General features: G+C 46.3%; 1 protein-coding gene across 1 annotated transcript; it reads left to right on the top strand.

Annotated features, from left to right (window-relative positions):
• Positions 1–25007: 25007 nt before the first annotated feature.
• ARRDC4 (arrestin domain containing 4) lies at positions 25008–46851 on the top strand. The gene is made up of 8 exons (XM_048482195.1): positions 25008–25354; positions 32649–32718; positions 34526–34673; positions 39826–39928; positions 40886–41142; positions 42648–42810; positions 44396–44550; positions 44664–46851. The coding sequence occupies exons 1-8, from the start codon at positions 25051–25053 to the stop codon at positions 44712–44714; spliced, it is 1251 nt and encodes a 416-aa protein (XP_048338152.1). The 5' UTR covers positions 25008–25050; the 3' UTR covers positions 44715–46851.
• The last annotated feature ends 25057 nt before the right edge of the window (positions 46852–71908 follow it).

Genomic DNA, 71908 nt, shown 5'->3' with positions numbered 1-71908 from the left:
GAAATCAGTTTGCCAAAGAAATGTCGTGTGTGTGTGTGTGTGTGTGTGTGTGTGTGTGTGTGTGTGTGTGTGTGTGTGTGTGTGTGTGTGTGTGTGTGTGTTAGGCCCCTTCCACACACGCAGAATAATGCACTTTCAATCCACTTCCAATGCACTTTGCAGCTGGATTTGACTGTGCGGAAGAGCAAAATCCACTTCCGAACAATTGTGAAAGTGGATTGAAAGTGCAATCCATTGAAAATGCAATCAACAGGAACAAGATCTATCAGACCACAACCACACAGCCTGGAAAACCCACAACAACCAGTTGAAACCAGCATTATTCTGCATGTGCGGAAGGAGCCTAAAACACACCAAAAAAAAAGAGAGGAAATTTCCTTGGCAAACTGCTTTTTATTAGCTAAGACCAAGATGAATAATGCCACTGACACGTTTCAGATTTCTGTGATACTTTCCACAAGGTAGGGCTGAGAAAGTTCTCAGAGAATGGCCCATGGTCACTCAGTAAGCTTCCTGTGGAGGAGAAGGGGAACAAACCTGAGTCTCCAGATTAGAGTCTGCTGCTCATGTGTAGGAATCAAACCCAGTACTCCAGATTAGAGCCCGTCACTCCTAACCCCTCATCATGCTGGGATTTGCCACTGCCAGCCTCTGCGTGGGTGGAGAGAGTTCAGAGAGAACTGTGACTGGCCCAAGGTCACCCAGCAAGCTTCTTCTGGAGGAACCTGGTTCTCCAGATCAGAGTCCACCGCTCACATGAAGGAGTGGGGAATCAAACCCAGTTCACCAGATAAAAAGATGCTAATACAGTCAGTTGGGAAGCCACTCATATAGAGGAGTGGGAAATGAAACTCAGTTCTCCAGAGCAGAATCCACTTCTTCTGACTCACACATAGATTTTAAACACACACACACAAAGCAGAATTTAGCATGTTGGGGAAAGCGTTTAACAGCCGCCCAAAGAAAGGAAGGCTTTAAACAGCCACCCAGAAATGTAAGCAAGGGTAGCTATTCCTCCAGTAGGATCAAGTGAAATGGAAAGTTGCATTTGGTCGAGTGTCAGAGGGACCTCGGGCGAACATGTGGCAACTCTCATTTTGTTTTGGGACGCAAACCCCCTAAAGGGCTTCAGAGAACCGTGGGGGAAAGGATGATTGGCTCCCCCTTTCAGTTCAATCTCTGCCGAGTAGGCAGATGATCTAGAGTCATTTAGCGCCAACGATTGAAGAGGAACCCTTTAGCAGAGCATGCTGATGGTGGAGGGAACAGGCGAGGTGTGATATGCCATCAGGCGGAGGCGAGCCAAAATTGCTTTCAATAAGATGGTGTGTCAGCATAGCCGCACAGGCGATGGAAATGCGAGGTCATCCTCTATTAAAAATAAAAGCAGGGACGTTATTATTTTATTTAATAGAGCCGGCCTCGCTCGCCTCCTCTTCCGAACGAACTGGGGGAGGGGTGATTAAAATGTGTGGCGGGACCCAGCGCAGAACAATTGGGCTATTAAAATGGAAGAGCAAAAAGCAGCCAATTTTCACTAATCCCTTTTGGTGGCCAATCGGAAGGATTTTATTCCTCTGCCAGGGCACAAACAGGAAATGGTGTACCATTTCCCCATTCTCACCCCCTTTCCTACTTGGTGTACCACCTCTGAACGTTACGAGGTGGCTGGTAAATTATTGTGCCCGCTGTGATTTTTTTAAATCCTTTATTCTTTAAAAAGAGCCACTTCTGGGAGTGATTTACGCAGGTTAATAACACTTTATGTCAAAGAGTACTGTCTTTGAAATAGAGGATCAATATCAGTGTTTGAAGCAAGATCCATCAAGGATAGGCACTTTTATTTAAAAATAATAATTGTGTCTGCAGATAAGATGGCCAGAATAGGGAACTTCAGGCTATACTCAGAAAAAGATGCTAATACAGTCAGCTGGGAAGCAACCGTCAAGAAAATTGTATGATTCCATGTAAGAAAATAGTCCCGAATGAATATGAGTATCATCCTTCGTTTTTACCTGCTGCCATTGTCAAAACAATTATTTGTACATTATGTTGTATAATGTTGTCTAGAATCATAGTGTTGGAAGAGATCCAAGGCCATCAAGTCCAACCTCCTGCAATGAAGGAACACACAATCAAAGCACTCCCGGAATATATTCACCCAGCCTTTGTTTAAAAACCTCCAAAGAAGGAGACTCCACAACTCTCTGAGGCAGTGAATTCCACTGTCAAACAGCCCTGATGGTCAGGAAGTTCTTCCTGATGTTTAGGTGGAACCTCTTTTCCTTCACCTTGAACCCATTAGTCCTGGTCCTAGTCTCTGGCCAGCAGCAGAAAACCAGCTTGCTCCCTCACCGACATGACATCCCTTCAAAAATCTAAACATGGCTATCATGCCACCTCTTAACCTTCTCTTCATCAAACTAATAATATCCAGCTCCCTAAGTCTCTCTTCATATGGCATGGATTCCAGACCTTTTACCATTTTGTTTGCTCTCCTCTGGACATGTTCCAGCTTGTCAATATCCTTCTTAAATTAAACTGCCCAAAACTGTACACAGTCTAATTAATTAAACTGTGTACAGCAGGGGTCTTCAATCTATGCCCCTCCAAATGTTCATGGACTACAATTCCCATCAGCCCCTGCCAGCATGGCCAAGTGGCAGGGCTGATGGGAATTGTAGTTCATGAACATCTGGGGGGCCATAGTTTGAAGACCTCTGGTGTACAGTCTAATTAAACTGAAGGCCAAGACATATTTTTACTTTCAAATGGATGTGAGGGGAGCAGGGCTAAGTAGACACTTAGGATTCAGGCAGAGCATTCTGCAACAAAGAAAGTCCGGCATGTTGAGTTCTGTGGCGGAGGAATATACAGCCCTGCTAACATCTTTTTTCTGAGACTATAATAAATAGGGAGATCTCCAGCTATTACGATGATCTCCAGACAACTGAGATCAGTTCCCCTGGAGTAAAACAACTGGGGCATTTTGTATGCCAAGTAAACTCTCTACCTCTGATCCACAGCTCACAAGCCTTACCCTACGATCTTTCCGCTGTGTAATATCACAAACAGAGTTATTCTGTGGCAAGACTAGGTGATACAGATAATGCTGGCTGTCTTTTGATGTATGGGCCCATTGTAACACTATAATAGCAGCCAAACACCAGCCTAAAGAATTCCGGGTTTCGGAGCTGGGCAACGAAATGTTCATTTATCTAAAGCAACCTCCGGGCACATCCCTGTCCTCCTGCAAACTGTTAAGGAATCTTGCAAAAATGAATTTGGGCAAGTTTGGCAGTTGGATCCACCTTCCAAGAACTTCCCGCTCAAGCAAGAGGGGGGGAAAAAGGCCTCACGGGCGTTCCGCCTCATCTAAAGGACATAAATTCCCAGAGTCAGAAGTGCATCTGCACTCAATTCTTCCTAGAGGAACGTCTTTATTGTACAAAATGTTCCGGGATGGAAGCTTCTATGAGAAGCCGTTCTTAGACCGCAGATGGAAAATTGGGATTTGTGCTAAATCACAGATGGTATGTATTTTTTTCCCCTCACTATAATTCACAAAATGGGCCATTTACATCACTTCTTTTATTCATAGATTCGGCTCATGATAATAGCGGAGATAAATGTGGGGGACTGCAAACTACGCTGCCCCTTAGCATTCTGCTAATAGTGCTTTTTGTAGGTATGGGTAGATTTTTTTAAAGAACTTGGGGGGAGGAGTTACCCAGATGTATCCTCACCTTTGGGGCTTCTACAACTGATGCAGTACCCGCCCTGTGGTATTAAACTTGCTTCTCTACACAATGGCAAGTCATTTTCCTTATAGGTGTATTCTGCAGAAGATGAATCTGGCTTTTCATTTCTCCAGGTGGGTATCTTCTTGAATCAAGCACATGACTCTCACGAAGAAGAAGAAGAAGAAGAAGAAGAAGAAGAAGAAGAAGAAGAAGAAGAAGAAGAAGAAGAAGAAGAAGAAGAAGAAGAAGAAGAAGAAGAAGAAGAGGAGGAGGAGGAGGAGGAGGAGGAGGAGGAGGAGGAGGAGGAGGAGGAGTTTGGATTTATATCCCCCTTTCTCTCCTATAAGGAGACTCAAGGTGGCTTACAAGCTCCTTTCCCTTCCTCTTCCCACAATAGACACCTTGTGAAATAATTGAAACTGTGACTAGCCCAAGGTCACCCAGCAGAAATGTGTAGGAGTGCGGAAACACATCTGGTTCACCAGATAAGCCTCTACCCCTCAGGTGGAGGAGTGGGGAATCAAACCCAGTTCTCCAGATTAGAATTCCTTCTCTTAACCACCACACCACTGTGGTAGGAGACCTCCTTTGGGCAACTCCCTTTCTGCCACAGCTTGGAGTGGTGATGGCGGAAACATTAAAAAATCACCATCAGGCTGATGGCGTGACATCACTTCCGGGCAAAATCCCAGGAACTAGTCTTGGCAATTTGGGAAATCCGAATCATGGAAAAACCTGAAAAAAACTACATCAAGTCTTTTGGGCTTTTTTTTAACCGATTTTAAAAATTCAGGGGTTGGGGCTGAAAAAACTGAATAGCATGAATGGCAGGGGGCTCAGGAGACAGCGGAGGGGTAGGAAAGGGACAGAGGGGTCTTCATGTTCCGTTGATCTGTTCCTGCCAGTGCCTTTCAAGCCCTGAGGGGCTTGGGAAGCAAAGGCGGTGTGGGAGAGACAGCCCAGGAAAGCAACAGCAGGGGCAGTTGTCCCCCCCCCCCCAGCCCTCTAGGGGAGAGAACTGAAAAATGTTGGGGGTTTTAACCCAAATATTTTCAGTTAGCTGAATATAACTGATGAATATCAGCTTTATTCGGCTTTATTGAAAAATTCGGGATTTAAAAAACCTGAACTTGAATGTTCTGATATTTTCTGTCAGTGCTCAAGCCCACCGGGAACATTTGCAACTTTATTGTAGCAAATAAACAATATTTTTATTGTTTATTTAACAATAAATAAACTTTCCCCTCTCCTGACTTCTTACTGCCATAACCTTGTGTGGTACTTTTCAGCACCAGTGGTCGGTTCCTAGAAAGGAAGGAGTCACCAGTGGTTGAATCCCCACTACCGTCTTAGCCAGGTTTCAGAACACAAACTAACCAGGTTTGAGAGACGACTTCCCCATTGCTTGCGTGGCTGATTCCATTTCTGGCGCTCGTTCTCCCTGTTAATCTGCGTTCCGGCAGGACCATTAACACAGTTCAGAGCTGATCCAAGGGGAGGGATGAGGACTGAAACCCTGACTCGTTTCCCACCCTGGCATGTGACGCGGAATTTGGGCAACCAATCAGTGCTGCGATGCCCACGCAGCCTTTCCTTAGTTTTGTTTCTGCTTTTGCGATCGGCCAGCAGAAGGGGATGCAAACATTAAACAGTCAAACGCGTAACTTTGAATTGTTCATGGTTTACACAGGTAACGATTAACTGTTTGCCCAGTTAAACAGTTTAACGTTAAACTTTTACACGCTGGGTTTTTTTTATCACACCCCTACAATGTACGTTTCCACAGTGGGAAAAGGTCCCACCCCATCAAGGCACACCAGCCAATCAGGGGAGACCGGTGAAGCGAGCTAGCCTGGTAGTGGGGATTGCTAAGAGTTCTGCAACAGGGTGTGTTTGCTGTGTGCTCGCTGCGGTGGGGAGGGAGAAACTCCGATGAAGAGGACACGGTTTCACAACAAACAGGTTTGGATCTGCGTGCAAATTTCAAGTGGGGATTCGACCCTTGTCAGACTATAAGAGGTTCCAGCCTACCGTTAGCATTTGCTGGGTCAACACTGGAGCTCTGTTAAATCCAGCCTTAATGATTTCCACCTTTCGTCCTGTAGTTAAAGGGAATGCTTCGACTCTGTAGACCTCAGCCTTTAGAATGGAACAGGTTGAGTGGGGGAGCCAATGTGGTGCAGTGGTTAAGAGTGGCAGACACTGATCTGGGGAACTGGTTTCAGTTCTCCTCTCCTCCAGACTCTCATCCAGAGAACCGCTCTTCCACATGGGTGATGGCCTGTAATCTGGAAAACCAGGTTGGATTCCCCACTCCTCCACATGAGCTGCAAGCTCTAATCTAGACAACAGAGCATGATTCCCCATTCCTCCACATTAAGTCTTCTGGGTAATGTTGAAGCCATCACAGTTCTTTCAAAACTCTCTCGGCCAATGCAGGGGCAGGCAATGAAATGAATGTATTGTTGAAGGCTTTCACAGCCAGAATCACTAAAGTGTTGTGGTTTTTCCGGGTTGTATGGCCATGTTCCAGTAGCATATTCTCCTGACTTGACAATACACACACACACACACACACACACACACACACATATGCAGGTACAATGAGGATTTAGTTTTCAGATGGAGTTAACAGTGCCAGAGTACAAGCAGGGAGGCTGAAAAATCAATCTCCTGGGATCCGCTGCCGGCAGTAGATACGCCTGTTTGTTTCCGCTTTGTAATGCTTATGTATCTGTCAATAAAGCAAATACTCCCTTGGATCATTTCAACACTTGGAAATGGGCAGTACATAATGGGATATTTATCCCCATCTATGTTATTATATATTAATTCACAAAATCTATACCCCTCTTTTCTGCCCTCATCAGGGCCACAAAGGCGCCGAACAAGTCAAGAACATGCATAATATACATTGGACTATCGGTCATTTGTTTCCTCTCAGTCTAGGGTTGCTGTGAGGATAAAATCAGTTTTAGAGGGGAGAGACCACGCAAATAACCTTGGACGACAGTCGGGATAAAAATGTACATAGCAAGTGAGGGCAGCAGAGCCATCCACAGTGACAGGACTAAGCATCAGGAAGGACGAAAATACTAAAAATCGGTCTTGTGTGAAGCTTTGACATCACTTCCAGGCCACATACCTGGATGTGATGCTCAAGGAAATTCTCAGATATTTATGGTTTTGAGAGGTACATCCCCAGAACGCCATTGTGGTATTGTTTGATGCCAGTTCTGTTTTGCTTTCTCTGCTCCAGTAAGAAATAGCAGGGAAAGAGCAGCAGTGGCGTAGGAGGTTAAGAGCTCGTGTATCTAATCTGGAGGAACCGGGTTTGATTCCCAGCTCTGCCACCTGAGCTGTGGAGGCTTATCTGGGGAATTCAGATTAGCCTGTGCACTTCCACATATGCCAGTGGGTGACCTTGGGCTAGTCACAGCTTCTTGGAGCTCTCTCAGCCCCACCCACCTCACAGGGTGTTTGTTGTGAGGGGGGAAGGTCAAGGAGATTGTAAGCCCCTTTGAGTCTCCTGCAGGAGAGAAAGGGGGGATATAAATCCAAACTCTTCTTCTTCTTCTTCTTTGGCCAGGGGGTCGGGGGAGAGGAGAGATTGCCCTTCATAGCAGGCAATTAGGTCTCCCTACCACAAACACAGGGACCATTTTGCAGCCACTTCTCAAATTTTTGAGAAAGGGTGAATTAAGGGTGGGGGGGTCACGCGCTGGCAAACAAGCCTAGTTCAGGTCCGAGATCCAGCGTCCCACCATTTGGCCCACATCAACTCTGCAGCTAAGTGTCGCAAGCAGTCTCCTAATAGAAATCCAAGCGTGCGCACATCCCAGCCTTGGGAACCCATAATTTAGGGCTTGATAGATGCGAGGCAGGGAGACGGACGTGCGCCCGGATTCTAACAGCTGCACAAGCAAGTTAGTACGTTTAAAATTCACACAGCTATGTCTTCGGGGGGCGGGGGGAGAAAAAGCATTTTATTTTTGTTTTTAAATCTGCCATAACACAGCTGGGTGACATCAAATTGTCATTAAAACATGGTATTTAAGATGATTTAATGGCTAGATTACCAGGCAGGAACCATGGCAGTTTACTCAAATGACGGAGCATGAAAAAGGATGTAACTATTTAAGTGGCAGCCGGGAAGGGGGGGCGTGGGGGTGGAAATTCTGATTGTTTCAGTGAATGAATGCTGGGGCCCACTCGTAATGCGTGCCTGTTTCTGTGGGAGGGAAGGGGTTTACTTTGCACAGTTGGTCAACATTATAGGCTTACAATGCTTATTTATTTACACTCCTGGCTAATGAACATGGATCCTCGTGGAGAAATGTAACACCAAGAAAAAGAAGGGGGTCTGCCCCAAGAAGATTACAACCCATGATTTCACTCAAGGGTATATAACAAATGGAGGGAGAGAACTGGTTGTTGTGGGTTTTCTGGGCTGTGTGGCCGTGGTCAGGTAGATCTTGTTCCTAATGTTTCGCCTGCATCTGTGGCTGGCATCTTCAGAGGTGTATCACAGAGAGAAGTCTGTTACAGACTGGGTCCAGTCAGAAGGGAAGGTTTAGTCTCACTAGACACAGTGTGTAACAGACTTCTCTCTGTGATACACCTCTGAAGATGCCAGCCACAGATGCAGGTGAAATGTTAGGAACAAGATCTACCTGATCATGGCCACACAGCCCAGAAAACCCACAACAACCAGTTGAATCCAGCTGTGAAAGCCTTTGACAATACATTGAAAACCTCTATGGAGGGAGAGAAATTCAGGAGTACCACGAGATGGAGAGCTATAAGGACCATTCAGCTTGCTGCTGAATAAGATTGGAACAGTGGTGGGATCCAAACATTTTAGTAACAGGTTCCCTCGCCAGCCCGCCCTCAGCACAGGGGGCAGAGGCGCACCTAGGCAAACCTGAGCCCTGGGCAAAACCTGAGTTGGATGCTCCCCCCCCCCATGGGCAGCCACCCCACCATGACCCCAAAAAATGTTTTTGCACCAGGTCATTTCTAAATCATCATCACATTATAGAAAATGCCCCAACTCACAAATCTGAACACAGCAATGGTGAAACACACAGGTTCTTTGATAGAGACTGGTGAGATAAAAGGTACGAAAGGCTGAGAATCCATGAATTGCAGTACCTGAAAGGGATTAACCCAGTTCAGGGAGTTATATTATTGGTCGCAATTGCTATATGGAACTTTCACGTTCCAAGGCAGGATGCCTCTCGGGGAGGCGAGGGCGTGGAGATGGAAAAGCGGACCCAATTAGTAACCCCCTCTCTGCACACACAAATAATTAGTAACCCACTCTCGGGAGCTGGTGAGAACCTGCTGGATCCCACCTCTGGATTGGAAGCTCTTTGAAGGAAGCCCTGGGTAAGGGGAGGGAGGGTAATTCAACCCAAGTATTTTTCTCTGCTCTTTTACTGGGGGTCACAAAAGCTTCACAGGTATCCCCATGGCCAATCAGACCAGCATTTCAATTCTGCCCCACACCTGTGACGCCTATGAGGGTTGTCAACCTCTGGTCTCCAGCAAATAAAGATTAGTTTCCCTCAGTGGTGGGATCCAAAAATTTTAGTAACAGGTTCCCATGGTGGTGAGATTCAAACTGTGGCATAGCGCCAATGGGGCTGGGCACGACGTGGGCGTGGCCAGGCATTCCTGGGCGGGGCATTCCTGGGCGGGGCTGTGGCAAGGACACAGCTGCTGCGCTGGTCCTTGGGCAGGAAACGTATGCACGCAGGTGCAAGCTGCCACGCACGCTGATGCACCTCCTGCTAGACTGCTTCAAGTTCTGAGTGCTACTGCTGAGAGGAGGGGCGTAACTAAGGCAAAAATCACCAATTAGTAACCTCCTCTCGGCACACACAAATAATTAGGAACCTACTCCCGGGAACCTGTGAGAACCTGCTGGATCCCACCTCTGGCACCGGCTCTTTGTTCTGGATGCTGAGTGTTAGTTGAGAACCCTAATCACAATAAGCAGATTCACTTGAATAAAACTCCTTCCTCTTTAATGAGAGGGAAGCGGGGGAGATCCGATCTCCGCAAAACGTTTTACAGTAATGTAAATGAAACTCGGATCACTTGTAATGAAAAGGTTACAAGTGTAACAGGAGGTAACCGTAACCGAAGCGGAGATCTGAGGAAATAAAGTGGAACATGAAAGAAAAACGAACAAACACACGAGCAAACTCCAGCTAAGAATCCTGCTCCTTTGTGCTTTCAACTGTTGTCAGCGAGTTGAATAGGATGGGCATTCTAGTGACAGAAACAGGCCTTTTCTACCTTTAACACCTTTTCTACAAGAGGGAAGCTATCACGTTGCACATGGGGCCTGGGGGGCGGGGGGAATTGAGAGCCCTTGGTGGGGCCGCAGTGCACCCATGGTGCCACCTTAGCTACAGCCTTTCTGGAATGGTGAATTCTCCCTCAAATCAAGCGAGCTGCTGATCCTTGAAAACATCTCGTCCTCATAATTCTCCAACGAAGACTGCAAAACTTGACCGGGTGTCTTGTTTGCAGCCAGGTTGCTGCCTGGCACTTTCGCTCTTGCCCAGTGATCCTGCCAGGCCCGTAGGTGGCAAACCATGGTGGGAATTAGCGGGGGGGGGGTTGGTTTTTTCAGGCAGCCTCTCCACCTGCTCCCCAGCCTTGCTATATCGATCTCAGGACCTGGCACCAGGAGCCATTTTGGACAAGCTCCAGTTTTGTTGCTCTAATGCGACAACTCCAACAAAAGCGAACCAGGGGTAACAGGTTCCCCCCAAAGGGATTGCTGGATGACCAGGTCACCAGAAAATCCCTGTGCTATGGAAATACAAGTACCCTTTGAAACTGCACCAGCTGCGGAATAAACATTCCAACGGAAACGTTTCACCATGAGCAAAGTGACTTTTTTTTTTTGCAGGGAAGGTCCTGAGCAGAAGTTTTCGGCCGTAGCGTCAGCGGCACTGCCTGTTAAAGAGCTCTGTGGGATTCCACAGCTTACCCATTACTTGGAGAGGGTTTCGGACGGTGTTCTCGGTCAGGGCGTTCTGGCTCTGACAACAGGGGTGGGGGACGACCCAAAGTCGACTCCCCTCCCAGCCAGGCCCTCCCTCCCTCCGCTCCGCCGCCCCACCCACGGTCCTGCTTGAGGCTCAGACTGCGCCCAACCTTCCCTCTGCTAGCCTGCGTCCCATCTCTTTTGGGGCGATCTCGGATCCGCTGCTGCCTAGGAGGTCTCCTCTTGCGAAGTAAGGATACAGGCTCTTTCCCGAGCCCTCTGCTGCAGCTGCTCCAGAAAACAAGAGGGCGGGAGTCTGAACCCTACAGAAGATTACCACACCAACAGGTGCAATCCAGAACAGAGTTGCTCCAGTCTAAGCTCCTGGTGCAGCTTCAGAATAGAAGTAACAAAACCCATCTTTGCTTACATAAAGTGTTTGCCTCAGTCCCCGTCGTCCTTGCCAGATTGAGATCTCCACCTAAGCCTTGCAGAAGGGCTTGCAGGGTCATGCGCCCTCGGTGAGCGCCTGGAGCCCAGTGTCCACCGGAATTCCTCCCTCTCCTTCACTTCTCCCCACCCGCCGCCTCGCAGCTTTTGCGCTGCGGTTGCCGCTCCTCTGCCGCTGCCGCCCTGGTGCGTGCAGCGTGGCGCAATTTCGGCGGGAATGGAAGTGGGTGGCGGCAGGCAAAAGCACCGCGTGACTGCAGTGCTGAGCGCTTGGATCATGGCTCCGCCTCCTGGAGTTTCGGCGAGAAGCGGCCAAGCGGGTGCTTGGTAGCAGGCAAAAGCACGCACATCAGCAGAGTGCTCTGGATGGCTCCGCCTCCGCCTCCTGGAGTTTTGACGGAAGCTGGTAGCGGCGCCGGCAGGATGGGAAGCACAGCGCCTGCAAGTCTCTTTTTGCAGAGCAGACCTGATTAGTAACCCCCTCTCGGCATTTTGTGGACCTGATTAGTAACCCCTCCTCGGGAGCCGGTGAGAACCGGCTCTCGGCATTTTGCGGACCCGATTAGTAACCCCCTCTTGGCACACAAAATTTTTTAGTAACCCCCCCTCGCGAACCGGTGAGAACCGGCTGCATCCCACCTCTGGTTTCCCTGGAAAAAATGGCAGCTTTGGAAGTTGGGATCTATGTCATTATACCCCATTGAAGCCCCTCCCCTTCCCCAATCCCACCCTCCTCAGCCTCCACCCCCAACATCTTCAGGTATTTCCCAGTGCAGAGCTGGTAACATAACCAGGAGAATCTTCCACTATGGCTCTCTCACCACTCAGCCTCTCTCAGCCATTCTAGCTCAGGGTTGGGGGAGTTTGTTCATATGTTTGCATATTTTTATGTGTACCCTGCTCTTCTCCCTGATTGGAATCCCCTTTCTTTCTGTAATGCTCACAACAGCAACCTTGTAAAGATAGCTTGGGCAGAGAGACAGGCTTACGGTCACTTGGTGAGCTTCCATAGTAGAGCAAGGGATTGGGCCCACACTCTAACCACTACACCATGCCTGTCATCCCACTGAGCGATAAAGAGGGCTTTGTCACACTGGGAGGGGGGACAGCATCATGGGTTGTGTGGAGAAATGGAACAGAACATCTATGGCTAACCACTCAACTCACATACCCAAGTCTGAGTCCTGGCAACCCACAGTAGCCAGATAGCTGCTTTCCAAACCACACTAGCCTACTCTAAATCAGGATGCATAAAGCCACCTGTTCAAATGTTATTTATTTACTGTATTTATACCCCACCTTTCTCCAGAACTGACTTATATCATTCTCTCCTCCTTCACACAACAACCCTCCCAGATAGGTTAAGTTGAGCACATGTATAACTGATTCAAGTCTGCACTTCCATGCAGTGGCGTAGTGCCAAGGGGACATGGGGTGCACGATGCACTGCGGGGATGTGGCGGGGGCGTAGTGGGGGTGTTCCAGGGTGGAGGCATGGCAGGGGTGCAGGGCGCACGCGTGCCCAGAGCACTGTTTCCTCTCACTCCTGCTTCCATGGCAGAGCACTAGTTTGAACCCAGGCCATCTAGATTTTTGTCTGACGCTGTAACCTCTATGCCACAGTGGATCTTATACCTCATGAAAAGGCCAACATGCATTCATCTTACACTCTCTGTTGTCCCGTCTTCAGAAGACAAACCTCCAGATGGCTACAGGATTTTCAATTACTCCGAAGAATCCACGTGCCCTTTGAATGACCCCCTGTGTCCATGCTATGAATTAGCCAATCTATATGTATTAAGTCTTTTCAAAGTGCAGGAAAAGAATATGCACGTGGGTTCAAATGCTCACCATTCACCTGGCAGAAAGGTGCAATTTGGATCGAGCATCGACACAGCTGGCTCACATCTGTTTCATTCACAGTCTTAAAAACGCAAAAGCACTTGGAACGATAGCTTTTTTTCGGTTTTAAACACACCTCTCTTTCAGGACCAAATCTTTCACTTCCTTTGCAAAGATTTGTTCTCACAAAACGGTTCACCACACGTGTGCCAAGTCTCTTGGTCAGTGATTAGAATAAATTTGATTCCTTTTTCTCTCCTCGAAATGAGAAAAGGGGAAGGAGTTTTGAAAGTAAGTCAAGGGTCTTCTTTTTAGCATACCAATTTGATAGCCCAGTTCTTTGCCAGCTTTTAATCGGGGGGGGGGGGAGGGGGAGCTTAAAAGGGGTGAAAAATTGAATATTGGCTTGTACTGCTCTGCTGCCATTCGTTGCAATGCTTTGATTAGTTTTCTTAAAAGACTACATATTCAATAATTTGAAGCAAGAGGTTAATGGTGTTATTACAACTATTATCCCTTTTAAAATCATTATCCTCTTGTTTTTCATGTCTATATTACCTTCACCTTTTCATGAACCCATTCTCCCAGCTGTTTCGCTCCATCGTAAAGTTTGCTGAACACCATCCCAGGAAAAGACTAAATGGTGTGTTTTATCAGACAGGCCTAAGGGAATTCACAGATTCCCATAACTCAGTCCGTACAGAGAGATTGAGATAAAATGTTCTATATAACTCTTTTTTTCCCCCGTTTTCATTTTACCATGATCGAAATATAGACCTTCCAAACTTAAAGAGGTGAAATTGTTTGGAAAAGGCTAATCTCAGTCAGGAAATTTAAAAGATTGGATATCATGTCAAAACATCGAGTCTATATGATCTGTGTTTACAGGGAAATGTCACCTTGAGGGAAAATATCCATCTAATTTCGCTGCGGTTATTAAAAATTAGCAGAACGCCCATCATTTTTTATAATGCGCCAAGGGAAGGGGGAAGATTGGGAGATCACATACTCTGTCTACCAAAGCTCCCAGGTTCAGTCTCTAGTAAAAGGATCTCAGCTGTTGGAGAAGATCTCTTTCAACCTTAGACTCTGGAGGTGGTGGAAAATGCCATAGTCACAACCGATATAGAGGCAATAGACATTCAGAGGTGTATTGTCAAAGGCTTTCACAGCCGGAATCACTGAGGTGTTGTGTGGTTTCCAGGCCGTATGGCCGTGTTCTAGTAGAATTTTCTCCTGACGTTTCGCCTGCATCTGTGGCTGGCATCTTCAGAGGATCTGATGATAGTAAAGCACTTGGAGTATATATGTCCAGGGTGGGAGAAAGAACCATTTGCCTGTTAACAAGTGTACAGGGTGCAATTAGCAAGCGTGATTTGCATATGTTGGGTGGATCCACCTATTTAGCATGTGAGTAACCATGAAGATAGCATAATCAATTAGTGAGGTCATCTGCATTGTAGTAGCCTGGCCTTTTTGATCCCTTTGATTGCTTACTGCCTGGAGACATCCTTTATCTGAGTGGTGTTCCCATGACTCCTGGTCCTAGTCTCTGGAGCAGCAGCAAACAAGCTTGCTCCCTCACCAACATGACATTCCTTCAAAATATCTAAACATGGCTGTCATGGCTAACCTTCTCTTCACCACATTGTGCATGGGTTGAAGAGAGTGGATGGACAGAACATTTTCTCCCCCTCCAGTAATATTATAACGAGGGGCCATCCAATCAAATTGATGGAAAACAGGTACGGCACAGAGAATTCTTTACTCGAGGAGTAAATAAATTGTACACTTCACTGCCCATGAATGTACCGATGGCCATTAGTAGACAGCGTTGAAAGTGGGTTAGACAAATTAATGAACAAAGAGTTACTGATGGCTACTAAAGGGAATCTTCCCAGCCAGAGATAGTAAACCTCTAAGTATTACCAGTAGGAAGCAACATGGAAGGAAAGTAGCATGCTATAACCCAGTGGTGGTGAACCTTTGGCACTCCAGATGTCATGGACTACAATTCCCATCAGCCCCTGCCAGCATGGCCAATTGGCCATGCTGGCAGGGGCTGATGGGAATTGTAGTCCATAACATCTGAAGTGCCAAAGGTTCGCCACCATGGCTATAACCCAACCTTGGAAGATAAGCAGGGCCAGTACTTGATAGGGAGACCACCAAGGAAGATTCTGCAGAAGAAGGCAATGACAAAATATATCTGCTTCTCATTAGGCTTGAAAGCCCCTTGCTGGGGTTACTGTAAATTTGTTGAGATTTGGCAGACTTACGTACCTACACAGGCAACAACATAAGGTAAGGCTGAACAGACCGCTGCTCTGATTCAGCGGGGCTCTCTTTGGCCTCTTCTGCACATGCAGAATAATGCACTTTCAATCCACTTTCAATGCACTTTGCAGCTGGATTTTACTGCGGAATAGCAAAATCCACTTGCAAACAATTGTGAAAGTAGATTGAAAGTGCATTATTTTGCATGTGCGGAAGGGGACTTCTTGTTCTTACAAGCTGTTGCATTCAGCTACCCATACTCTTAACCTTGTATTAACATTGGGGTGATGGGCAGGACTGCTGTTTTGAGGGGAGTTTTATTCAAAAAATTGGCATGGCTCTTGTCACGAGCCCTGAGAACAAAGACTCGTCGAGATTAAAAGGGGCTCAATTAAGTTCCCTGCCACTCCGTCAATATTTGCCTTTCGAAAGATACTGGGTACTGCATACCACTTAGCCGCATAATCACTGATATCCGAGTGTACTTGATGGGCAGATATCAGGTTCTCTGGGTACATTGTGTTTGCCTCATTTTGTGAAAAAAAAAAGAAAACTTCGTGTCTCTGCTTCAACAGCCTGTAGCATTCAAATGTCACCTTCTTTCTCGGAGGAACACTTGACCGGCCTTTCAGATAATCGCTGGGGGACACAAGAGGTCTGAAATACAGTGGGAGACTCCCCGGGTTGCCCAATGGCTTGTCCTGCTCCACTCGTGCCTCAAAGTGGGCTTGATAGTGTGGGCAACTGGTTCCTGGTTTGAGGAAGGGTTTGGGCAAGACTTCGGAAGTGCCACAAAAAATGGCCAGATCATACTGTGAGAAAGCCCCAGATTCTGTGATTGAAGGTCATTCGTCAAAATTACACACCTTCATATAAAATATTTAATGTGGCTCCGTAACCATTTATTTTCACTGGGGATTAATGATGAAATGCCGTTAGATGATATGGGGTCTCTAGGAGGTTTCTAAGGCATCTGCCATAGAGTTACCAGTGATTCCGAGAACCATGTGACATCATCGTCATTTTCAGGTTTTCCCTGGAAGTGAGGTCACATCACACACAGCACCAGTTTCCTTCAACTCTCTGTTCTATTGTATATCTACATGAGGAGAAAATGACAAATATGTGCCATTTGGCCACAGTTTCATTTTGCAAGTGTCTAAACTGCACCTCTTGGATTGGAAGAGGCCCAGTGTATCTTTTGGTTTGTTTTTTTCAGATACACTTTCAAAAGTTGCTATTACTGGGCCAAATCAATGTCCCCCTTGGATTGCAACTCCCACTCAGATAAATCCTATAGTCTTATCACACAGAAGCTTTCAGATACACAGTCTTATTCCATGTTGCATATTAACCATTTTGACAGTTCAAGATTAACCATATTTACTCACACAAAAATCCCTTCTATTCTAGTAGGATTTACATCTAAATCAAGGCACGGATCAAGGTGAAGTGCAAACTATGGGCTCATGCCTCACTTTGCCTTCAGGCCATGCGGAGAATGGAAATAACATTTAACCTTTCCGCCCCTGTTTTCTTTCACAATTTGGAACCATGGTCTCCTTTCTTCGTTGTATCTTAAAGGGAAAATGTGCAATTTTAAACAACAAAAAACTTATAAGTGGGTTGAGCGGTGTATGACAAAGTCACATGCATAAACCTCTGACACATGTGGTCAAAGATTCTGCAGATTTGGAATCAGGCTGAACAGGGTCTCTGCTTTTTTTTATTTACCGTATATCTTCAAGGACAAATGTGCAATTTTAGAGGACCAAACTTTTCTTTTCTTTTTCAAATTAAAAATCAGTCTATATATAATTATATATATTTCTTAATTGTTTACTTTTTAAAATAGTACTTATCCATATACTTCCCAGTAAGTACATTCTTAAATACATTTCCTTACTGTAATTCCCAGTTATTATGTTTGAATTCCTTATTTGTACATCAAAATCAGAAGTATTTCCTAATTTTCCTTATTTGTAAATCAAAGCCAGAAGTATTTCCTAATTTTCTTAAACATGTTTCTATGTTTGCAAAAACTCAGAACTTCATCGCAATTTTTCTCCTTTTTCACATATTTCAATAGCCTTGCTGCTGAAATCATATAGAAAAATAATTTTCTATGTTCTGATCTTATCCCTGAGTCTGAGAGATTTAATAAAAAGGTTTCTTTTCTTAGTTCAAATTGGTATCCCAATATTTCTTGTATCTTTTCATATATCTTATTCCAAAACACTTTTATCTTATAACAGTCCCACCAGATCATAATTGCCCTTCTCTTTAAAACATCTCCAACATACACCTGAAGTGTTTGGGTATATTGTTGCCAGTTTAGATGGACGTAGGTGCCAATGGTAAAACATTTTCACTACATATTCTCTCAAATTTGTATTTTTTGTAAATTTTATAATTTTTCCCATACCTGATCCCACTGCTCTAATAGAATGTTTCTTCCAATTGATTCTGCCCAAACCAAACTCTTACTAAGAGGGGTGAAAATTTAACGCAAGGTCACGTACATATCTACCTTGCCACAGGGAGCAAGTTTGTTTTCTGCTGCCTCAGAGACTGGGACATGGAGTAATGGATTCAAGGTGCAGGAAAAGAGATTCCACCTAAACATTAGGAAGAACTTTTTGACTGTCAGAGCTGTTCAACAGTGGAATACGCTGCCTCGGAGTGTGGCGGAGTCTCCTTCTTTGGAAGTTGTTAAACAGAGGTTGGATTATCATATGCCAGGAGTGCTTTGACTGTGTGTTCCTGCATGGCAAGGGGTTGGACTTGATGGCCCTTGGGGGTCTCTCCCAACTCTGATTCTATGATTTGATTAAACATGTTTTGCTGGATCTGAAGCACTATGAAAACCAGCAGGGAGGAAGGTGGTATGGTATAGCCCAGCGGTGGCGAACCTATGGCATGGGTGCCAGAGGTGGCACTCCGAGCCCTTTCTGTGGGCACACTTGCACAGAGTTCATCATGTGGGGGGGGGGCGGAAAATCAACCCCCCCCACACACACACACTTTTAGGCTAGCCTGTGGACAATCCTTTACCTGGGAGTAAGTTCGGTTGCTGGCAATGGGGCTTGCTTTTGAGTAAACCCTCCTAGAGTCGTGATTCACTCATTCGAAGCATTGCATGGTTGCTTCACCAAGCTTACTCCCGAGTAACATGCGCTTCGGAGCCAACCATTTTTTCTAAACGAAAACCTCAGCATTCAGGTTAAATTGCCGTGTTGGCACTTTGCGTTAAATAAGTGGGTTTTGGGTTGCAATTTGAGCACTCGGTCTGGAAAAGTTCGCCATCACTGGTATAGCCCAATCTCGTCCGAGCTCGAAATCCAAGCAGGGTTGGTACTGGGATGGGGGACCACCAAAGAAGACTCTACAGAGGAAGGCAATAGCAAGCCACCTCTGCTTTCCTTGAAAGCCCCTTGCTGGGGTCACCATAAGTTGGCTGAGACTTGACAGCCCTTATGTCCTCATGAAAATCCACAACATTTGTAAGTCCGCACACCACAAACACTACTTTTAACTCCCTGAGAAGAAAACTCCCACTTTGAGCTCTCTCAAATGTGATGATCGTTTACCATATATTGACCACACATCAGCACAGGATGACGTACAATCAAAATACGCTTCATCACTGGGTGGAATGAGTGAGAAAGATTTTCTCATTATAATTTGGCCATTTATACATTTTCTGTGTCCAGTGTCCACAGCTCATGATTATCTCTCATGTGACTCTAGAAGCACTTTCTTTAAAAACAAAAATAGTTTGAGAGAGCTCTTCATGCTTTACGTGCATGGAGTAATGGTTAATAGCAGTGGACTCCAATCTGGAAAACTGGGTTTGATTCCCCCCTTTTCCATGTGAGTGGCAAACTCTTATCTGACAAACCAGGTTTGTTTCCACACTCCTACATTTCTGCTGGGTGACCTTGGGATAGTCACAATTCTCTCAGAACTCTGCCAACCCCACCTACCTCACAAGGTGTCTGTTGTGGATAGAGGAAGGGAAGGAATTTGTAAACCACTCTGAGACTATGTATTGTCGAAGGCTTTCACTCTGAGACTCCTTACTGGGAAGAAAGGAAGGGTATAAATCCCAGCTCCTCCTCCTCCTCCTCCTCCTCCTCCACCTCCTCCTCCTCCACCACCACCTCCTCCTCCACCACCACCACCACCTCCACCACCTCCACCACCACCACCACCTCCTCCTCCTCCCCCCCTCCTCCTCCTCCTCCTCCTCCACCACCACCTCCTCCACCACCACCTCCACCTCCTCCACCACCTCCACCTCCACCACCACCACCTCCTCCACCACCTCCACCTCCACCTCCACCACCTCCACCACCACCACCACCACCTCCTCCCCCCCCTCCTCCTCCTCCTCCTCCTTCTTCTTCTTCTTCTTCTTCTTCTTCTTCTTCTTCTTCTTCAGAGAATGGAAGATAATGATGAATAGGTACGTGCCCAAATGTTTTTATTGGTCCAGTAAAAGATCTGATCTATCCAGTTTTATGAAACTCTGAAGTTTTATTGGCCCAATAAGCAATGTCCTTTTATCTCTCTAGCCTGGTCACAAAGTAATTGAAGTACACATGGAAATGCCAAACACTTCCCCCCACAATAAAAGATCATGGTTGAAGCTTTTGCAATGACCATCAACCACGTGATTAAGTAAATTATGATGCCTATGTATTATTGTGTTTTGAATGTACAGGGTGAAGTTATTGACCTCCAAAGGCAGATTTTGAAGAACCATTCAAAGCACAATAACACATAATTGTTATAATTGTTTATCATCATGACAGGAGGACCATTTAGAGCAGCGGTATTCAGTCCACGGCTCACAAAGAACCACTTTCATAGTTTCTACAATTACCAAGGTCCTGTTTACTTACATTGCCCACGGCTTACCCATTCCTCCAGCGGTTTCAAAGGGGGTAAATGCCAACTAATCCACATTAGGTGAACGGCCTTGTCCATTTCCCCAAAACATGGGGCAGGTGCTATAATAGAGAACAGTGCTCAGAAGAGGTGGCATGAGAAAGGTTTACAGTGTTTATTTGCCCCAGAGATGAATCGCTAACCTCAGATACTGGTTAGGGTATCGGGTGAACATTTGAGAGAACCAGGTTCAAATCTCCTCACTGCCATGGAAGTTTGTTGGTGTCAGACTCTCGAACGTGGAAATAACGGAGACCGTAGGAAAGTCCAAAAGCAGTTTATTCCAGGTGATGCGAAGAGTAACAATGTAAAGCAGAATCTGAGCTAGAGAGCTCAGATCCAGGACTGATATCTTTTAATCCCCCCAATTTCATCCCACACTAAATGTCCATTACAGTTTCTACTACAAAGCTACAAAGAACCTGGGAACCTTTCACACCTCTTTGAAGATGGGCTGGCGCCAGGAAATTGCTAACAGGAGACTGCCAGGAAGGGAAGAGGGAAACAGGAAAACAATTGCAAATCACACACAGCAAGACATCAAGATACTGACAGGCATGGTCCTGACAGTTGGGTGATTTTGGACTAGTCACACCTCAGCAGAAGTGTATCAAGGGGAAATGACACCCAGGGACAACACCTACTCTGGACGGCCGGCACCCCCCTCCCAGATGACCAAAAGGCTTCACCCTAGGGCTCGGGGCAGGGTGGTTGAACTGAGCCCAGCCCCCCCCCCTCTGCAGGCCAGCTGCTGCCATCCCCAGGGATTAGGGAGGGCAAAAGCCAGCCTGCATGGAGGTGGGGGCGGGGCTTGGTTGTGGTGGGCAGCCCAGGCAGTGCTGCGGCCACCTGCCACCAAGCCCCGCCCCCGATATCCTGGCGCCCAACACCTCCTGTGACCAAAAAGCTTCACCCGGGGATATGATGACCTGAAAGGGTTGCTACTAGGATAAAATAAAGGAAAAGACAATCATGTAAGTCACTTTGTGTCCTCATTGGGGAGAAACGTGGGCATAAAGTTAATAAATACCATGGCTGGGTAGGCATCTGCTGGAAGGTTTCTTGTCCACATATATGAAGCTGCCTTATATAGGGTAACACCACAGATCTAGCAAGGTCAGCATTGTCTACCCTGATGGCAGGAGTGCCCCAGGATCTTCGAGATCTTTCAAAATGCTTTCTACCTTATCCTTTTAACTGGAAATCCTAAAAATTGAATCTGGGACCTTCTGAATGCCAAGCAAATGTTCTCCCACAGAGCTATGCCCCCTTCCTCGTTGGAACCATCTTACACCACATCAGAACATTGGCCTATCAAGATCCATATAATCTAGTCTGTGTGGCAGCAGGTCTTCAGGGTCTGGGTTGTCCTTTCTTTCCACTTCCTGCCCAATCCTTTTACATGAAGATGGCAAGGATTAGACCTGTGATCTTCTGCATGAAAACCAGATGATCCACCACTGATCCTCCACCCCATAAGAAGCTGCCATCCGCTGAGCAAGACCAATGCTGTGTCAAAGTCAGTACAGGGTATGTTCTGGGATTGAACTTGAGACATTCCGGATGCAAAGCAGACGCTCAACTGCACAGCCAAGATCCTAGCACCAATCTGGAACCAACCTGTTTATGCAGGTATACAACTCGCACAGACAATTATTAGATACTAATAAGACTGTAGGCAGAAAGGATTTTTTTTAAAAAAAAAAAAAAGCAGGACTCCTGTCTTTGTTTTTTAAAAACTGTTGCAAATCACCCAGAATCATTTTCTATTTAGCATAAAAAATATTACAGATTTTAATTTGCTATTACCACTCCGAGTGTTTGCATATGTGACAGAGAATAGAAAACAAAGTTCTGGCTGTACCCAAACATTAATTGCTTATTTTAAAATATTCAAATCTTGTGCAAAATTCCAGTGAAAAGTCCAGAATTAGAAGTGTTTGTATGTGTGTGGATGGGTATCTCATGCTTGTACTCTGATTTTGCTACTAAAAGCAATTTACTAAAATGAAGGTATGCAGCAAAGGATCCAGTAGAGAGTAGAGGTCCCCAACAAATAATACACATGCATGCAGGCAGAGGCATAGCTAGGCCAGAGTGCGTCGCTAACGTTACTTTAGAAAACCGAGCAGGCTGGAGAACAGGGCTTCCTGAGCAGGAGTGGCATAGGAGGTTAAGAGCTCGTGTATCTAATCTGGAGGAATCGGGTTTGATTCCCCGCTCTGCCACCTGAGCTGTGGAGGGCTTATCTGGGGAATTCAGATTAGCCTGTACACTCCCACAAAACGCCAGCTGGGTGACCTTGGGCTAGTCACAGCTTCTCGGAGCTCTCTCAGCCCCACCTACCTCACAGGGTGTTTGTTGTGAGGGGGGAAGGTCAAGGAGATTGTAAGACCCTTTGAGTCTCCTGCAGGAGAGAAAGGGGAGATATAAATCCAAACTCTTCTTCTTCTTCTTCCTGTTCTTGTGGGAACTACATTTCCCAGGGTCTCCTAAAGTAAGTGTGGGGGGGCGCCGCGGGGGGGCCGCTGTGGGGGGGAATCATGCCGGCTCCCCCACGGTGCCCCCCCCCCCACATACTTTAGAAAACTGAACAGGCTGCAGAACAGGCCTTCCTGGGAAATGTAGTTCCCACCATAACAGGAAGTCCTGTTCTCCAGCCTGCTCGGTTTTCTGAAGTAAGTGGGGGGGGGGGGCGCTGCGGGGGGCGGGGGAAAGGGGGGGATTTTGCGCCCCCCCACGTGACCCAAATTCATGCGCCCGGTGCGTCGCCCCTAGGAGCTTCGCCGTTGCCTGCAGGATAATAAATAAAAGCTCTGGGTAACTTGCATGTTGTTTTGTATCATTTGGATTGGCCTCATAACAAGTACTCCACAGATTTCGCTTGTTTCTACATGCCTACACTGAGGCAAAGAGTTCTGAGGAACTCAAAAACTTCCACAACTTTTTGTATAATTTGGGTTGTGCGTGTTAAGTGCTGTTAAATTGCTTCCAACTCACGTCCTGTCGCTTACAACCTTGCTCAGCTCTTGAAAGCCATGGCATTCTTGACAGAGTCAATCCCTCATGTTGGATCTTCCACTTCTCCTGCTACCTTCAATTTTTCCTAGCGTTATTGTCTTTTCTCATGAATCTTGTCATTGGGTGACCAAAGTAAAACAGTCATTTTGGCTTCTTGGGAGAATTCAGGTTTGATTCAAACTGTGCGTGTGTTAAGTACCACCAAGTCACTTCTGACGTAAGATGAATTAACGATCTCCAAAATGTCCTATCGTTAATAGTCTTTCTCAGATCTTTCAAACTGATGTCTGTGGCTTCTTTGAATCAATCTACAGACCCTTCCACACATGCAGAATAATGCACTTTCAATCCACTTTCAATGCACTTCACAGCTGTGCGGAATGGCAAAATTCACTTGCAAACAATTGTGAAAGTGGATTGAAAGTGCATTATTCTACATGTGTGGAAGGGACCTATCTCATGTTGGAGGTCTCTCTTTTCCTGCTACCTTCAACCTTTCCTAGCGTTATTGCCATTTCCAATTACTCTTGTCTTCTCATGATAGGACCAAATCACCATAGGATTAGTTTAATGGGGTCATTTGCAGAGAGAGCTGTATGTAATCCTAATAACTATCATGAAAGGCCAACAACCAGCTACAGAACTGACAAATGTGATATCAAACACAATTAAACCATAATAACATTATTGTTGTTGTTATTTATAATAAGTGAAATCCATAGGATATCCATAGAACAGGGCCAATCCAAATTATACAAAATGCCATGCCAGCTTTTGTATTCCTCAGAACTCTCAATCATTATCATCGGTGTAGGTGTACAGAAACAATATATATTGATAAAAATTATAATAATGTTGCAACACAGTACTAATGTATAATTATATGATTGCAAAATAATATAATTGTAATAATATTACAACAACGATAATGTAATAATATTGCAAAATAATACATTTATTAAAATTGTAATAATAATACATTTTTAACTTTGCAAAAAGGTAAATTTCGCAACAAAATTGCAAAATAATACAACTATAATAATGTATAACTATAATATTACCAAATAATACATTTATTATAATTGTAATAATACTTGTAATAATATGACAACAGTAATTTTAATAATTATAGTAATATATTTGAAAAATAATGTTTATAGAAAGTGTGAAAAATAATCGTAATATTGCAACAACAGTAATGTATAATAATTATAATATTGCCAAATAATACATTTATAAAAAGGCAATAATATTGCAACAATAACTTATAATGAAAGGTCAACAACCAGCCAAAGAACTGGAAATTGTGAAATCAATAACAATATTGCAAAACTATATAATATTTATAAGTGTTTTAATAATACTGCAGCAGCAGCAACAAGCATTTCGTGCATTTTGCTTCCGTAGCCACCCGGCCGCATCCCACAATCGGAGTCCGGCCGCATCTCACAGGGCGACAACCACGTCCTACTCTCACATCCCCCCTCCCTCTGCCAGCCGGCCTGTTTACGCACAGCCCGTGCACATGGCCTCCCGTCCCCTCTGATTGGCCGCCGCCCTCCGGCCTGCCGCCGCCTGCCCAATCGCGGCCCTGTCCACGCGCCCCTCCGTCCGCCCCGATTGGTCGGGACGCCGCGATCACGCCGCCGGCCCGCGCCGCCGCAGCCAATGGCGGAGGCGTGGGCGGGGCCTGCCGCGCCTCCCTTCATCGGCCCGGCTCCGACCGAGCGCCGTCCGGACGGTCCGCCCTGAGGCGCGATGGCCGCGATGGCGGCGGTGGAGGCGGCGGCGGGGTCTGCCGGGTCGCCGCTGCCGAGGCTGTCCGTGGCGCTGTGCGAGGCGGCGGGCGGCGCGTACGGCGGAGGCGAGGCGGTGTCCGGGCGGGTGTGGCTGGAGGTGGCGGCGCCGCTGGCCGTCCGCGCCCTCCGCCTCGAAGCCGCCGGCCGCGCCAGGGCCGCTTGGAGCGAGGCCGCCTGCGTGTCCGGCGCCGCCGCCGCCGCCGCGGGGTTGGAGGCCGAGGTGCCCTACCTGGACGTCCGGCAGGACCTGCTGGGGCGAAACGGTGAGGAGGGGGCGGGGCTTGCGGGAGGGGGCGGGGTCTCTGGGGCGGTGGGCTGCCTTGCCCCCCCCCCCCGTTGAATCCGCAGCAGTGATGTGCCTGAACCAGTGAGCAGCTGCCGGCCTGAGTAGGCAGTTCTGGCCTTGATAGGACGGATGGTCTGACTCACCTTTCAGGTGTTGATTTTGCTTTTGGGGAGGGTCTGTGGCTCAGTTACAAGGACCAGGTGATAAATATGTGGTGTGTAAGACCTCAGCCTGAGACCCTGGTGAGCAGGCTGCCAGTCAGAGTAGGTAATGCTGGTCTTGATGGGACTGATGGTCTGACTCAGCCTTCAGGTGTTCATTTGGCTGTGGGGAGGGGCTGTGGCTCAATTAAAAGGACCAGGTAGTAAATAGGTGATGTTCAAGACCTGGGCCTGAAACAGTAGCAAGCAGCTGCTGGTCAGAGTAGGCAATGCTGGCCTTGATCAGCCTGATGGTCTGACTCAGCCTTCAAGTGTTGATTTGGCTTTTGGGGAGGGGCTGTGGATCAATTAAAAGGATCAGGGAGTAAATAGGTGATGTGTAAGATCTGGGCCTGAGACCCTGTTGAGCAGCTGCCAGTCAGAGTAGGCAATGCTGGCCTTGATAGGACTGATGGTCTGACTCACAAGGTGTTGATTTGATTTTGGGGAAGGACTGTGGCTCGCTTAACAGGACCAGGTAATAAATAGATAGTGTGTAAGACCTCAGCCTGAAACTCTGGTGAGCGGCTGCCGGTCAGAGTAGGCAATACCAGCCTTGATAGTCTGACTCAGTATAAGTCACCTTCATGTGTTGGTATGGCTTTTGGGGAGGTTCTGTGGCTCCGTTAAAAGGACCAGGTAGTAAATCAGGTGATCTGAAAGACTTCAGCCTGAAGCGCTGCTGAGAGTCAGAGCTGGCAGTAGTGATCTTGATGGACCAGTGTTCTGACTCCATCAATGGCAACTTGATGTGTTTCTGTGGGTTTTCAAGGCAAGAGATGTGAGGAATTGGTTTGCCGTTGCCTGCCGTTGTGTCCTGCCCCTGGTAGTTCTTGGAGGTCTCTCATCCAAATACTTGTCAGGGTCAAATCTTTTGTTGCATAGTTTTTGAAATGTGACAAGACAAGGTTGTCCAGCTCAGAGCTATGTGGTTGGTTACATGTGTTCAAATGGCTTTTCTAATGTAGTGTGGATGGGAAGGGTCAGTTGGTCTGTGGGTGTTTGCTGTACATGCCCAGGGGTGTCCAACTCTGGAGCTGATGGTAATTGTAGTGCATGAACAGCTGAAGCCCCAGAGTTGGACACCTCTGTCCTGGCCTCTTCTACGGTAGAAGGATCAGGAAGTAGATGACATGAAATCTTTCAGCCTCAGGTTCTCATTCAGTTTGACAGTTTGAAAGAGGCCTACCTAAGACTCTGGAAGAAGAAGCGTTTTGAATTTATGCCCCACCTTTCTCAACTGTGAAGAGTCTCAAAGCAGCTTACAAACTCCTTCCTTTCCTCTCCCCACAACAGACATCTTGTGAGTTGGCAGGGCTGAGAAAGTTCTGAGAGAACTGTGACCAGCCCAAGGTCATCCAGCAGGCTGCATGTGGAGGAGCGGGGAAACAAATTCAGTTCACCAGATTAGAGTCTGCTGCTCAAGTAGAGGAGTGGGGCATCACACCCAGTTCTCCAGATGAGAGACTACTGTTCTTAACCATCATACCACGCTGCTGCCAGTCAGAGTAGGCAAATTGACCATAACGGTATCAGGTAACTTAACATGTACAGTCTTTTGGAAGGGCCATGGCACAGGGCCATGGCACTTCCCTCGCATGCAGAAGATTCAGTCCTCAGCACATCTTGTTGAAAGATCTTGGAGGCAGATGTTGGGAAAGATTTTTCTCCAGCTGTAAGTCTGAAGAGCTGAGTGCATTGGTGATGTCTGGTGTGAGTCAGTTTTATGTGTTTAAATGGCTTCATGGAGTAGCATTTATGCGAAGAGAAAGAGAGCCCAGCTTGCCATTAGAAGGCCTCGAGCTCAGACCTTTGGTATCTTTATTGAAAAGGTCTTGAGCAGTGTCCACCGCCTGAGACTCGAGAGCTGCTGCCAGTCAGAGCTGGCAATGCTCACTAGGTAGACTGGTGGAATGTTCTCATAGAGAGGACTTCATGTATTGGAACTGCTTTGTGGAGTTTGCAAGCAGGTGCTGTGGCTCGCTGGCAAACCCCCTCCCTAGACCACAGCCGATCTTGGGATCAGTCATTGATGCCTCGGTCTCAGACCCTGTCACAGCAGGTTTTATTGGGCCTGGCTTGGTGTAGGGGCAACTTCATTTGGGTTAATTACTTTTTAATAGGGGTTTTTGTTGGGGGTGGGTCCAGCAACAGGAAAACAGGAGCAGCAGTGGCGTAGGAGGTTAAGAGCTCGTGTGTCTAATCTGGAGGAACCGGGTTTGATTCCCTGCTCTGCCGCCTGAGCTGTGGAGGCTTATCTGGGGAATTCAGATTAGCCTGTACACTCCCACACACGCCGGCTGGGTGACCTTGAGCTAGTCACAGCTTCTCGGAGCTCTCTCAGCCCCACCTACCTCACAGGGTGTTTGTTGTGAGGGGGGAAGGGCAAGGAGATTGTAAGCCCCTTTGAGTCTCCCACAAGGAGAGAAAGGGGGATATAAATCCAAACTCCTCCTCCTCCTCCTTCTCCTCCTCCTCTTCTTCTTCCTCTTCTTCTTCTTCCTCTTCTTCTTCTTCTTCTTCCTCTTCTTCTTCTTCTTCTTTTGAGAAAGGGTCTGGGATAATATGGGACCAGTGGGTGTCTTAAACAGTGCCTGGGGCCAGTTTTGTATAGTTTCATGGTTGGCGTGGCTGTTGGTCAGGCATTAAAATTGTCCTCAGTTCTGAGCTTGGTTGCTAGAAGTGTGTTTGGGGTTTTTTGTGAATTTCTAAGGTAGGACTTCTTCCTTAAACCAGGTAGAAATTGAGAAGAAACTCCCCCCCCCCCCATTTGGTGTCTATATCTATGGTGCCAATTTAGGAGGCCGTATCATACACACTGAAACTTGCCTCAAAACTGCTTCATTAATCTCTTGTTTTGGTACAACTTTGGAATGTGCTGTGCTTCTGAAATTTCCCCATGACTTCATCTCTGAGCAGGGCAGGAGCGATCATCTCCTTTGTGCTTGGCATACAGCGTCCTGCCCTTGTATCAGCTGCAACCTAACAGCTAAAGCATTTTTCAGAATATTGATGAAGCCATTGGGGAAAGTTCAGATACTGAAATCTCAGCCTGTCACACATCTGTTCACATACATTGGCCAGACAGAGAAGGAACTGGCAATCCCAGCTCTCAAATAGCATGTGAGGCAGCTATGAATCATAGAGTTGGAAGAGACCCCAAGGGCCATCAAGTCCAACCCACCTGCAATGCAGGAACACACAATCAAAGCACTCCCAACGTATGTTAATCCAGCCTCTCTTTAAAAACCTCCAAAGAAGGAGACTCCACCACCCTCAAGGTAGCATATCCCACTGTCAAACAGCCCTTACTGTCAGGAAGTTTTTCCTGATCTCTTTTCCTTCACCTTGAACCCATGACTTCTGGTCCTGGAGCATCAGAAAACAAGATTGCTCCCTCACCATGACAGAACATGTATATGTGGCAGTCCTTCAGTGAGATGTGACCACTCGGCATGTGATAAGCCCCTAGAGCAAAGGGAAGGAACTATCCAAAGATGGATCATTTCTGCTTTTAGGCTGTGTTCTCACTAACAGTTCTGCAGAACTGGAGCTGAACACTGCTGTAGTTCTGTGAAAGTTATCCATGAGTAATAGTAGCTTGGTGTTAGACTACTTCTGGGAGGCATAAGATACTGTTGTTTGCCCTGGTATACTTGTAGAAGAAAAGGGGTAAAAACTAAGGTCTGGAGGCTTTTTCTTAGTTAAAAATAGTCAAGTCTGTTTTCAGAGATTGTACGTGGCCCTACTCAGTGTGAGGTAGATTAGCCATTTCTTGGATGTGGGAGCAAAAGAGATGTAATCTCTACTGGATGAGTGGGCTAGACTGGACAAAACTAGAGCAGACTGGTTATGATTGAACATGAGAGGAAGCCTTCTACTCGGTTGTACAGTTGGTCTGTCAAACACAATGTTGTACATGATGATTGGCAGCAGATCTTGTAGGGTCTCTCGTCTTTCCTATCACCAGCTGTCTGATACATTTTTAACTGGAGATGCTGAAATTGGGACATTCTGCCCGAAAAGCAAATGTCCTGCAACTGAGCCTCATCCCTGCTTTGAGAAGGTGGTTGCGAACGCATTCTTATTCACGCAGGTGTCAAAAGTGGCCTGTCCCATTGAGCTTGGGATAGCTACAATCAGAATAGGTCTGTTCGACCTGCAGCGCACCAATATGAGATATTTAGGCTGGTCCTATTTCTTGCCAGGTGATTTAATTTTGCTTCTTTCAGTATCAGGCATGAGAAAAAGTATGTTCCATCAAGTTTCTGGTAGATTGTTGTACAGAGGGGTATATTTTAATCAATGAGCCGCACATTATTTTCCGTATCTGCTTTAGATGCTGGCGCAATATAACCGAGAAGAGAAAACACCACACAGGCACATGTGTATGTCTCAAGTGCCACCAGGTTGCAGCAAACTTACAGCAACCCCTTCGGGTTTTCAAGGCCAGAGACATTCAAAGGTGGTCTGCCATTGCCTGCCTCTGCATAGTGACCTTGGTCTTCCCTGGTGGTCTCCCATCCAAGTCCTAACTGGGGACAACCCTGCTTTAGCTTCTGAGGTCTGATGAGATCAGGCTAGCCTGGGCCATCTAGTGCAGAGACAACAGGGTATTTTGCCATTGCCTGCCTCTGCATAGCAACCCTGGATAGGTACATAATACACTTTAATTAAAAATGCTTCCTGGCAGTTTCACTCAAAGCAGCAGAACTCCGTCCAGAAGAGAGAGTGTGACATCAAATATACCTAGCAGTGTTAATTTGTCTGAGTGTCCTGCAGGCTTTATTGTGTTGGACGCTAATGTGTGGAGTGCCAGCTATAAAACCAGAGTGAATAACCCCTGGAAACAACTCTGACTGGCGTCTCAAAATCTTTTCTTTGGCTTCGCTTCCAGCTCAGTTTCTCATCTTCCCCTACGTCGCCAACTTCTACTTACCTCTGCTTGCCATTTCGATAGCACTCTAAATCTGTATGGTGCTTTAGTTTTTCTTATGTCCCAATGAAGGAAATTATGGATAAGACCTTATGTTAAGGAGTTATTCACAAGGTTTACTTGACATATTTTAGGAATACAAGCATAGAATGTAATGTGTCTTCTCCCCTGAGCTAGAGGACATCTTATGGGTTGTTCCCATTGTCCCATTGGGGAGGCAGGAAATGAACTTTTTTCCCCTTCTTGTGGGGCGGTGCCACCCCCTTCTCTCCAGTTTGATTCCTGCCTCCAAGGAGAGTAGCATGTTTTGGATTACCTGCTCCACCCTGCCTGTTCTCTCTGCCTCTTTTGCGTGTTTATTTCTTTTTTGCTTTCTTCCCTTCCCTCCTTACTCTAATTCCTCCAGCCTTACCCTTTCCAGGATTGCTGGCCCTTCTTCTCTGATCTTTACTTCTTCCTCTCCTTGGAGCCTTCCATGTGGCAGGGGTGCCCCCCCCCCAACCGGAGCCTCTTAAGATGCGGTGAGGCTCCAACTCCACCCTTGTCTCCGAGAATGAGGAGAACTGCCCCCTGGAAGCCAGGGCTGCTTGGAAGACCATGGGTGCGCTAAGAAAGGCTGTCCTGGTGGCCAAAAACACGGAGGCAGCAAAATTGCCACCTAAGGCACAAAAGCATGCAAAAACACACAATAAGACTATTTCCTTCACTGCCAATAATCTTGCCCATTTGTGGCACCCTGAGAAAACCAGGCCTTATTCCAGTAACATACTGAAGAAAAATGGACCTGGGTAGAATTTAGGGCATTAACCTGAGTTCCCACTTCCAGTTGTCCATATTACCTCTCATATGTCTGCAAGCAGATGGACTATAAGACAGGAAAGGCTTGTATCTTCCATAAGTTCAAACAAGTGCCAAATACCTTCCCCTGTTCTCCACTCTGACTAGACCTCAGAAGTAATTGAACTTGCAAGGTGAGGGTACAAATCTCATTTCTAATTTTTTGGCCCTAATTAGCAGTAAGATTTGTACCCTAACTTTGCAAGTTCAATTCTGGGGCCTAGTTGTGGTGGAGAACTGGGCATCTTTGGAACACCATCACCATTTCCTTGAAATGGCCACTACCCAGAGACAGCACTTCTTCCAAAGCCCAACTCCCCTTTGCTCATGTGGCATTTAAGCATAAAGCATAATGCAGTGTTCACTTTTGTTAAAGGGCGGAAATAATTGCTTCCAGCTCACAGTTTCCTTGTCCAGCGTTGACAAGGTGTAGCACAGATGATAGATTCCTAAGGACTGGGGAGAAATGTTTAGTTGCTGTTGGGCACGCAAGTGATGGGAATAGCTCAATTTAATTGGTTGTTAGCAATTCAGCAGCAGCTTTTGGGTGGAGGCGGGTTGTGGAGATGCTGGGGACTTCTAAGCAGCCTGCACAGAGCGCTAAGCCACAGCGCTGCAGTCCACACTCTGCTCACGACCTGCGTTTGATCTCGATGGAATTTGATGCCAGGTATCTGACTGAAGGTTGACTCAGCCACCCATCCTTCTGAGGTCAGTCAAACAAACACCCGGCTTGCTGGGGGCAAAGCGTAGACAACCAGAGAAGGCGATAGCAAACCACCTCATAAATGTAGTCTGCCTAGCAAAGGTTGTGATATGACATCACTCATGGGTCAGTAACAATCTGACGTTTATACCTTTACCTTTTCTTATGCTTAAGACTCTGTATCAGAGTGCATCATGCTGATGTTCCATACATTAAGCGAGTAGGTAAGCATATAGATGCTTGCGTACGCATGATCCACAGGGTCAGTGGTAGTGGTATCTACTCCAAGCAAACCAATAGGATTACCAATGCCCTTCCTGTTGTGATATTGTGTTGGCTGGGGAAGTTGCTGTCTGCAATATTCTAAGAAGCCCTTTGAGCTGATATTGTTTGTGCAGTAAGCTGTAGCCATGGTGCTGAGCATCATGCAGCATTTGGCCCACTGTGGTATGGCTTTGGCAGTCCAGTTCCTTTGTATCAGTAGCTCAAAAGGTGCTTGCCCTTCATAAGCAGCGAGGTGTTGTAAAAGTTTTCCTTTCTAGGAATCTCAAGGTAGGCTGTTCTCCTAAAATACCCTTTCTTTCTCCTGCAGGTGAGGAGGACTTAATCCTGCTGGAAGCTGGAAAACATGAATTCCCCTTCAGCTTTCAACTCCCCCAGCAGTAAGTGAAGTCCATGCAGTTTGGGTGTGTTCTTATATACTTTATCATTCACTTTCTCGCTGCGATACAAGTTAGATTACAAACTCTAGAACTGATGCGATAAAAGCAGCATAAATTGTGCAATAAACAAGGCAATCAGATTGCAAACATTAAGAATCAATAAAACAAGATGATAAATGCTACAAACTAAAGTTCTTTTCCTTCTATGGAAGCGTTCTCCTAAACAATTCCATTATAACGCAACAAAATTCCCTTTATTTAAAAAAAAGTTTAAAAGAATGTGATGGGAAATGCTCTTTAAAAACAATACAGATAAACTGCACCACTAGAATGACTGTCTGCAATTCCACCCCCTTTTCTTTTTGCTGTACGAACAGTTATGACCAGAATGGATTACATTTCATTTCCCAAAATCTAAATTCTGACTCCTATCAAGTTGTAATTGTTTTGCTTCGTATTCAGAATTTCAAAAACTGCTTTATTTGCCAGCAGAGAGGATTTAAGCAACAGGGATCCTCCATCCCGGCTGTTACTGACTGTGAGAAGCAGGTTTCCTGTGGTTCACCTGGGCGGGGGGAGGGGGGAGTTGGGCAGAGATACAGGATGGAACATGGCAGCACCACGATGGGAAACCTTGTGAATACAGTGTCTTCTGACCGTTGCAGTCTTCTGTCCCCCACCAGCTGTGAATTGTACTTACAGGTAGAAGAGAAAGATGGGAGCAGTGTGGTTTTTTAAGGGCGGGAGATGTTTGCACATGGAGAGCTTGGTTGAAAGAACACAGCGCCTTTTGTAATTCAGTTCAATTCAACCTTTAATGACATACAAAACTGCAAATACACTTACAATTCAGAGCATTTAAATATTGGTATTTCAAATGTTTTCCAAGACCGTAGCCACTGCCAAGGTAATCGATGGACTACAGTCACTTAACAAAAGCGAGTGGTTTGGCATTTAGAGTAATGAAGCCTTGGAAGCAACAAAGGGTGCCATAAAATCATGCGCAGGTTACTATGAAGATGACATTCCAGGAGGATATGAGATATGGTTTCAGGAGATCCACATCCGCAACGGCATAGTCTCTGTTGCTTGGGAATTTGGAGGTATCTCCCAGAAGTATCCGCTGATGGGAAGCTGTTGAGGACAGCGCCTTTTGTAATCCAATTTATTTTTTTATTTGAAATTTAGTGCAAATTTCAAATTTGGTACAATGGTTAAGAGCGGCACGCTCTGACCTGGTGAACCGGGTTTGACTCCTCACTCTTCCACTTGAGCAGCAGACTCTAACCTGGTGGACTGGATTTGCTCTTGTGCATGAAGCCTGCTTGGGCTAGTCCTCTTTCTCTCAGGACTCCCTCAGCCTCACCTACCGTACATGGTGCCTGTTTTGGGGAGAGGAAGGGAAAGGAGTTTGTAAGCCGCTTTGAGACTCCTTACAGTTCAGAAAAGCAGAGTAAAAATCCAAACTCCTCTTCTGTGTAACAGGACAAGACAGATGTGAAGAAAGAAGGCAGCAACCGTCTCTAATTAATGCATTTCCCCCTGATCACAAGGGCAGCTATTTTAATGACATTGAGCCACTCAGGAAGCAAACCGTGCTCTGTGTAAACCATTCACAGGCATGGAATGCGCACAGTGCCTCAAAAGTCCTGTCGGTTGTGACCTAACCACCTCACAAATGTGCCTGACTAGTTGTTACTTCCCTCAGGGCAGCAAGATGGCGGGTAAACAGCTGTGTGTTCTGCGTCTTGTATCTTGAGAAATGTGCCGCGCTTGTAACCTTGGATTTCCTTTGCCTCGCCTTCAGACCCCTGGCAACCTCTTTCACAGGAAAGTACGGCAGGATTGAGTACTGTGTTACAGCGACCCTGGAAAGGCCTGTGGCCCCTGATCAGACCGTAAAGAGAGAATTCCAAGTTATCAACCATATTGATGTCAATTCTCCAGCTTTACTGGTAAGGGCAGTTCCAGCTGCATTTCTGCTGATCCAGATCCCTGACTGATAGTCTGGTCGGTTGCTTTCTTGACTTCTCAGTGCCTGCAAGCTCCCCCCTAAGTGTTCTCTATAAATAGCCTTAGGTTGCTGAATTAAACATTCTGACTACAGTTTAGTACTATTGATAATGCATCCCTGGCCAGGACAGCTGCTCCTGCTAGCAAGTTCAAGAAGGAGCCTTCCTATAGCAGTCATGGAAACTGATAAGAACTACTTTGACCAGATTAACCACATTTATAGGGTACAACAATCCTTATCCCCCCTTGGTGGTACAGTGGTTAAGAGCTGTGGGCTCTAATCTGGAGAACCGGGTTTGATTTTTCGCAACAGCCATCAGGCGTTTAGGGTTCACCTACACATCTCTTGTATCACTGCCTTACAAAGGAGATGTAAAGAGAATAAGGCAAACTTCTTCTGAATCCAAAAGCCCCGCTCTGAAGGCAGGTAGTCCCCAAACTGTATCGTAATCTAGCAGAACTTGATTGACACCAAAATGACAAACAGTGGAGGATTTGTATTATCGAAAGCTTTCACGGCCGGAATCACTGCGGTGTTGTGTGGTTTCCAGCCACAGATGCAGGCGAAACGTCAGGAGAAAATGCTACTAGAACACGGTCATTCAGCCCGGAAACCACACAACACACCAGTGGAGCATTTGCAAATATAGCAGGAGGCTTCTAGTGTGACATAGCAGCCAACTCATGCTCAGTCAGCAGTGAACAGATGTGCGTTAGATTCTATTCTCTTTATTTACGCTAGACAATGTTTTGCAAATTAAAGACTCTTAATGTTGACACTTGGAATAATTTTTAATGACCAGGACCAGGTAATATGTGATGAGTGAAAAGGCTTCATTAATGTCAGGTAGTAGTTGTGAATGCTCAGACATACATTTTTCTTTGTCATCATGCTTCAGTGTACGACTGAATCCAAATTAGCAAATCCACAATGACACCACATAAATCCAAAGTAATTTCTCAAGCAGAAGGTAGTGCCTTTTCAATGCATAAGAGGACCACATCTTCAAACCAGGTTCTGGGGGGGGGGGGGGGGGGTTAGTTGTCTAGACTGGAATCCAAAAAGATTCCACAGATGTAACTAAAGACTTGCGAGCGTTCAGTGAATTTGATTTTGGGCAGCAGATCACCACCCTGAATCTCATTCTGCCAATTAATTCTAAAATCCTTGTTTGAAATGTGGCTTGCAAGCGGACTGTTGAAGAAGCACAAGCTCGGCGTTTCCTTGAGCATGTGGAATTAGTTCTGTGGTTGTTTGGATCCGATCCTGTTCTCTTCATGATCATTGGAACGCAGGCTTAGTGTGATTCTGTTATGACTGTTACATCCAGTAGAATGACTCTGCATTTAACTCATATATTCACAATGTGGAAAATGGTGAACCACCAAGAGGAGTAGCGTCTTTCAGAAAATGTTAGGGAAAGCCTGCAGTTCTTTCTGCAGAAGATCTCAAATTGGCTAGACAAATGTATACAGAGGAAGAGGTTCAATAGAAGCGTTGGATTTATATCCCCCCTTCCTCTCCTGTAAGGAGACTGAAAGGGGCTTACAAACTCCTTTCCCTTCCTTTCCCCACAACAGACACCTTGTTGAGGTAAGTGGGGCTGAGAGAGCTCCAAAGATCTGTGACTAGGCCAAGGTCACCCAGCTGGCATGTGTAGGAGTGCATAAACTAATCAAGTTCCCCAGATTCCACAGCTCAAGTGGCAGAGCGGGGAATCAAACCCGGTTCTCCAGATTAGAGTGTACCTTCTCTTAACCACTACACTACGCTGGTCAAGTCTTAAAATGGGGAGAAGGGCTTAAATTAGCAGTTGGGGCTTTTTGAGTCTGTTACGTTTCCCAAAGCTTGGTTTAATCATTGTCGAAGAGTAACTTGCATTGCACAGTCCTCTTTATTTTCAGTTTCATACTTGACTTAGTGCCTCCTGATCTGGCACAGGAGAAAGCACCCAGAAAGCAATTCATTAAGGTCCTTTCTCTGGCTTGCTGCAAGAAACAATCCTGTGTCTTTTTATGGGATACCTTCTTGGATCACCTGATGACAGAATTTTAAGTAGCGAAAATGAAATGTGAAACGTTGCCTCTTATTGCATGCCTTAGCCCTGGTAACTGTCACATTGCCAATAGTATTTTAAATATTAGTTGACCTTGTTCTCCACAGTGTTATTAATTAAGCCCTAAAGATATTGATGTGGATAAGGTGGTTGCTCAGACGTGCCTTACTTGCTTGCCAAATAACTGCTTTACTTGGTTGAAAGGGCTGTTTTGTTTTCAAGGATGAACTAACATTTGACTGTATTACCATTTTTCCAAATCATATGGGAAGAAGCCTAACTCATGGTGCTTTCTAAAAGAATATCCTGCTTGGACTATACCTGCAAACTGTGCCCAGGATTTTGTGGCTTTTCAGCTTCCACGATTTTGAAACATTTTCGTTTTGAACATGAAAAAGAATTGGTTTATATATCCCGTTTTTCGCTACTAAGGTGTCCCAAAGTGACTTAAGAAGAAGAGTTGGATTTATATCCCCCCTTTCTCTCCTATAGGAGACTCAAAGGGGCTTACAAACTCCTTTCCCTTCTCCCCTCACAACAAACACCCTGTGAGGTAGGTGGGGCTGAGAGAGCTCAGAAGAACTGTGACTAGCCCAAGGTCACTCAGATAGCGTGTGTGGGAGTGTACAGGCTAATCTGAATTCCTCAGAGAAGCCTTCACTTCTCAGACGGCAGAGCAGGGAATCAAACCTGGTTCCTGCAGATCAGAGTACACCTGCTCTTAACCACTACGCCACTGCTGCTCCTTACAATCCCCTTCCCTTTCTCTCCCCACAATAGACACCGTATGAGGTTGGTGAGGCTGAGTGACTAGCCCAAGGTCACCCAGTAGGCCTCATATGAAGGAACAGGGAATCAAACCCAGTTCTCCAGATTAGTGACAGCTACCTATGTAGAAGAGTGGGGAATCAAACCTGGTTCTCTGGATATATGGATTGTAGCATTGTAATAACTGCCGTGTTAAGTTTCAGTAGTTGGCTTGTTATGTCACCTCACTGCAGTAGGAAAAAATAAGGAAGTGACTCACCCTGGGCAATAATCTGTACAGGGCTGGGCATCTGAACTAGCCGTGACTCTCTGGGAAAGAGGTTGTGTTGGAAATTCAACTAAAAGACTGCTTCTGTGCAGCAATCCTGAGGGGAAATCCAGTGTTAAGCTAGAGATTAGAGGCAGCAGATAGAAAATAAACCTACCAGCAGCAATAATGCTTTTGTGTGGCTCTGTTTTGAGGTTGCAGCTGGAATATTTTCTGGGGCTCTGATCACTTGGTCTCAAAAAGAACTGGGGGGCGGGGGGGGGGGGCAGAGTTCAGAAAAAGGCCAGTCAGATAGGCAACGTCTCAAAGGTCTTCCTCTGAGGATGTTGTTCATCTTTAAAGTATGCCACTGGACTTTTGCTATATTTTGCTACTGGAGACAAACACAGCTACCCATCCGCCGTTATCAAGTATCTGGGGCTTTCTGTTTACTAAGGAAGAACAAGACAGACATATAAAATTACGCATGGCTTGTGGAAGTGGAGAGACAGGATTACTTCTTCTCCTGAAACAATAGACAGCAGAAGAATGATGGGCAGTAGTTTCAGAACAGACCAATTAAAGTGCTTCTCCATATAACATGTAATCAACTTACGTAATTTATTGGGTAGGATGCAATTATGACGTGAAAAGGGAATTAATGGGTCACATTTATTAAGAGGATGCCCATTTTAAAAAAATAGTTTATTTAAATGTCAATAATACATTGTGAGGAAATATAATGAGATAAGTGACAATTTAAAAAGAAATAGTAACAGATAGAGGTACATAGATTGTATCTATTATCAAACAGAAGAACTAATATCCCCTCTCTATATCCTAATTACCTATTAGATACAAAAGTTGTATTATAGAGATTAGAAAAGTAAAGAAAAAAGAAAAGAGCCCTCAATCCCCTTAACGCATACTGTGTTGACTTCCCTTTGATCTCTTACAACATAGTTATAATATCTAAAAGATAACAACACTTATCGAGTAAGCTTATTATGAATAGCTTATCCTAAGAAAGAAAAATAATTCTGGTATTTTGGTTTTGTCAAAAATATTTGGTTAAAAATAAAAATAGTTAACATATAAGTCTTGAGGTTCTTAGGTTAGAAGTACAAATTAATGACTAAATGGAACCGCCATGTTCAGAGGTAAACTACCTGTGAATACCAGTGGTGGGGGAGGGGAAACAGGAACATGCTTATGGACCTCTCAGGAGTATCTGGTGGTCTAGTGTTGGGGAGAGATGCTGGACTTTTAGCAGTCTATCTAGCAGGGCTTGTTGACATTAACATTGTGTAGGTTAGAGTAGAAATGTTGGTCTGCAGAGAGCCAGTTGGTCTGCAGAGAACCTGTAGAATCTGGAGAATCAGGTTTGATTCTGTACTCTTCCACGTGAGCAGCAGACTCTTATCTGGTGAACTGGATTTGTTTTCCTGCTCCTACACATGAAGCCTGCTGGGGTGACCTTGGGCTAGTCACAGTTCACTCAGAACTCTCTCAGCCCCATCTGCCTGGTGTCTGCTGTCAGGAGAGGCAGGGAAGGAGTTTGTATGCCCCTTTGAGTCTCTTTACAGGAGCAAAAAGCAGGGTATAAATTCCAAACTCTTCTTCTTCAGTAGAAGACTTAGATTTGAGCCCAGTGGCACCTTAGAGACCAATAAGGTTTAAACTTTTGAGAGTCCAGCTCCCTTCACCAGATACATGTAGGAATGGAGAACTTTTGAGTCTTTATTGCCCAATCAGAAGGTAAGAAAGGTGTTCTAAAGTTCAGGATGCAGAGGTACAATGCATATTGTAATCAGCTTGATTAGGGCAGAGGGCAAATGGTCAGCGGCAAAATATTAGCATCTGTAGTGAAATAAGAATTCAGCATCCCTATTCAATCCTGGAGGGTCCATTGTTCTGAACTTGTGAGTGAACTCAAGTGCAGAAATCTCACATTGTAATCTTCTCTTGAAGTTTCTTTGTTGGAGGAGCTGTTCTGTCATTGCATGTGTGTTCCTTTTGCAGACCCCTGTAATACGTAGCCAAGAGAAGATGGTCGGATGCTGGTTCTTCACGTCTGGTCCGGTGTCTCTGAGTGCCAAAATCGAGAGGAAGGGCTACTGTAATGGTAGTGTGTCCTTTTCAGCTCAATAGTTTCATCATAGAACTAGATCTTACATCAGGAAAGACAGTGTGTTTGCTGAGGCAGTGGAAAATGCATCGGAATTATTGCAGGGGAGGGACCTCGAACACTTCCACCAGTTCTTCCTTGCAAATTCTCCCTCAGCTGATCTCCCCCTTCCTATTTCAGAAGAAAAGAGGGAGAGTTGACTGTTCAAGACTACTGTAAAATGTGAACGTATGACGCCAGCTTTCTCCAAGTCAGACCATCTGATTCAGTATTGTATTCTTAGCAGCACTCCTGAGATCTAGATGGAAAAACCCAGGGAACACTTGCTGCCCAAAATCTTTAGCTCTTGAGATGGAGACCAAATTGTGTTGATTGTGTGTTCCTGCATTGCAGGGGGTTGGACTTGATGGCCCTTAGGGTCTCTTCCAACTCTGATTCTGTGATTCTATACATTCTACCACTGCCCTTTGGAATTAAAAGAGGGTTGGGAACTTCTTGAACATTATAATGATAGTAGTTATATAATTATGTAGCTCTCTCAATGTCCAAATGCTTTACTTCATTGTAATCCTTAGACGATAGTTCTGCAAGGTAGGTTAGAATTGTTGTCTCCCATATTGTGGATTGGGGTTGTGGGCTGCAAGCCTTTAAGTAACCAAGATGAGGCTTGAAATGGTGACTGCCTGGGTCACAGTTTTTTTCTTAGTCGTTCCACATCGGCTCCCACAATACCAGTTTGCAGCTATGTCATACATGTTGCCTGTGTGCTAAAACATATTAAGAAATCCAGTAAGCTGTCTGGGGTGTCTTAAGGGATATATGGTCCAATTAGCCAAGCGAAGCAATAAATATCTTAAATTGTGCATTGGACAAAATTCTCTGATAGTAACAAGATACAATATAGTGGGTCTGAGTTAATAATGTATACTTTCTGTGACTTTTCCCCCCTCCTAGGGGAAGCAATACCAATTTACGCCGAAATTGAGAACTGCTCCTCCCGCTTAATAGTTCCAAAAGCTGCCATTTTCCAAACCCAGACTTATCTGGCGAGCGGCAAAACGAAGACCTTCCGTCAGATGGTTGCCAACGTTCGAGGAAACCACGTCGCCTCTGGGAGCACCGATTCCTGGAATGGGAAGACGTTGAAGATTCCACCTGTCACGCCTTCTGTCCTGGACTGCTGTATTATCAGAGTTGAATATTCCTTAGCTGTGAGTGTGGCTTTTCGCCAGGACCCGAACTCAGAAAAAAAAATGCAGTGTCATCTCTCTGATGGTGCAGCCAAATAAACGTGCCCCCACTGGCCTGCTTGTTTTTTTCATCACACCCTTTTTGTGGCATTGTCTGTTCCTGGAAACATTCAGAGAATGAGGCAGGGCAGCTACATTGGTCTTTCTTGCTTTTATCCTGTGTTGCTGTCCCCAGTTCTGCAAAACCACAAACATGAAAAGGTCACTTTTAGCTGTGAATAAGAATGGTCATACTGAGATGTTTTGGCTAGAGTCTAAATGGAGAAAAAGAATCCAGCACAGTGCAGCTGGTATTGAGGCCAGTTTGAGAGAGTGAAATGCAGAAACTGAAGGGTAACTTTTATTTCTATGATTATTTTTATTTTTGGCTGTCAAGTCACTGCTGCCTTACACCAACTCCTGGTGGGGGTTTCGAGTGAAGAGACGTTCAGAGGTGGTTTGCCTTTGCCTGCCTCCATGTCACAACCCTGGTATTCCTTGGAGGTCTCCCATCCGAATATTAGCCAGGGTCAAGGCTGAGAGTGGGTGACTGGGCCGAGGTCGCCCAGCAAGAATCCATGGCATAAATCGGGATTCGAACCAAATCCTAGTCCGACACCTTAACCACCACACTAAGGAATTAGAAGAGTGACATAAGCAGAACCTTCCGAAATGGTTTAGGAGGCTTCAGGGACAAGTGTGGGGAGGATAAATAACCATTCTACAACAGTTCCCAAACTTCTTAAATTGGGATGCACTTCTAACATTTTTGTACTTCCTGGGACTATTCGCAAAGTAGCACTACACTGCCCCCCCCCCCCCCGCCCCCGGGCATAAAACACAAGGATTTGACATTGGTTTGAACTATTTTGTATTTGATTTCCCACACTATGTAAAGATCACTGAGCAGCAGACTGGACTTTGTGACTGTTTTGCTCGTTATTCAGGGGCAAACCCAATCTTGCCATTTCTAAAGACCTTTCCTCCAGCTCACTTTGTTTCTCCTCCTCATTCTCCTCCATGCCAACCTCCCATACCTGTAAGCTGTAAACTGTAAGCCAGCGTGGTGTAGTGGTTAAGAGCAGGTGGATTCTAATCTGGGGAACCAGGTTTGATTTCCCACTCCTCCACCTGAGTGGCAGAGGCTTATCTGGTGAACCAGATGTGTTTCCACACTCCTACATTCCTGCTGAGTCACCTTGGGCTAGTCACAGTTCTCTCAGAACTCTGTCAGCCCCACCTACCTCACAAGGTGTCTGTTGTGGGGAGAGGAAGGGAAAGGAGCTTGTAAGCCACCTTGGGTGTCCTTATAGGAGAGAAAGGACAGGTATAAATCCAAACTCTTCTTTTTGTATGTCCAAATGCTCATGCATCTGTCCAGAACTAGTGAAGCTATGGAGCTACGATGGCAGCAAGAAACATTACGTGGCTTCATTTTCATGCTGCTTCCTATTGTGACATGTTCTGTGCCATCTCTCCTGCCGCAGGTCTACATTCATATTCCTGGTGCTAAGAAGCTGATGCTCGAGCTGCCGCTGGTGATTGGCACAATTCCCTGCACGGCGTTCTCCAGCAGAAACTGCAGCCTTGCCAGCCAGTTTGGTATGGACATGAGTTGGCTGGCACTCACCTTGCCCGAAAACCCAGAAGGTTCGTACTTGGGATTTGCATGTGTGTTTCGAATTTTAAAAGAGAGAGATTCTGATCACCCGAGTTTTTTTCTTTTTAATTCCTCGTGAAAATAATTTCGTGGGGTGGCTACGTTAACCTGTAGTAGTAGGACAAAATTTGATGTATTGTCTGCATCAATTCAGAATGCTTAATCACGGCACCAGGCCATTTAAAAGAACTCTACATGTAATCTAACATTCTCACTGCACCAATTTATAACCTTTTTTTCTTGTCAGCGTGGTGTAGTGGTTAAGAGCTGTAGATTGTAATCTGGAAAACCGGGTTTGATTCCCCACTCCTCCACCTGAGTGGCAGAGGCTTATCTGGTGAACTGAATGTGTTTCCGCAGGCCTGCAATCTTGCTGGGTGACCTTGGGCTAGTCACAGTTCTTCGGAGCTCTCTCAGCCCCACCTGCCTCACAAGGTGTCTGTTGTGGGGAGAGGAAGGGAAAGGAGTTTGTAAGCCACCTTGAGTAAAAATGTAGATCTCGGTCCTTCTTTCCTAGTCAGAAGGTGGGAGAGGTTCTGTCAAGAATACTTGTAAAGGATGCAAAGGTACAATGTATATTGTAATCACCTTGATTAGATCAGAGGGGAAATGCTTGGGAGCAGAAAATTAGCATCTGTGCTGAGATAAAAATCCTGTGTCCCTATTCAGCCCTGAGGGGTCTATTGTTCTGAACTTGTGAATTAAATGAAGCTCAGCCTCACATTATAATTTCCCTTTGAAGTTTCTTTGTTTGAGGACTGCCACTTCGAGGTCAGTAATGGAATGACCTGGAAGTACATGTGATAATAAAGTACATGTCACCAAAAACATACTAATATAACAAAGTATAGGCTCTGTAGAATAGGCTCTGTAGAAGCTAATACTGCTTATATGTACCATTACTTATGTTAAGAAGAGTTTGGATTTATACCCCCTTTCTTTCCTGTAAGGATACTCAAAATGGCTTACAAGCTCCTTTCCCTTCCTCTCCCCACAACAGACACCTTGTGAGACACGTGGGGCTTAGAGAGTTCAGAGAGAACTCTGACTAGCCTAAGGTCACCCAACCGGAATGTAGGAGTGCGGAAACCCATCTGGTTCACCAGATAAGCCTCTGCCACTCAGGTGGAAGAGTTTCAGGATGTCATTGTCAGGGGGGAGGGAAGATGTGGGGAAGAAAGTTTGGCCTTTTGTTTTTGCAGGTGGTTATCACCCTTGCGTCCTTGGAATTCTGTGGTGAAGCTACACTCTCAGGCTGGACTCTGTCTACTGCTTTGGTTCACATGGGGGGTGGGGATTGCTGCATTATATTATCAATAGTTTTGGCGCCTTCTGGCCAGTACTGTATTTTGCGGTTACTCTGCTGTCATGAATAAAATCCTTGGACTATTCAAGTGAGTTGTTCTGGGAACTGAGAGTTTGACAAGGAGTGGGGAATCAGACCCGGTTCTCCAGATTAGAATCCATCTGCTCTTAACCACTACATCACACTGGCTCCTTAGGACATTACTGTAGTTGTAACTTGGGACCTGAGAGAAAGTAACTTGGTGGGTACTTTTTCTCCCCCCTTTGTAGCACCCCCCAATTATGCTGATGTTGTATCGGAGGAAGAGCTCTCAAGACACGTCCCAGCATACCCTCAGCAAATCGACTGTGAGGAACCGCTGTGTTGTCCAATGTTTGCCTACATACAGGAATTCCGGTTTCAACCGCCACCTCTGTATTCTGAGGTAAATTCAGATGCTCGATTGCCTCTTGTACCACTCGTATGGGAGGGAAAGAAAGAAAATGTATGTCAGAATCTCTGGTACTGAGTGTGTGTTTTTCCCCCTGTTCTATGCAGGTTGACCCGCATCCCGTACAAGACCGACAGCCTGTTTCATTCATGGTTTGATGAGAACTTGGGGAATATCTTTTTTTTCCCTACTGCCTCTGCTTGTAAGACAGCTTTTTAAAATTCTAAAGAAAAAAACATTTTCCTTCTTGGAAACAGGCTTCAAGGGCGACGGACCCTAAAGTCAGGGTGTTGGTCTCTCTTCTCTGAGAGAAGAGATGATGGAGAATGTTATGGACTACATGACAGAAAAAGCCACTGTGGTCAGATCACCGGGTGAAGTGGACTCTGTCGCTCACTACCTGTGGCAAGTCGGAACATGTCTGAGAAGAAAGAAGGTCTCTAAGTTGGTGTAAGCAGCACACCAAAGATGCTAAGAAGAGGTCTCTGAATTTCTGACTTAATCCATGGTCAAAAATAAGCTTTTGGTTTCGTTTAAAAACACAGAGAGAGAAATCTGGACTCTCTGACATCCATCAAGTGGTACGATGTAAATGCATCTTGATTCTGAGGGGTGGTAGACATTCCATAGAGAGACAGTGTGGCGTAGTGGTTAAGAATGGCGGACTCTAGCCTGGAGGATCAGGTTCAATTCAAATCCCACTCTTCCACGCGAGGTGACCTTGGGCCAGTCGCAGTCGCCTCCAAACTGCCTGAGCTCGTACGGAAGATGGCGATGGCAAACCCCCTCCGGATGTCTTATGCCTTGAAAACCTTGCAGGGTCTCCGTAAGTCAGCGGTGAGACTGCTGCGTTTCCGTGCACCACAGATACTCCATCTGCATGATGAAGGGACAAGCTGCTCAACGTACAAAGAGCCAGAAGTTCGCAGCTGGGACCACGCTCGGTTTTTGTAGCTTCTCTGCACTTTTTTTCAGAAAGGGAATCGGATGAGGTTTTTCCTACTGCTCTGCTGGCTCTTGGCCTCCTGCAGCTTCAGCTACGGGGCACGATCCATCAGGGCTGCCAAACATTCCACCTTGCGCCTCCCACTGTTTTGCACCGCTGCCATCAAGGCACTTAGTTCGGTATCTGCAGGTTGAACATGGTCAGATCACTCGGCACTGGGAAGAACGTCTGTTCAGATCCCTCGTTGCCAACAATGGATTTGTGTTTAAAAGCCTTAAAATAAAATTTAAAAGCCTACCTCTCTTTAGAAATGGAAACCACAGAGTATAATTCTGCAGGCTTGCTTTAGCCCTTGTTTGGTTCCTCGTTTTAATCTATCAAAAAGGTAAAAGGAAGAATTGTAAATACGCCCAGCTTGGCTGCAGGACTGCATGTGAAGATCTTGGGCGTGGCAGTCATTGGAGGGAACAAACTTTAAAAAATAATTTTTCAGTAAGAGTTCTCTGTAAAAGCAAAAAGACTCGTGTGCTCAGTGGAGCAATCTGATTTATCAGGGCGCTGTCCTTTGCTATCTCTTTTTGTTTCTTTGTTAGCCAGTATGGTGTCGTGATTAAGAGCTGTGGACTTTAATCTGGAGAACCGAGTTTGATTCCCCGCTCCCTACATGAGCAACAGATTTTGATTTGGCAAACTGGATTCATTTCCCCACTTCTACGCTTGAGGCCTGCTAGGCGACCTTGGGTCTCTCAGAACTCTCTCAGTCCCACCTGCCTCACAAGGTGTCTGTTGTGGGGGGAGGATGGGAAAGGAGTTTGTAAGCCACTTTGAGACCCCTTACAGTTGAGAAAAGCGGGGTATAAATCCAAGCTCTTATCTTGTTTTCTTTGGGTGCAATATAGTTCCCGCCCCCCGCCCCCCTTAGCACATAAGATTTTGCAACTGATGCCACAGTCATGGCCGGTCAGAGCTGCTTTACACATCACGGGAAACACAACTGCTTTTCAAGTACATTCACAAGTTCAAGAAATCTCAGTCGATCAGACAGCAGCTGATAACGATAGTTCCACATTTACTCCAGGTTTAAGACCCAAATCTTCGATTCTGCATTGACTTGCACTGTAATTGTATGACCTTGAATCTGCGTAGAAGTATCTGACAAAAATTGTTCTCAGAGATTGTTGATACAATCCATGCAGACATTTTGCACTCTCTTTGCACTGCTGCACAGGAGCAGCGGTGGTGTAGTGGTTAAGAGCAGGTGTACTCTAATCTGGAGGAATCGCGTTTGATTCCCCGCTCTGCTGCTTGAGCTGTGGAGGTTTATCTGGGGAATTCAGATTAGCCTGTGCACTCCAACACATTCCAGCTGGGTGACCTTGGGCTAGTCATAGTTCTTCTGAGCTCTCTCAGCCCCACCTACCTCACAGGGTGTTTGTTGTGAGGGGGGAAAGGTAAGGAGATTGTCAGTCCCTTTGAGTCTCCTTACAGGAGAGAAAGGGGGGATATAAATCCAATCTTCTTCTTTGCTCCAGTATCTTCTTTGGAGATACAAAGACTGCTTCTCTTAAGATGGCGCTTAAATTTAAATAAAAGATGAAATATTTTTTCCACTTAGTTTTTGGCACAGATTTGAGTTGGTTAATGGGTAATTAAAAGATTGGTGGCACTTGAACAGTGAAGCCCTAATATGTAGGCAGAAGCCCAGAGTGTGAGACCGCACAAGCTCTCCCCTGCTGTCTTTTCTCTGCAGTAGATTTGTTTCCTGATGCTTGGGCCATTCTGCTCACAATGAGACATAATTTACTGGGGCACAGAAGAAAGAAACTGTGCACATCCTCTGATGGACCAGCATGTTTATGGAGAGTGATGGATTCATTTGTGTGGCTATCAGTTGCTGGTGGGAAAGTAACTCCTTGGCTCACGGAGCTTCCGTCTGCTATTAAGCAGTGCCTTCCTCTGGGCATGGGAGCAGGGGTCTCTAGGGGGAGGGTGAATTTCCTGCATTGGGCAGGGGTTTGGACCCTTCCAGCTCTGTGTCTTTAAATTCTTGTGCCTGTGTAGTGCCGACTGCAGCCAAAAAGTTAAAAAAAACTGGGGTATTTTTATTTTGTATATTTTGTTTTTGTGTTAACATGTCCATAACGTCTTCTCAGGACTTAGGAATCAGTTGGCCAGGGTGGAACGTGGTGGAGAAAAAGGTTCAAAACTGTGCAGTTTGTGCAGAGTTTTGAGATTTATGGCTAAAAACGGGGCAAACCTATCTTTGAGATTGAAGCCGCCCGTCTCCCTTACCTAGGAGCAGGCTTATTTCCCCAGCCACAGCAAATGGTGGATGTTTCACAGATAGGAAACGGCTCCTTTTGTCCTATGTGTGTTACCAATTACTTACCCACCGTTGTGGCGGATAAGGGACAGAGCATTCTTACCCTGCTAGAATACAGTTGTGTGCCCATGTGCATGCAGCGACCTGGAGCAGATTACGACCATGGTGAAGTGCAATTTTTGTTCGTCCTTCCCAGTTCAGGTCCCCTAGCACGGCATGTTGGCTTCTGTTGTCCCTCCCTGCCCTCAATAATAACGAACAGAAACTTATTCATTGGTAGGGATCAGAAACGATAGCTATCTGGACCCATTAGGGTATCTGAAATTGTACCATGCCTGGGTATTTCCATCTGCTGAAATGATAAACCACTTCCTGCATGTTTTGATGACAAAATATCAGGCATCGGCAGATACTGCTGGACGCAGCAAGATAGCAAAGTCTTGAGTTGTCCTGTATGTCCCCATAGGGGAAGTGCTCTTAAACATGTTTTCTGCACTCAAAAGGCTTTAACCAAAAACTGCAAAACTATGAGTTGCATGTATGTTTGTAAGCAACTTTCTGGAAAATAGCATTGTCTTAAAACCAGATCCTTGGTGGGATGGGTTATTTCACCCTTTTTTTGGGGGGGGGGGGAGAAGTAAATAATAGATCTTCTATTTAAAAAATAATGAGTACAGGATTTTCTCCTGAAGGGGAAAGAGTAACTCTGCTGTACTTTCTTCACTACTGTACTTGAATAGCAATAACTGCAGTTACCTGCATGTCTCAAAGTGCTAAAACAAGAACGACTGTTAAGTGCTTACCACAATAGACTGTTATACCAATAAAAGCTGGCTGTTGGTCTCCCCGCTGTCACGCACTACATGGGCATGTGTCGCGATGCAAAGGATCGAGATGCTGTTTTTGTAAAATCTTGGATCGCCGCTGACTTTCTTGCAGATGAACAGTGGCCTTAAGTTGTTTGCAAAAAAAACCCCAAACCTAGAAATATTTCTTCAGAAGCATGGCATACCTTTTGAAGGACAGGACTATTTATAGCTATTTTTTTAGGGGAAGGGGAGGTAAAAGAACGGGAAGGCAAAAAGAGAATATCTCCCTCCCCTGTGTGCCAGTCTTCCATTTTATACTGCAGCCTCACGGGTTGCGTTGTACTGAAAAAGGGTCCCAAAATTCCAGAACTTGCACATGTTCGAAATTGGAAAAACCAACCTCTCCCCTCACACCCCTTACCTAGTTTTCTAGGGCAGAATTTATCCCTTACTGTATTCGTCGCACAGTAATTGAAGTATGCAGGGGGGTTGTGTGTTCTCAACTGCTGTAAAACAGTTTTAAAACAAAGCAAATAAAATGGGAAATGGTTGTATTTTATATGAGCCCTGTGGGTTCTGTTTTTTCTTAATAAAATTATTAAAGTGTTGTCTTGCTCTTGATATTTTTTTAAATGTCAGAACTGAAGATGGTCTGCTGGGTACTTTTCATAAAGAATGGATATGATCCAATGAGTCTTCTGTGAGCAAAAGAGAAATTGTACCACAGATGAGCCATTCCAGTAAGATTTTTGGAGGCACCACTAGGTTACACTCAACAATCAGCATTGTGTATTTTTAGGTTTTGGCTTGTAGTGATAAAAAGTTGAATTGTTGTGCTAAAAATTGCATTGCTTCCTTACCTACAGGCTGTAGTTTCTTCATTTATCATTTCCAGCTAACGTCTTGCCTGCCGTTAATATTTATACTCTGCTGTACTTGCCAGTCTTCACAAGGACACTTAATAGAACTTTTCTGAGCTGTGTGCCAGTGGTTCAAAATGATGCTTGCAGCGTTGTCTTTCCTGATGGGGGGGGGGCAGTAATTTGGGGGTTTTGAACATTTGCTGGAAAAGTGCTGGACCTGAAGAACGCCTCTGCGGTTCTGCTGGGTTTCAAGGTGCAGAGATGTTTCGGCAGAGCAAGTTTCCCAAACTTGGAACAAAGATCACAGCTGCAGAATCTGCACACTTCTATCTCAACACTGCCTGTCCATATACTATTCGAAAGCTGCACAGAGAAGGAGAAGCAGAAATGTTTGACAGATGCAGGATCAGAGGAAGGAGAAAACCATAACAGAGTATCAAGCCCCAGTCACAAGACTTGGCTGTTAAATCTGCCTTTTTGAGGCTTGCATCAAATATGATCCAGCAAGCATTGACTTGAGGTTGGATCCAGCCAACGTCTTCCACTCATTCCCCTCCTTACTGTTAACCCTTCAGCAAGTAGCTTTCGTATGGGGAGATCCCATGATCCCTGGCATAGTCTTTTTGGGTACTCACAGGAGGAGCTTGTCATGACCCTCTAACGTTTTAGCCAGGGTCCGCCTGTATTTGTTCTGATCCAACAGGGTGATTCTTCATAGACGTTCTTGAGTACTGAGGTTCTGTTTCAGCGCAGCATTGCCAATGTTCTCATGGCCACATAATAAGATTGATTTCTTGGGGGGGGGGGGGCGCTATGGCAGCCGTCTCCCTATTTGTGCTTTGTTAGACCAGAAACCTTTATTAGGCATCAAAAGAGAAAATCAACAGAGTGGAGACAAACAAAACGAAGTAGCTGAATATATATATATATATATATATATACCCCGTTTCCCCGAATATAAGACATCCCTCAAAAATAAGACATAGTAGAGGTTTTGCTGAAGTGCAAAATATAAGGCATCCCCCGAAAGTAAGACATAGCAAAGTTTTTGTTTGGAAGCATGCCCGATGAACAGAACACAGAAAAATAAGACATCCCCTGAAAATAAGACATAGCACATCTTTGGGAGCAAAAATTAATATAAGACACTGTCTTATATTCGGGGAAACACGGTACATATCCAGCATTCATAGAGATAATATAAACTGGGAGGGGGGATTAATTCAGAAAACTTGGCCACCATTTCCAAAATCACAGGATCCTGGTTATTCAGGAGGTAGTTCAGTTTAGAATCAAGAGGAAGGGCCCCTGGCCAAAAGGGGGCAGTTTGTGCTTTGTTTGAAGAAGTGTTTATCTCCTGGAGTCTCCCAACCAGCTTTGGCTCTTGAATTCATAAGAATCCCCTCATTACGGGATTCTAGTTGAAAGAAAATCATTAAAATACTTAAGCAAAAAAACCACATTTTTGAAACTGCAGCAAATCTGAAGGAGCGTCAGAGCAGTTTAAACCAGCTGATACATCCAATAAAATGTAGGCAGTAAAAAATGGACTTTGAGAAAGTTGTCTCTTAAAAGTCAGCAAGGCGCATGTACAAATTGAATCAGAAAAATGCACGGCAGGGCAAATGAGTCGTCCAGCCAGCTCCAAATCATAAAAAAGTTCACTCCTGGGAATAGGGTTGCCAATTTCCAGTTAGGACAGTGAGCTCTCCCAGAGCTGCAATTATCTACCTGTTGCAGAGATCTAATGAGAGAATTCAGAAGAATTGTGACTAGCCCAAGGTTACCCAGCAGGCTTCATGTGGAGGAGCAGGGAATCAAACCCAGGCCCTTTCCGCAACAGTGCGGGGGTGCATCAGCATAAACAATGCCGACGCCCCCCCCCCCCCCGGAACCGTTCTCATGGACGGTCCCAGGAGGGCGGCAGGCGGCGGCGCAGCCTGTGCGAAGGGTGCGCCGTCGCCAAAAGCCTACCTTGTCTCCTGGCTTCCAGTTCGTTGCAGAAGCCAGGGGACACGCCCCCACAGCCTGGAGCGACGGCTCTGGAGTCACAGGGGACACGCCCCCCTGGCTTCCGCGACAAGCCGGAAGTCAGGAGACAAGGTAGGCATTCGGGAAAGGGGGGGAATGGCGCCTTCCAGCCGCTGCCATTCGCACAGCCGCGTTTGAAAGCTGCTGTTTTCAAAAAACCTGTGATGTTCGGAAACAGCAGCTTTGTGCCTCTCAGGGGTTGCAATGCAGCGGCGGCCATGCGAACCCCTCCCCACGGACGCTGTTTTTAGCGTCCCTGGGACACTGTATTCCGCCCGTGCGGAAACAGCCCCAGTTTTCCAAACTAGAGGCCACCTGCTCTTAACCGTTACACCATGCTGGAAATCAAATTTCCATGTATTGGTGCCATCAAAGCACTCCCGACATATGTTCATCCAGCCTCTGTTTAAAAACCTCCAGAGAAGGAGACTCCACCACTCTCCAAGGCAGTGAATTCTACTGTCGAACAGCCCTGATGGTCAGGAAGCTCTTCCTAATGTTTAGGTGGAATCTCTTTTCCTGCACCTTGAATCCATTGCTCCGTGTCCTAGTCTCTGAGGCAGCAGAAAACAAGCTTGCTCCCTCTTCAACATGGCCTCCCTTCAAATATTAAAATGTGGCTATCATGTCCCACCTTAACCTACACTTCTCCAGACTAAACATCCCCAGCTCCCTAAATCTCTCTTCGTAGGGCATGGATTCCAGACCTTTTACCATTTTGGTTGTCTTTCTCTGGACACGTTGGTTACACAGAGATGAATTAAGGTTTTGCGCCTTGTTTCTTGGTTTCTGTTTTGAGGTGAAAAAGATTTGTCCAAAACCAGCAGCTGTCGTAAAAATACAGAAAAATGTAATTATCCACCCTAGCATGCAAGGGAAATGGCCCATCGACCCAGGTGGTTTGTCATTAAATATGCATGCTGAACTGCAGCACAGATTACTTTTAAAACTGACCTACAGCCAAAGCAAGCATTCATTTTGGCAATAAAATATGATCTTACATAATATACACAAGGCAGGAAATACAGCCAAATATAAAACATTTTGTCCTGCCTTCCTTCTAAGTAACTCTAGGGAGCATCACACAGTTCTCTCTTATCTCTTTTTAATCTTTACAACAACCCTCTGAAGTAGATCAGACAGAGAAAGTGGTGGAAGGAGGTTCGCAGCTGAATGGGACCTAGAACTAAAGGAGATGGGGGACATGGGGGTGCAGATAACAGCATGACATTTCTAGGGTGATCCTGGAAATGACATTATGCCACTCTAGGATTCAGCTGTTACTCTATGGTTTTGAAAGTGTGACATTTCCAGGGCAAACCCAAAAATGATGACATGCCACTGATTCTGGGAAGTGATGTCATGCCTTTCTGGAACTTGCTGGAAACTATGGTGTTCGTCCCCCGTCCTCGGCCTCCTGCCAGTTGCTAGCTGCTCCGTTTTATATATTCTTTATGTCCTGGCTTGCTTTTCATAGGCTGGTTTTAGTGATATATTTTAATTGGTGCAATTTGATTTTACTGTCAACTCTCTGGGTTTTATTTCACTTTAGGTGGAGCCGCTTCAAGTGGGTCTGGAGAGGCAGCGAACACATTTTCTGCAATAAGTAAGTACCGACGCAACTCCGAATATGAGAACACTGAAAAGGCCAAACAGTTGCAATTGCACACAGTTATAAGAAAAAGTACTGCAAACAGTCTTTGGATGCACTAAAAATGCTTTTTTAATCATGGTAGGAAGCTTCGTAGTGCACAGAATAAAGATTTCGATGTAAGTGGCGCTTAAAATAGCTTTTTAAATGCTACCAGAGAATCGAGACTGGTGGGGGAAAGATTGAACCAGGCAGCATTTGGATCACCGTAGAGCATTCAACGGTGCAGAAGGTCAAGGAAGTTGCTGCCGATTGATTCAGTGTTGAGGTCCTATCTTTCAGTGAGACACGGAATAGATTAATTTATCTTGACAGGAATATCATGAAGCTGTAAGCTGTAAGCCAGCGTGGTGTAGTGGTTAAGAGCAGGTGGATTCTAATCTAGAGAATCAGGTTTGATTTCCCACTCCTCCACCTGAGTGGCAGAGGCTTATCTGGTGAACCAGATGTGTTTCCACACTCCTACATTCCTGCTGAGTCACCTTGGGCTAGTCACAGTTCTCTCAGAACTCTCTCAGCCCCACCTACCTCACAAGGTGTCTGTTGTGGGGAGAAGAAGGGAAAGGCGCTTGTAAGCCACCTTGAGTTTCCTTACAGGAGAGAAAGGGGGGATATAAATCCAAACTCCTCTTCTTATCCCAGAACAAATGACTCCTTAGAAGGGTGGAGTCTCTATGGCATTAAAACCCACCTGGTCCAACCCCAACTTGTTCTGTAATAAATTCCTCCCAGATTTCCAGCATTTGCTATGAATGGCACCTTGATTCCTCACTGTAGCAGGGGGCTCCAAATTAATTTCCGATCACCTCATTTGTCTGCAGCTTCAACACCCTGGATTTTTATTTTTTTACTGAGCCCAAGGTATCTTTTCTTCTGCACTTTCCCATTCAGGGGCTATTCTCAGACAAACCCTCTAATTTGCAACCTCTGTGTTTTAAAACACGTTAATTATCAACTGCGACTGCATGTTGTCCAAGACGCTGCTTCTGCATGAATTGCAATGTGTATTTGTTCGGTTTGGGCGGGCCTCCTCAGGGAGTCAATTAGATTTTTTGAGGCAGATGGGAACAGGTGTTTGCTACTAATTCTAAACTTCAGCTTTGAAGAGGAAAAGTCCTGGCCATTCCGCTCCAGCCAAAGGAAATCTCTTAATCATATTTACAGTTATTCCTTCTACATCACTGGGTTTAGGGGCACAGTGCCCCCTGCAATGTGGAAATCCACGTAAAAAAAAATTGGCCTTCCCTTTATACCAGAGATGTCAGATTTGTTTTCTTTTTCCTTTATTCCAACTTATTTTTTAAAAAACTGTGTATATTTACAGTATTAAAGGATAAAATATGTTGATATTATACAATAATGTACATATATTTTATGCATTTCAGAGTTTCTAAGCAGTTATTCCTTCCACGCTACTGGGTTTAGGGGCACAGTGCCACCAGCAATGTGGAAATCCACATAAGAAAGCAAGAAAAAATGCGGTCTGCCTCAACAAATGCTAGTTGAGTAACAGTGAGCTAGCCCAGGCTAGCCCAATCGCATCCTATCTTAGAAGCCAAGTAGGGCCCACCCTGGTTAGTACTTGGATGGGAGCCTTCCAAGGAAGTCCAGGGTTGCAATGGCAAACTACCTCTGTTCATCTCTTGCCTTTGAAACCCTACTGCATTGCCGTGAGTCTGCTGCAAATGGCAGCACTTCAAATACACAGTGCTGCTTTCACAAACTAACAGCAGCAGCAGAAGAAGAAGAAGCAGAAGCAGAAAAAGCAGAAGCAGAAGCAAAAGAAGAAGCGGAAGAAGAGGAGGAGGAGGAGGAGGAGTTTGGATTTATATCCCCCCTTTCTCTCCTGTAGGAAACTCAAAGGGGCTTACAATCTCCTTGCCCTTCCCCCCTCACAACAAACACCTTGAGAGAGCTCTGAGAAGCTGTGACTAGCCCAAGGTCACCCAGCTGGCGTGTGTGGGAGTACACAGGCTAATCTGAATTCCCCAGATCAGCCTCCACAGCTCAGGCGGCAGAGCGGGGAATCAAACCCGGTTCCTCCAGATTAGATACACGAGCTCTTAACCTCCTACGCCACTGCTGCTGTTGCGCCCCTGGGCTGTTCAATAACGAGACTCTGTGTTGAGATGATTTCTTTATTATGACACAACACCAGGAATAAGCATTGAGACTTCCATCGCCAGAGCTTAAGCATAAGCAACAAAGTGCCCTCCATTACACCCCACGTCATGCCCCCACGTCACACAACGCTGCCCCGCCTACTTCTTCCCAAGGGGGGTGGGATGGCACCCAATCATTTCCACGGCCCAGAGACGATGAAGCCTCCCCTGGGGTCAAAACAACCTACATTCCACACTACTGCAAAAGCTACAACAGCCGGTGTCTGATGAGCTGATAAGGCACTGCCTGGGAAGCAAAAGTGCAGAGCGTGAGAAAGTACAACCCCAATAATAAAGACGGAGGGGGGAAGAGGAGAGAAAGGGGATCCCGCATCCCAGCCAGGAGACATGGCAGGGTCCAACCAGAAATGGGCTATTCATGACAGAACCAACGGTCGGGCTTGTTTGAGCAGAATAATGCACTTTCAATCCACTTTCAGTGCACTTGCAAGTGCGGAAGGAGACAACCATCAGCCATCTCCAAACTTGTCACCAGATGCCAAATATTAAACACCAGATTGTCTTGATGCAAATCAGGGGCATCTTCCGTGAAATATCGAATCTTGCATTCCTAGGGGGTTAGTCCATCCGCAGTTCTTTAGCAAGCCAGAAGGATTGGAAACACTCTTTTCTCCCAAGAATTCAGAAATTACCAGTTTGCAAAGGACCGAAATGGCAGTGGACGGCAGGAAGGGGGCTTACCCTCTGTAGCCATGCCTCTTAGTGTTCTCATTTTCTCGTGGGAACATATACAGCAATCTATCTGTCTGTCTGTCTGTCTGTCTGTCTGTCTGTCTGTCTGTCTGTCGGTCGGTCGGTCCGGATCGGGTCGGGTCCCGGTCGGTCCGGGTCGGTCGGGTCGGTCGGTCCCGGTCGGGTCGACATCGGGATAGATAAGGTTGGACAGCATATCTATATATATATAGCACAGCTATATATATAAGGCGGTTATATATATATATATATATATATATATATATATATATATATATATATATATATATATATATATATATATATATATATATATATATATATATATATAATATAAGCTTAACTTGTTTTTTTTTTTTTTTTTTTTTTTTTTTTTTTTTTTTTTTTTTTTTTTGTTTGTGAGTGGAGTGCTCCTCTAAACCTCCGAAATCACTGGACCGATTGCTCTCAAAATTTCACACGAGGTTGCTCATGTATGCGAGCGTGTTTTCCACACCTCCCCTCCCTCAGGTAACGCACCCGAGCCAGGTAAAATGCTTTTCCCCCACACCTGCAGCCAACTCTGCCACCGAACGCTGAACCCATTACACCCACGCACCCTCATGCTGTCTTACCGATTGGCTGCGCCACCTACAACTGCATCACTGCATTCTTCCACCGCCTGTCGCCACTGCCCAGCCCCTCCACCCACCACCTCCTGCTGCGCATATCCAACAACGGCAATCCATCTGCATGCCCACCTCACCACACTTCACTCCTGCACCCACACGCTCCCAGGCACCTACTTTCGCACCACTTTCCACTGCCCCTCATGGCCCCAACACCGACATGCCTGGCTCCACCCCGGCCTCCGTGCAAACCTCTGCTGCCCAAAACGCCTACAACAATGCACCATGCTCCCTGCCTGACTCTGCGGCAACTTCTGCTGCCCCTCACATCCGCCACACCGACACACCGACGCCGCAGCATCGCCCCTCACCCCCTGCAAGTAAACATCTTCTACATGACAAAAGTAAGGGCTCTTCCCCTCAGAGGATGGTGCAGTGTTTCATGGGCCACCTATATGCATCGTTCCCCTTCTTTTTCATTGCACCCTGGGATTAACGCGCCAGCAATGCGGATGTCCCCTCCCACCAGCAGACCCCCCCCCCATCACCACCACTCCAGCACAACAGCAGCACAGGCAACAGTGCCTGCTGCTCCACTCGACACAAAGCAAAAGTGACTCTTTTCTTGGGTCCCCCCCTCCACTTTGCACCCCAACAAAACTGCTGCACACCATGGACATCTCCGGGGACAGATTGCCCAGAAGGAGTGGATCTCCCTTTCAGCTTGCAACCCGTTATTTCACGAGGAGGTGGGGAAACCCGGCAGCCATGCACAGAAGGAGGGGGGGGGGCACACATTCTTTGGCTAATTTTCCAGCTAAGTTCTCCAGCAGAATTTTTACGGCAGCCTTTAGATCTCCAACGCAATCCCCTCGCCCTCCCCCCATGCCTACTTGAGCCAAGGAATAATGTACTCTCCCCCCCATGTTGGCCAGTCATACAAAAACAGCCCCCACACACCCATGGCCCAAAGCCATGCCTCTCCCCCCTCCCCTTATCCTCACTTACCCACACATCTCTGCCCCCTAGCTCCATGGTCCCAGAAGATCACTCTTTGGCTGTGTGTCAAACCAACAGCCTTCTTCATGTATCTCTGTATAACAGCCCTTCACACTACAGGATCGTGCACTTTCAAACCACTTTTGATACACTACCCAACTGTACTTTACCATACTGAATTCCAAAACCCACTTGGAAGCAATTGTGCAACAGGATGCCACCTGCCTTCTTCTACCTCTCCCTCTGTATCCAGGTACAACATTTACGTCTGTCAGAGACTAGGAAACACAGTAATGGATTCAAATTATGAGAAAAGACATTTCACCTAGCCATAAGACACACCTTCAGAAGGAAGGGCTATTCTCCTAAGTCTTTCCTTACACAGAGCCTTAATGGCTATCTGTTGGAGAGGGGGAATACAATCACAGGGATCAACTGATCGATTCTCATTATGAGAAAGGTAAGGGCTTCATTAACACATGCTTAATTTTCTTTCATTTCCATTTCACCACACTCAGCCACAGCAACGCGTGGCCGGGTATCGCTAGTTATAGAATAAATATGGCACCATCTCTCCCAGCTCCCATGGGAACAACCCAACCATGGCAAGAGAAGAGAGAGAGCTGGAGGCGAAGAGAATGAGAAGGAATGGCTTTCACCTTTATCTTCATCTTATTTGTTATAGCTGTGTTCTTTTCCCACAGTGTCAGAAAGCAACACTGTTGTCCCTTTAAACAACACATAAAACTGGCTCACTGCCTGGATTTACATGTGAAAATTACCCATCATCATCCCTGGAAATTATTCTTGCCGTTGCAAAGAGAATAGTCTCCCACCCTGAAGTCAGCAAGCAAAGGTACAAATTAGCTCCCTGACGAATATATCACTCTCTTTCACCATCGCTTCTGGCTTTTGTATGTGAAATAGAACTCTGTTAAGTGCACGTGGATCTGTTTTCCTTTTTCTTAAGTTCTCAAAGGCACAAAAGCAAATAATGTATGAGGAAATTTGGATACTTGGAAAGAGGTGGCTGTCCCTTTGCGGAAAGGCAATGTGTAGCAGCTTGCTTGCACAATGAACATCCAAGCACTTTTCACAAGTTCCAGGGAATGCACATGTGATCCATGTAGAGTATACACTTGATTTACCCACAGATGCAGTAATTCTCATCTTGCACGCAATGCATGTGTACCTCAGTGTGTGACATAAATCCCTTACTTATCCAGTTATTGATCCCAGATGTCATTTAGAAATCTCAAGAGGCAGCATAGTGTAGTGGTTAAGAGCAGGTGGATTCTAATCTGGAGAACCAGGTTTGATTCCCCACTCCTTCACCTGAGTGGCAGAGCCTTATCGGGTGAACCAGATGTGTTTCCGCACTGCTACGTTCCTGCTGGGTGACCTTGGGTGAGTTATAGTTCTCTCAGAACTCTATCAGCCCCACCTACCTCACAAGGTGTCTGTTATGGAGAGAGGAAGGCAAAGGAGCTTGTAAGCCACCTTGAGTCACCTTAACGAGGGAAAGGTGGGGTATAAATCCAAACTCTTCTTCTTCAAGTGTTTAGTTGTTTCTTAAAAAATGGGTTTACATGAAGGTTGTATGTGAGTTCCCTGTAGCATGTGAACAACAATTCAGAGTTATCCCAGATTGGCAACCCGTATACATAATCATGGCATGGCATGGAATTTCAGGGCCCAAATTGACTCTTCTTTCTGACTATTTATTGTAATATTAAACAGATCAGCAAATATATACAGTCAAACCAATACTAGAAAATCTGAGGCCAGCCAAGCCTAAGAAGCATGCACTGTATATATAATGACACTATATAGTGACACTCAGATTTTCTAGTATTTATTGTAATATTCATACTCGACTGTTCTTTTCACAAGTGGCTTTACAATATTGTTCTCCTAGCCTGCATTTTATTCCCACAACAATCTGTGAGTAGGCTTATCAGCTCTGGGTTCGGAAATACCAACCCCCCTAGGAGTTGCTGGAAGTTGGAAGCTAAGCATGGTCAGTATTGGAAAGGGAGACCACCAAGGAAGGCTCTGCAGAGGAAGGCAATGGCAAACCACCTCTGCTTCGCCCTTGCCTTGAAAGCCCCTCGCTGAGGTCACCATAAACCTTGGGTGGGAGACCACCAAGGAAGGCTCTGCAGAGGAAGGTGATAGCAAACCCCCTCTGCTTCTCCCTTGCTGCTTCTCCTAAACCATGGGTGGGAGACCACCAAGGAAGGCTCTGCAGAGGAAACCACCATTGCTTAACCACTGGCCTTGAAAACCCCATCAGGAGTCACTATAAATTGGCTGCGACTGGGTGGCACTTTATGCCCACACATATCTACAAAAAGGATTCTGGAGAGGGGGTGCTCTCCACAATCATTCATGTTTTCCTTTACTATTTCAATCTGCCTTTTTAAAAATGTGTTACTTAACCTGGTTTGCTACACATTGGAAGGAGCAGAGGACAATACAAGGAACTGAAGCGTCACTCCCCACAACCCCTGCAACGCTGTTTCATGCACCGCTTGGAATTCTGAGATTTCAGGCAGATGCTGCCAATTCACTTCCAGCCATGAGGGCTGGCAACTTGTTTGTGATAAAGGCTGAGCTTCCAGCCTGGCCTGCTCACTGTCAGCCACGAGGGCGAGAAATCGTGTGATAAAAAGCATGCTCTCTTTCCTTGCTTAGAAGGATCAGGAGCGTTTTTCGGGAGCGTTTCTCTGGCCTGACTCACTGGAACTAGATTGATCGAGTGCTGGGGGCAGAGGGCCGGTGCCACGCAGAGAACCCCCGTCCTCTCAAATGGGACGTCAGACAGTTTTATCATGAGCGTTAGACAAACTTAACATCGGCTCGCTTTCTTCTGCAACTCCTGGAGTGTAATGCCCATCATTTTCTTATGTTCTGGAAACCACATTAGGGGCATAATGGGACTTGCCGGCTATTATTTGTCAAACCTAATTGCGCCTTTGAATACAGCCTTCAAGCCCTTAAGATGCAGAGCGCCAGACTTTAATTCCACCGTAGGGTATACATATATCTTTATATATTTTTCTTGTTCTGGAGGAAGCATCTTGAATATTGAACAGTGCTTTAGGTTTCCTGACACTCTGGGAGAGCCCCTTTTTGGAGTAGGTGAAGAGGGGGTGTTTATTTTGCTTTATTGGGGGGGGGGCTTGTCCGAAGGATTCTTGGCACTCATACAAGCCTTGGCACTTGTACAACCCCGTTGACAGTTCCAATTTACTTTCTATTAGGTGGAGCAGAGTGATTTCATTACATTCTATAATTTACTAAGAGATTTCTTTTAAAAAGCAAAACCAAAAGCATTCTCTCCTGACGTTTCGCCTGCATCTGTAGCTGTACAGATCCTCTTAAGATGCCAGCCACAGATGCAGGCGAAACGTCAGGAGAGAATGCTGCTAGAACACGGCCATACAGCCCGGAAACCACACAGCACCCCAAAAAGCACTCGTTGACTTCAAATGCTCTCTATGGAACGGTGATTCCACATCACAAACCAACTGCAGGAAACTGGTTTTTGGTAACCCCTGTGGGACAGTCTTAGAAGAGGAGGAGGAGGAGTTTGGATTTATGCCCCTCCTTTCTCTCCTATAAGGAGACTCAAAGGGGCTTACAATCTCCTTTCCCTCCCCCCCCCCCCAACAAATACCCTCTGAGGTGGGTGTGAGCTACCTGGAGATACAGGTATGAGGCGGGGTGCACATTTTTATGAATAAATAAGTAAATAATCAAACAGCCAAAGACATCCTGAAATATAAACGGCCCAAAGTTGGTTCTGATCAAAAGTGCCCCTGGACTGATGAGATGGAGATGAACATCAAAGAAAGCTTAACAGACAAATTGGACATTATCATCTGCCAAACGTCGTTATATTACCGTGATGGTATGTAATCTGGGAGGCTATGTAGGAGAATTAGGGTGGTTTTCACAGTGGTAGCCCTGAACTGGGTGGTCCAGGCTAGCCTAATCTCATCAGATCTCTGAAGCGAAGTATTTGGACGGGCGCCCTTCGAGGAATACCAGGGTCGCTCCACAAAGACAAAAGACGGCAAACCACCTCTGAAACAGCATGGTGTAGTGGTTAAGAGCAGGTGGATTCTAATCTGGGGAAGCAGATGTGTTTCCGCACTCCTACGTTTCTGCTGGGTGACCTTGGGCTATCTGTGGGGGGCTGTTCTACTTTAACATACATATTACCTGTGTCATCCCCTGGGAGAAGAAGCTGCAATACTGCCTTCTTCCAGAGGAGGGCATCCTCCATTAGACCACCTGTCTGACCCAGTCCTACAGGAAAGGTGTCAGGGGCGTTCTGCTGGGGGTCTCTGTGCTATACGTTTGCCAACTGACTGGAAAATGCCAGCTTCTTATGCCTTTGACCATGGCTATTTGGAAATGTGGTGTTTCTCCTGGTGGGGCAAAGCACACGATCACCTCTGTTAATGTCTGCTTGCTTAACTGCTCAGGAGGGGAGCAAAAGGGTTGGCCTACCGATCGCTCCCTGCCTCCGTTCAAAGATCTCACCCAGCCCGTGCCCCCCTTTCCCAGACAGCGTCCGATCTCCAATCACCAGCTTCTTTTGTGGCTTCCTGGCAGGCTCGAAATCTCTCTTCTGTGATTTCTTTTTCCCCTCCTGCAGCAATGAAAGGACGGAGGTGTTACATATGAGATTGCCTAAATTAATTCACACTTCCCTTCCTAGCCTGGATACGCCTCCCCATCTCTTTGTTCGATGCGCTCGGCACCTTCAAGAAGAAAACACGTACAATTGCGAAAGTTATGCTTGAGTGGAGACTCGGCGCAAGCACAGCGTGCGTGCCCCCGCCCCACCCCGCCAATGCAATTTTACGTACAAGATAAATGATATAGTTGCATTTTCTGGGCAAGTTTAAAGAAACACAAGAAAGAGGCCTGTCCAAATCAGAGTTCTGACATTTTGAAAATAAACATGGGACTTTGTTGGTTGTTGTGGGCTTTCCGGGCTGTGTGGCCGTGGTCTGGTAGATCTTGTCCCTAACCTGCATCTGTGGCTGGCATCTTCAGAGGTATATCACAGAGAGAAATGTGTTACAGGGGTGGGATTCAGCCGGTTCGGGCCGGTTCTGTAGCTAACGTTTGGCTGAGTTCGCCAAACCAACTGAATCCCACCACCCCAGAGGAGGGGGAGTGAGGCCCCCCACCGCACACACCCCACCCCGCCACGTGTCTCTGCCAATACTCCACTTACCTGGCTATTTGAGCACAGCATGGCTGGCTCCAGCTGGGAATTTCTTCCACCTCAGGCCCCAACTTCGTGCAGCTGGAGCTCTGAGGCGGAGGTGCGCCCTGCTGGGGCCTGTGCCGTTCCACTGCAGCAGCCAGGTATGTGAGAAGAATCATAGAGTTCGATGGGACCGTGCAGGCCATCTAGTCTGACCCCCTGCTCCATTCAGGATCAGCCTAGAGAAGTGGTGGTGAACCTTTGGCACTCCAGATGTTATGGACTACAATCCCCATCAGCCCCTGCCAGCATGGCCAATTGGCCATACTGGCAGGGGCTGATGGGGATTGTAGTCCCTAACATCTCGAGTGCCAAAGGTTCGCCACCATGGGCCTAGAGCATCCCTGACAAGTTTTTGTCCAGCCGCTGCTTGAAGACTGCCAGAGAGGGGGAGCTCCCCAGTGATACCACTGCTGAACTTCTCGTGCTTCAAAAAGTTCTTCCTAAATCCAGCTGGTATCTCTCCACCCACAATTTGTACCCACTATTGCGGATAAATGCACTAAGGGTCCAATGGCATCCCTAATGCCTATTTGATCTGTAGATCTGTAAAGGAGTTCATTGTTACAACACATTTCTTCACCTTGATGGAGAGAGAATGCAGAGGACGCAGCAAAAACAGTTCACCCAGCAGAGCTGTGAATCTGAATGCAGGGATTATTCTGTCTCTCCCCCCCCCCTCCCCCTATCGTTTGACTTTGATTTTGTTTTGCAATTAAAATCAAGATAAATATTTTTATTTTATTTTTTGGTTTATATCCCGCCCTCCCCTGTTGGGCTGGGGGCAGCGAACAACAACAGCATAAACAGCAAAACATCAATAATCAGAGCATCACACACCTACAAGACTAAGGTGACCAGACGGTCACCTTTGTGATCCGGGACGGGAAAGCGGCACAAGACGCACATAAGCAAGCAGTCAGCAGAAGCCGCCATTACAGGCTTTCTGGGGATTATGCCGCTTACACCCTGTGACAGGGCGGCAAACAGCAAGCCCCAGAAGGCCATGCACTCCTGCGGCCGGGCACATGGGAGGCTGCCGCACTGCCTTGCGCCCCAGAAGGCAGTGCAGCAGCCTCCCAAAAATCGGGACAATTTGTAGAACCCGCGGGGCGCGGCACAGATTTTTAAAGGCATGACGGTCCCGCCAAAAGCGGGATGGCTGGTCAGCCTATACAAGACTGAAATACCATGAACTCACAGAGCGTCTGCTTCACCCACAGCACAACCCTCCCCAAACAGGCCCCAAAGAGACCCACAATGAGCAGCGCCCTTGTGTCGCCGCCCTTCAGCCACTGCCTTGGGCTGCTGGTGGAACTCCTGTTCTATCTGCCAGACCTCACCCCCTGCAGGGGTTTCCAATGAGGTGGGTGGGGAAGGACTCTCACTCCTTCCCATGGGCAGTGGGGGGCAGCTCACCAGGTCAACTTCTGCTTGGCTGGCTGGCCGGCCGGCCGGCCGGCGAACCAGCAAGGAGGCTCTGTCCCAGGCAGGGCTGAACAAGCTGGCTCCCAAAAGCCAGCCATGGTCAAAACTTTCTGTGTTCCAGCTGTTACTTGGAACATAAATCCAGGTTTAAGAAGAAGAAGAGTTTGGATTTATATCCCCCCTTTCCCTCCTGCAGGAGACTCAAAGGGCTTACAATCTCCTTGCCCTTCCCCCCTCACAACAAACACCCTGTGAGGTAGGTGGGGCTGAGAGAGCTCCGAGAAGCTGTGACTAGCCCAAGGTCTCCCAGCTGGAATGTGTTGGAGTGCACAGGCTAATCTGAATTCCCCAGATAAGCCTCCACAGCTCAGGCGGCAGAGCGGGGAATCAAACCCGGTTCCTCCAGATTAGATACATGAGCTCTTAACCTCCTGCGCCACTGCTGTTCCTAAGATGTTGCAACAGCCATTCCATTCAAGCAACCAAAAATAGGCTCTCGTCCTCAGCTGTTTTTTTCTGCTGCCACCTAGCGGATAAAGCTAGGCAAATTGCCCAGTGGGCTGCCCTCACAATTGTCACCGAATAAACCCATGCTCGAACACTCTGTTTCCTGAACTTTTAATTTGCTTTCTGCAACATTTCATATCTCCTTACCAGCTTTCTATCTGGGGCAGATTGGCCCTTTGACTTACAGGAAAAGTTAGGTTCACTCCTGGGGTGGAGGGTGGAGGGTGGGGGGGACAACGACAGTTGGGTCCCTGCAGTGTAAGCAGAGCACAGGGGCCACTTGGCTCTGACCCCCAGCCATGGTGACTACGACACAAGGGGGCAGGCCCACCAGCCTGCGCAGGGACTCTTTTCAATCCCGTCCTTCCCTGCCACCCATTTCCATATATTTGCTCCAGAATCAGAAACCTTTAAAGGCATTTCAAAAGAGCGAATGTAGGACCAATTGGCCTCATTACACATAAAAGCAATGTCAACATATAAAACAATGCATAAATGATAACTACTCCAGATATTGCATTGTCCAAAAGACCAATCCTCATTTTGCTGCCCCTCTTTTAAGTTCAGGATATTCTCTCGGAGATCTTTCGATCCGTACTGCGGCCAGAAAATGTGCCACCGAGACTATTATCGTCTCATCCGTACTAGCCAAAAGGCTTTGAATAAAGGATCTGTCTGAACTTTTCTTTCCTTTGATGATTAAAGGCCCGATTAGATGGGAACTGAACTTTTTATGAAGGGGACAATTTAAGAGAATACACAGTATTGTGTCTGGCGTAGTGGAGCAGCAGTGGCGTAGTGGTTAAGAGCAGGTAAACTCTAATCTGGAGGAACCGGGTTTGATTCCCCACTCTGCCGCTTGAGCTGTGCAGGCTTCTCTGGGGAATTCAGATTAGCCTGTACACTCCATCTGGGTGACCTTGGGCTAGTCACAGCTTCTCGGAGCTCTCTCAGCCCCATCTACCTCACAGGGTGATTGTTGTGACGGGGGAAGGGAAAGGAGATTGTCAGCCCCTTTGAGTCTCCTTACTCTTCTTCTTCTGATGCGTTAGTGCCACTCTTGAAATCTGCCAGTCATCACGAATGAGGGGTAGGCATTTAGCATCACTAGTGAAAACATTCTTCTTTGTAGCAGTATGTGCTGGATATATAAATGTGAGGAGCTGATTCCAGCAAGACACCCCAATCATATACTTAGCAGAGTAGAAGAGACAGATTCTCACTTGCTTTTTGGACCTTAAGTTTACTAATTGTAAGGGAGGGTTACATGGAGATAAAACAAGATACCATTTCTTTCCTGCTACTTATCTACAATATTATACATTTGGTTGCATTTTGCTACCTATCTGCCGGCTCACATCTTGTCGTCCCCTTCTCAAACAAAGAAACCAAGTTAACTTTATAACTTTGGATGCACGTGCTCACTAACGTGTAAGCAACGGCTATCTGACTGACCAGTATCCAATCACTAGATCAGGTTATAAACAGTGACTTCAGCAACTTGTTCTCATACAAACAGTTAACCCTTTTATGACTGAGTTGTGACAGACGCTTGCAAAATCCCAATGGTATGGCCGATGACAGATATTTTGTTCGTGATCCGTGCTTTAAGGGGATGCCTTAGGCCCCCAGTGAGCATACCTTTTGGTGTGCGTGTGCTGGATTCTTGAAGTTATGTGCCACTAGGCAAAAATAACCCAAGCAGTGTGTATAAAGGAGATCAGGCTAACTTAAGCAATATGTCGCTTGCTCAAGGACGGCATTCATTAAACCAATTTCTGGAACTGGCGGCTGAAAGAACATGAGAACTCTGTCCCCTGTGCTTTCCCAAAATCCCAGTGCTTTGGACTGTCTGTCTCCAAACATTTCTCAAACTCTTTTGCTCCAAGGGAAACATACGTTTATATTTTAAAAGCAGAAGCTGGGTGAGACTTAACTGTAAAGGCTCTTATTTGGCCTATTCGTTTCTTATGCTGGAAAAGCACACATAGGCTGTTTCCGTATGGGCAGAAAACAGTGCCCTGGGGACGGTAAAAACACCGTCCCTGGGGCCCTGTTCGCACAGCTGGCGTTGCTGCATCGCAGCAGCGCCGTGCTCACCCTTCCAAGTGGTGCAAAGATGCTGCTTTTGAAACTTGCTCCCTGAGCGAGGTTTTTCAAAAGCAGCGTCTTCCCGCGGGCGTGGTGCAAAGTGCACCAGCATGAGAGCACCGCTTTTGGCCCCTCTAGGTTTCCGTTCACCTATCTCTCCTTCCTGCACAGCTCTGGATGGCTGTAGGGACAAGCCCACGCTGCCCTCCAACCCCTGGAGGGCGGAGGGCGGCATGGGCGTGTCCCTCCAGCCATCCAGAGCTGCGCAAAGAGGAGAGATAGGTGAATGGGACGACCTGCGGGCAGTTCCATGCGGAGCTGCCTCTGCGGGTCTCAGCAACCTCGGCACTGCCCAGAGGTGTAGCAAGGGGGGAAAGCACCCGGTGCACCGGTGTCTCCTCCACCCCATCCCGCCCTGCAACGCTCCCGCCCCACCCTGGAACACCTCTGCCACACTCCCAGAATGCCCGTGCCATGCCGCCAGAACGCCCTCGCCACACCCCCACAGGGGTGCGCGCCCAGTGCATCGCGCGCACCCCTGCCTTCTTGCAGCTACGCCTCTGACATTGCCCGCACAAATTATGCCGGTGGAGAGCCATTTCCTGCCACTTATCAGAAATGGCCTTAGATTCTTGGCCTTGCTAGCAGGACTGAAGACCATTTCTTTTAACAGGTGATGAGGACATCGCTGTTTTTCCATGCATTCATTTTGAAGCCCCACTGGGAAATGTAATGGCCTTCTAATGAGAAAGTATGACTACTCCATTTATATCCTATGCCTCTCAACGGATACCTAACCTGGCTTGCAACATTCTCCTCTCCTCCATTTTATCCTTACCACCCTGTGAGGTAGGTAAAAGGTAAGGATAAAATCCTGTGAGGTAGATAAAACTGGAAGCGTTCAACTGGCCCAGCAAGTTTCTGTGACAGAGTGGGGATTAAAACCTGGGTCTCCCGCGTCTTAGTTCAGTATTCTAACCACTAGACCCGTGGTGGCGAACCTTTGGCACTCCAGATGTTATGGACTACAATTCCCATCAGCCCCTGCCAGCATGGCCAATTGGCAGGGACTGATGGGAATTGTAGTCCATAACATCTGGAGTGCCAAAGGTTCGCCACCACTGCACTAGACTATACTGGGCATGCATGCTAAAACAATTCCCACAGAACGCTCAGTAGACTGGGAGAGGTTCCTTGGCCAATCTGCCAAGGGTCTTCTAGTGAAGTCTGCCATGGCCTGTGCAGCTGAAGCCATAGAATCATAGAGTTGGAAGAGACCCCAAGGGCTATCAAGTCCAACCCCCTGCCATGCAGGAACACACAATCAAAGCACTCCCGACGTATGTTCCTCCAGCCTCTGTTTAAAAACCTCCAAAGAAGGAGACTCCACAACTCTCCAAGGCTGTGAATTCCACTGTCGAACAGCCCTTACTGTCAGGAAGTTCTTCCTGATGTTTAGGTGGAATCTCTTTTCCTGCACCTTGAATCCATTACTCCGCGTCCTAGTTGTTGAAGCAGCAGAAAACAAGCTTGCTCCCTCTTCGACATGACATCCCTTCAAATATCTAAACATGGCTTAACCCCCTTAACATGGCTCCCCCCCTTAACCTTTGCTTCTCCAGACCAAACATCCCCAGCTCCCTAAGTCTCTCTTCGTAGGGCATGGACTCCAGACCTTCAACCAGCCGTAGGTTGTTCTCTGCCGGCGATGGGAATGCCAGGCCCCGATCCACTGGAATTACAGTTTATCTGCAGATGGGGGGAGATTGGTTCCTTTGGAGAAAACGGCTGCTTTGGAGGCCGAATTCTATGGCCTTGTGCCCCACTGAGGTCCCCGTCCTTCTAGAAGTTTCCCAAGCTGGATCTGGTGACCCTGCCCCTCCCCGCCCCCCTCCCTCACCTGCAGCCGGGGGAGACGGGGCAATTTTAGTGGATGATCCAAGGACAGAATCTTTTTTTCTGCAGCATCAAGCTCTCTGCGCTTCTCTCCCGTTCCCCTCCCTTTCCCTCTTTCCCTGCCCGGCTTTACAGCTTTCATAAGCTAATCAGGCATTTTACTGGGTGAAACATCTCTATTAGGTCTCCCATTTCCCAGCCGGGTGATACAAAAAAAGGGGGGGGGGGTAATAATTGAGGCTGCATAATTGATGCGCGCAATGACAGGGCATAGAAAAGGGCCCCGTTAGCCAGGTCATTTCATTAGCATTCATTACATTCAACAAGATTGCTCTCTTCACCTCCTCTTTATTAATGGGTTAATCTCGTCCTATCAACTCCCGTATATCATGGCTTAGCGCCTCCCCCGTTAAGATAGAGAAGTCTGGTTTGAGGTTTTATTAATAATAACAATATATATGCTAAGACCATATAGCTGCCGTGTGCAGTAAAATCCCTCGGCCGCTAAGCAAAGCTACTGCTGCGCGGCTTCGGTTATTGGTGTCTTAGAAAAGTTCTGGTTTCCTGATGAATGCACAAAGCAGCTAGATGCTGAATTGGATCCTTGACCAATAGGTCTGGTCTGACCTGACTAGCAGGGGCTCTGCAGAGATTAGGGTTGCCAGGCTCCAGGTGATAGCTGGAGAACTCATAGAATCATAGAGTTGGAAGGGACCATACAGGTCATCTAGTCCAACCCCTGCTTGATGCAGGATCAGCCTAGAGCAGTGGTGGCGAACCTTTGGCACTCCAGATGTTATGGACTACAATGGGCCTAGAGCATCCCAGACAAATATTTGTCCGGCCTCTGCTGAAGCCAGACAGTGAGGGGGAGCTCACCGCCTCCCTCGTTAGCCAGTTCCATTGTTGTACCTCTCTTACTGTAAAGAAAAACCTCCTAATATCCAGTCCAAACTTTCTGCCCATAATTTAAACCCTTTATTACAAATCTTATCCTTTGCTGCCAACAGCAACAGCTCCCTGTCCTCCTGTAAATAACAGCCTTTCGAATACTTAAATAGAGCAATTGTATTCCCCTTCAATCTCCTCTTCTCTAGACAAAACATTCCCAAGTCCCTCAGCCTCTCCCCTTAGGGCTCAGTCTCCAGGCCCCTGATCATCCTCATCGCTCTCTTCTGCGCTCACTCCATTCTGTCTACGGCCTTTCTGAACTGAGGTCTCCAGTATGGCCTTCTGAACTGAGGCCTGACCTATAGAGTGTATAGTAGGACGATGGTGTCTGGCAATTTGGATGTTCTGCCTCTGTTGATCGCATTAGCCTTTTTTGTTGCTGCATCACACTGGCTGCTCGTTTTCAACTTAGTGTCCAGCCGTCCCCCAAGATCTTGTTCACATGCTGCTACTGAGATTACAATTACAATTGGTCTCCAGGTTACAGAGGTTGGTTCCCCTGGAGAAAATGGCTAATGTGAAAAGTGGATTTTATGCCACTGAGGTCCCTTCCCTCCCTAGCCTAGGCTTTACCCCCAAAATCTCCAGGAATTTCTCGGCAGCCCCACCAGAGGTCTCAGGCAGAGGTCTTCTTTCCCATGATCCACTGCCTGATCCTTTTAACTGAGCCATGGCTCAAGAATTAGGGATGCCAACTCTGTCTTGGGAAATTCCTGGAGATTTGAGGGTGGTGTGTAGAGAGGGTAGAATTTATTTATTTATATTATTTTGTCTAAAATGCTATATCGACTTCCTTAAATAAATTAATGTCTTGTGGGTTATTTAGTGTACAGTCTAATAGACTGTAACAGAGCTAAACGCTTTCAAGTGGAGTTAGAAGATTCTAACTCAGTCCACACAGATGGCAGTAATTTTTAAAATGTGTTTATTGTTACCTCTTTTTATGCCTTGGGGTTGCAGAAAGGTATAGTAGTGCAGAGGAAGGCCATAGCAAATGACCTCTGCTTCTTACTTGCCTTGAAAGCCCCTTGCTGGGGTGGCCATAAACATTGGATGGGAGACCACCAAGAAGAATTCTGCAGAAGAAGGCCAGGGCAAACCACCTCTGCTTCTCACTTGCCTTGAAAGTTCCTTGCTGGGGTCACCATAAACCCTGGATGGGAAACCACCAAGGAGAATTCTGCTGAGGAAGGCCATGGCAAATGATGTCTGCTTCTTACTTGCCTTGAAAGCCCCTTGCTGGGGTGGCCATGAACCTTAGATGGGAGACCACCAAGGAGAATTCTGCAGAAGGCCATGACAAACCACCTCTGCTTCTCACTTGCCAGTCCCTTACTGGGGTGGCCATAAACCTTGGATGGGAGACCCCCAAGGAGAATTCTGCAGAAGAAGGCCATGGCAAACCACCTCTGCTTCTCACTTGCCAGTCCCTTGCTGGGGTGACCATAAACCTTGGATGGGAGACCATCAAGGAATACTCTGCAGAGGAAGGCCATGACGAACTACTTCTTTTTGTCACTTGCTTTGAATGCCCTTACTGGGGTCACCATTAACCTTGGATGGAAGACCACCAAGGAAAACTCTGTAGAGGAAATGCATGGCAAACCACCTCTGTTTCTCACTTGCCTTGAATGCCCCTTGCTGGGGTCACCATAAGTCGGCTGTGTCCTAATGGCATATAAATACATATCATGACATGAAGACAAGGTTATGAGCATGGGCTAAACATAGTTTTTAAAACAAAATCTCATGTATCGTGGACACCTCCTTTGTAAAAGGAAAAGAACCCTTAAGTGCTTATTCACACAACTCCTATAAATTCCTATAAGTCGTCATATGTATCTTGAGCCTCAGTCATGATTCTCTGTCAATTTAGATTCTTTCTGGCATTCTTAGAGCTTTAATTAATCCAGTTCAAGGCAGCAAAAATAAACATATTTACTTGGGCACGATTCCCAAAGGAACTTACCTCTGAGCAAGGCGTCCAGAACCAAAGTTCATTGAAGTCGAAGGGTTGTTTCAAAGGGGAAGAAATAGAAGAAAGACACAGGAAAGAGGGTTGCTTTCTGAATTGCATTAATTA

Source organism: Sphaerodactylus townsendi, linkage group LG17 (genome assembly GCF_021028975.2).
Source record: "Sphaerodactylus townsendi isolate TG3544 linkage group LG17, MPM_Stown_v2.3, whole genome shotgun sequence".
Lineage (NCBI taxonomy): Eukaryota > Metazoa > Chordata > Lepidosauria > Squamata > Sphaerodactylidae > Sphaerodactylus > Sphaerodactylus townsendi.
The sequence above is the reverse complement of the archived record's forward strand: the minus strand, read 5'-3'. Positions and strand labels throughout refer to the sequence as shown.

Excerpts from the sequence above, each read along its gene's own strand:
- ARRDC4 (XM_048482195.1), top strand. The coding sequence starts at position 25,051 with ATGGCCGCGATGGCGGCGGTGGAGGCGGCGGCGGGGTCTGCCGGGTCG. Across the intron at positions 25,355-32,648 it reads GGACCTGCTGGGGCGAAACG|GTGAGGAGGACTTAATCCTG; the intron begins GTGAGGAGGGGG and ends TTTCTCCTGCAG. Across the intron at positions 42,811-44,395 it reads CTTGCCCGAAAACCCAGAAG|CACCCCCCAATTATGCTGAT; the intron begins GTTCGTACTTGG and ends CCCCCTTTGTAG.